The 50,760-nt window shown below is 43.3% G+C and overlaps 1 protein-coding gene across 1 annotated transcript; it reads right to left on the bottom strand.

The window, feature by feature from the left end:
- Window positions 1-1,763: 1,763 nt before the first annotated feature.
- Window positions 1,764-16,218, bottom strand: NINJ1 (ninjurin 1). Its single transcript, XM_082289008.1, has 4 exons — window positions 16,032-16,218; window positions 8,782-9,016; window positions 4,763-4,924; window positions 1,764-3,766 (listed from the first exon to the last, which is right to left on the bottom strand). The coding sequence occupies exons 1-3, from the start codon at window positions 16,101-16,103 to the stop codon at window positions 4,770-4,772; spliced, it is 462 nt and encodes a 153-aa protein (XP_082145134.1). The 5' UTR covers window positions 16,104-16,218; the 3' UTR covers window positions 1,764-3,766; window positions 4,763-4,769.
- Between the last annotated feature and the right edge of the window lie 34,542 nt (window positions 16,219-50,760).

Raw genomic sequence — 50,760 nt, forward strand, 5'->3', positions numbered from 1 at the left:
TTTAAAGCAGCACCTGACTTAAAAGAGTAATAACCCCGCGATTAAATTATTTATACTTGAAACCAACTTGCAGATGCTTTTGTCTGCTAAAAAATACATGAACTCCGAACGCTTTAGAGACTTAAAATACTGATTTCATGTCTGAGGATGTTTTCCAAATCTTACTTAATCACAATAAAAGATGTGGGAATAAACCAGAAGCCTTTTTATTTAAAAAGGACATCCAGTAGCAAGTTGAATGCTGCTGATGCCCATACAGCCTCAGAGGCAGATGGATGACTCTCTGATCAGGTTTTCATATGTTTAGAACCAAAAAGAGAGACCAAGCTCTCTGGTATGATGCTTCAGGAGATCAGGAGGCAGAAGGATTCATGGCAGTTTTTGTCGTGGTTCTGAGCCCAGCCCTGGCAGACTCCACGTGAACAGGCCCCCACCCCTCACTGCAGAGGTCCAAATACAGCTCTTGGCATCCCACGATGTGTTCAATCTTGAAATAATTTTTCTTTCCTTTCTGTGTATCCTAAAAGCTGTGTCTTGCCAAATCCATTGGAATCTGCAGTAGAGAAGTTGCAGTTGAGAACTGCCTGGTGGGTGTTCCCTGCCCTACTGCTCTGGATCCTGTTAGGTCCACAGGCTCCCAGGAGATGGGATACACAAGCCATGGTAGTTTCTATCAGACAACAGCTCAGCACTGAGGATGCTGTTACACTTTTCAGGACAAACCCACTCTAACAGCTTGTTTGTCTGAGTGACCTGAAAAATTATGGTCCAATAAAGAAAAGAATAAAATAGGAAAAAACTGGTATGTTTGTCCTGTACCCTCAGACTGCTTTCAAGTGTCTCAGTGCCAGACAAACATGATCATGCTCATAAGAGGTTATTCTCCCCCTCCACTCTGCCCTGGTGAGACCCCACCTGAAACACTGCATCCAGGTCTGGGGGCTTCAGCACAAGGAAGATGGGAAGCTGTTGGAATGAGTCCAGAGGAGGCCACAGAGCTGCTCCAGGGCTGGAGCCCCTCTGGAGCCAGGCTGGGAGAGCTGGGGGTGCTCACCTGGAGAAGGGAAAGGCTCCAGGGAGAGATGAGAGCCCCTGGCAGGGCCTAAAGGGGCTCCAGGAGAGCTGCAGAGGGACTGGGGACAAGGGCTGGAGGGACAGGACACAGGGAATGGCTTCCACTGCCAGAGGGCAGGGCTGGATGGGATCTTGGGAAGGAATTGTTCCCTGGGAGGGTGGGCAGGCCCTGGCACAGGGTGCCCAGAGCAGCTGGGGCTGCCCCTGGATCCCTGGCAGTGCCCAAGGCCAGGCTGGACACTGGGGCTTGGAGCAGCCTGGGACAGTGGGAGGTGTCCCTGCCTGTGGCAGGGGGTTTGGATGAGATGAGCTTTAAGATTCCTTCCAACCCCAACCATCCTGGGATTCTATGACAGGACGGGACTGTGGCAGTAACAGGGGAAGGGGAAGCTCTGTTTAAAACTAGGCCAAATCACCCCAAATATGAAGCCAGAAAACATCAGCAGAGCTTGGGTATCTGTCTGCATCTGCCCTTAGTCAAAAAATTAGATTTGCTAAGTGCCAGAAAGACTTTTCTTCTTGTTTGTATGTCTTGATTAAAAAACTACAAAGATACAAATCAGACAATGAAAAATATCTAATATTCATACCTAAGGTGAATGTCTTTTGGACAGGTTATGTATTTAGGAGAACACAAAGCAACAGACACAGGTACGAAGTTCCTGTACAGAACAGAGGTAGCTGCCCCCAGAGAGCCTCCAGACTGGATCAGATGCAGATGGGCAAATATTCCAGTGAGGAGAATGTTAAAAGGTAGCATTGTTGGTACAGTCAAGAATCTTATCAAAATTACTGACCAGTGCTGAGCCATGGATAAATTTCATACTGGAAGGACTCTGCCTACAGTCACCTATTTCCTCCAAAGGAAAGGTTTTTCAGATTTCCAGCACTGCTCTGTGGCCAGCCAACTCACTCCTCTGAAGGATCCAAAGTGTGACAGCCACGAGTGGGCACGAACAGTCCCACAACAGTTGGTGGTTTGTAAAAAATAAACACAGGAAGTTGTCCTGCATGCCTCATTCAGAACTTGTTCTGAGCTACATTTAAATTAGTACAGCACACACAATTAAACCACTGCGTGCTAGATACTGGTTAAATGCATGTTATAATGGAAATGAAGCAACAAAAGACAAATTAGAAAATAAAAAAGAATGTCTATTCCATTATTAACCACACAAGTTTCTGATTTGTTTTCTGTTAGTAATTCTTACATAGCATATACATGAAAATCTGGTACATCAATGGGCTTTGAGACATAACTAAAGAGAAAGGTCAGTAATATAAATAAGATGAGACACATGGAAATCAAATTTATGTACAAGGGAGCATTTGAAAATTGATGCTACAAAAATTGATTAATACAAATCTGCATCTACATGTAAGTGCAACCTAGAACACTCAGATTTTTCTCCTTGCAGGTATGATACTTTGGAAATACAATTACTAAAATGTTTTTGTTGAAGAAATTCTTGTAACCTACACCATTACTAGCAACAGTGTATTTAGAAAAAGTGTAAGTTCCTGAGCCAGCAGGTAAGAGCCTAGAAGATATTTATATCTCTATATATATTTAAAAATAAAAAATTAAAAATTTGTTCTGCTTTTAGCCATAAACTCGTAAAAGTAAAAAAACCTGCAGCAATCAGTGATGAGAAGAGAGAGAGTAAAGAAGAGAGAAAAACTCAATTCCTTTTGCCATTTGAACTGCTGCTGACAGGCACTTGGTACCAGTTTAGCAGGTAAAGTTCACCCTGGATCCTCCAGTTTACCAGCTGAGCCCAGAAAAGGTGGCACTTCTAATAGGGTTTCCAGAAACTTGATATAAGGAAGGACCTTTTACAATGAGGGTGCTGAGCCCCTGGCACAGGGTGCCCAGAGCAGCTGGGGCTGCCCCTGGATCCCTGGCAGTGCCCAAGGCCAGGCTGGACATTGGGGCTGGGAGCAGCCTGGGACAGTGGGAGGTGTCCCTGCCCATGGCAGGGGGTGGAATGAGATGACCTTTAAAGGCCCCTTGAACTACTCTAGGATTCAAATAAATACATATAAGAATACACAGAATAGCAGTTCATGGTAAGAAACTATTAGCAATTAGGTTATTTGTGTCTGTGCATGAAGAAAAGGAAACTGGACAAAAGAATGCTGTTTGTTTCTGTTTGTCTCATCTTTGCTTTAGCTAGAGTGGAAAGAAAGACAAGGCACAGCTACCTTTACAGGCTGCAAAGGAAGAGCCCTGCTGGGCTACAGAGTACGTGGGCTTGGTGCCAAGCTGTGAAATAAAGGACAGTGTGACCATGCCAGAATCAAAGGCCTGACATTTCTTACCATGGTGGAAATGACAAATTGCCACAAAAACCAAAGGCATGTAAAAAGAGAAGTCCTGTGAAGTGCTACCAGATGATATTTCCTTGTTTCATGAGCTTATGTCACTTCTCTGAAAAAAAATGAAGTTTCTCCAGAAACTGAAATGCCAATATTCCAGAAAAACAGTGTCCTTGGGGACAAATCAACCTTTTCTTAGATGCCAAACAGTTTAAATATTAACACATGGGAAAATTTTAGGTATACAAATGTGTTGGAAACTTGAGAAAGCTGCTTGGTGTGTCCAGCTTCTTCAGATTATTTTTCCTTTCCCACTGTGTCCAGTGTAACTGGCTCAACTGCAAATGGCATCTAAAATGAATGCTCCAGGTTCCTGAAACACAAAGATATTGATATTTTAGTGATACAGGAATTATAATAAATGACACATTTGCTTTAAAGGGGGAATTAAGTCTTCTGTGGAAAAGGGTGCGTAATAGTAGTTACATGCACGGGCTGTCTGGGCAGCACAGAGAGTACCATGGCCTGTCAGGCCAGTAATTCCTTCTTCAGCAGGTCTCTGACCCTGGGTTGAGATGTGGAAGACCAAGAGCCAGAGCAGTGCTGGCACACACACACTCAGCAGTCTGTTTTAAAGGCAAATGTTGACTGTAGTGCTTCTTGAGTTACAAGCCTACAATTCAGGTTTATCTCCTCCCAAATTGCTCATCATAGCTGTGATGCTAGGAAGATACCCAGTTTGGTCCCCACAATTCCTGTATTTATCCTTCTGTGTAAGTAAAGAACGAAGTTGAAAATGCAGGTAGAGCACCAACATTGTTGTAAATGGCCACATGTGAAGTGATAGTGCTCATCTTTGTGGGCTGTCTCCCACAGAGCAAAGCCCTGTCCTGTGGAGGACAGAAGAGCCACACGATCTGCACAGGAACTGAGAGGCTCCAGCATGTGCAGTGTTACATGTCAGACTTAATAGCCCTAGGTACTTGGAAACAGATTGTCTTCAGTGTTAAGCAACAGACTGGATGCAAACTGTCCTTATAAAAAGGAGAGGCATTTGGAGAAAGCAGAACAACATTATTTCCCTTATTGTCTTAGTCAGCAGTAAGGAAAAGGAGTGGCTAGACCAGGACAATCCTTACACTTCCCATGGGTGACACATGTGCTGCCATCAACTTTTGAACTCCACATTTACAAACACACTGTAATAACTTACCAGTTCCCAGCAGCTTCTGCTTTTGCACTAATGTGGAGTGAACTCAGGTATCTGTGAGAACTTGAACTGTACACATAAACTTGTGGCTGTTTCTAAACTGCCCCAGTGTGCCCTGCCATGCCCTGCTACCTCAGGCTGCAGGGAGACCACACTCACCTGGTCCTTACTGTCTTGGTGCTGACTCAGCAACTGGTTTCTGCACTCCAAAGGCAGTGATAAAAATATTCACAACTACTATAATGAATACTAGTCCAGTTGCAAGGTTGTTGAGGAAGTTCAGCTTTCCATGTTTTGCAGGGTTGTTAAGGTCATATTTTACTTCAAAGAGAAAGGAGAAAAAAATGTTTAATGATATGTATATTTCAAAATCCAGAATAAAAGATTTCCTACTGATGTAGTTCAAGAATTTATCTTATGCTAAGCTATTTGGATCAGTCATATTTTAAAGGGAAGTCAGATTCTGCAGTGTCAGTAAAAGCCCTAAGGGGAAGGTCTGTAACCACAAGGAGCCTATTAACTTCCAGTAATTAGCATCTAATCTCTGTGGAGACACATGGAAGTGAAGGATGCACTAACATCACTAGAAATCTTTTTGAGTTCTTTATGTTTTGAAGCCCAGCTTTGTTGCCAACTTTGAGCATTTAAAAATTATTGAATACATGAAGCTTGAAGCCCTGACAAGATGAAGTTAAATTTCCTAGTTAAAATGCTACAAATCTCTTTACCAGTGCTGGATTTTTTTTTGTACTGGTGCCCTTCCCCAGCTTGTATTCCCTTGTACGCCCTGCTTTTGCCCTGATTCTGTTTTTAGAAAGCAAGGGCACTCTATCTACTAAACAGAGGGAGGTGTGAAAGCAGTGTAGCTGCAGTCCCTTCTACAGACAGCATCCGCTGTGCAAACATTTTCCTTTGTTTCTTGCAGTTGTTTTTTGGTTGAACTGCTAAAGGGAATGAGGGAGGCTCACACAAGGGAGATAGCATTAATTTAGTGTAAGCTTTGATTCCAGGCCTCATGACAGCATAAAAATTAGTTACACTGGGCTGATAATAGGTTTGGTTTAAGACAGTGAGTAGTCTGGGGCGCTTGCCTGGCATCACAGAATCATTAAGGCTGGAAAAGACCTCCAAGATCATCAGGTCTAACCTTTGACCAAATACTGTCATGCCCACTGAAACACCACATGAAAACCCAAGAGTTTGCTGTCTCTGTTCTCAGGCAGGAAGGGCTCTGCAGCTCAGACCTTTGGCTACATTCCTTTGATTCACTGGTGGAGTGAGTGCTGATGAATTCTGGAGCATGTTTTGAGAATGGGTTTTGTCTATTAAGACTCCTAGTTCTCAAGGGCATAGATCACTGGAGCTTGTGTCTGCATGTGCACAACATGCGAGAGAAAGTTTGTACCGGACAAGTTTTTACAGAAACATAAAACTTAGAGCTCCTTCTGACAGGCACACACACAGATATACAGCTTATGTCTCTACTACACAAAATAAATCTTGTTATTCACTTGTAACATCATCACCATGTTCCATACTGCAGAAGTGAACCACAGAACCAATACTCCTTGTTGTTGAAGCAGTTAACAAGCAGTGGTCACAAACACACTCGTGATGCTGAAGTGCTAACAGCCAGCTTCACCTGGGGTCCCTAATTAGGAAGTCTAATGCTGTTTTGGTTTCAAGGAATTCTGGGCGCCTGTTCAAGTCCTGTTTGCTAAGGCAGTGTAGTCAAACAACACAGGCCAGGCAAAGCACTGAAGAACAGTGTGGGGGAACTGCCTGAGAAGCTACTGCACACATGTGTAGGCATGAAATAATTGAAGTTCAGTAGTACTTCAACCTTAAAATGAGTTCACACATCTGTGAAGCATCTGGAGGCATGTGGATGCTTGCATCCGAACAGGACCTGGAAGGACTCTGGTACTGCCATGTGAATGAAGAAGAATAAATTAAATGGAATAATTAATTCATTATGAAACATGGAGTAAGAGCATTTGAGATGGTTGGTTTAAAAAGGAAAGGCAATAATGGCCTAACCTGTTATGCGAGTTAAAAGCAATCATGCTGAAAGGCAAACTGACACTCAGAGCTGTCCCTTTGTCCAAAGGAGGGTCAGAGAAGACAAGTAATACTTGTCAGCTTAGGAAGAGCTCTAAATTTTGAAGCAGAATTGCAGTAATCCTATCTTTGTAATTACAGTACTTAAGATGAGGGTGTTTGTGAAAATGTCCTTAAGAACAGTTATTCTTTAAGTATTTTATTATAGTGGATTACTATGATTTCATGTCACTGAAACTATTTTAAGACATTTTTGCTTTTCTTCCAAAAAGTTAAGGTCACCAGATCACTTCCAAGGACAAATCTGCTGAACATTTCTCACATTGTTTTTGTGAAAGGCTCTTTTGAAGGAGGAAAAGCTTTTAATACCTAGTAGAAACTGTGAGAACTGGCAGCTCCCAGGATAAAACTCTGACTCAAGGAAAGAAACTGGATGGTGGCACAGACTTTTGCTTGGCCTTGTGAGAGCTTGTAGAGACAGAATTTCATGGCTGGACAGAACCAAACTACTCCTGCAAGCTAAAACTATCAAATATACATTGTAAAAAGCAAGTTCTTGCTCTGCTGCCTGTATCTTTGTACTTTCCTGTCCTACTTCCTGTCTCCTTCCTATTTTTGAGCTCAGCAGGACAGCATTGCTCCAACAGTGCATCACCACAGGCCAAGGGCTCTGTCACCCTCAATGTGACAAAGATAAAACTGACAGCAATTTAAAGCATTTCAGCAATGTCTTGCAGAAACAAGCATTAAAATGCAGTATCACAGCACATACTGGGAAATTACTGCCCAACAGAAAGACAGGGAGCTTGTTTACAGCCTCAAAGCCTGCTGAACCAACCAGGGAGACACCTTCAGCTGAGGAACATAGAAGTATTTTGCTGATTTTTCCATCACTCTCTTCCCACACCTCCCAGCATCAACAGGTTAGTTTTTTTTCCAGTCCCTTTCTGGAATCTCCTCTGAGCCAAGACCTGGATTTTGCTCTTGCACCAACTCTACCAAATGCAGAGACAGCTGTATTCCATCTCTTTTTTAAGAAAGAAAAAAGCTGTATCAACTGCATATTACAAGCTATATGTATCCTGGATCCCTAGGAACTTTCTCCTTGAACAGAACATTGTTTTTTTCAGCTGTGATAAGAGAGCAGAACACTGAAAGATTGACAGGGATGCCAAAGGTGGCACCCATAACTCATTAAATGCCATGTGTGAACTCTGCCTGCTCATTTACATTAGGCCCAAGGTCAGGTACCTAGTTCTCACTAAGGTAAAGGGCAAAATTTGAAAAATGTTATGAGAATAAATGATCACACAGCACTAGCAGAAATGATCCACAGCTGTTTCCTACCAGTGGAGGTGTCATTTATTCCAGGTGGGGAATGGTAGATACAGTTTGATTGCAACACAGCCATGCTGAGGACAACATGCCACACCAACAGGATGATGGACATTTGGACTTTCACTTCCCTTTCAGAGTTCTGCATTCACAATATTTTCTTATATGACTGACATGGAAGAAATACATTTCAGTCATAAGATTAAGTAACAGGTCTTGCCAAAAACAGTATTATGAAACTGGATAGACTGCATTATCCTATCTGGCCTACTGATGTTTCTTCTACAGTATTTCATAATTTTCCTTCTTCCTCAGGCTTTCTGGAAAGAAAAGTATTCATAGTATGGGCAGATGAGTAGGAGGAAGTTGATAAAAATTGAAGACTTCACATAAAGCTGCCCTTCCTCCCTTTGTTACAGTATTTCTATGGTTTCAAGAGAAAATCTGTATTTTTGGATATTAGGAAAAATTTCTTCACTGAAAGGGTTGTCAAGCATTGAACAGACTGCCCAGGGAAGTGTCACCATCCCTGCAGAGAATTAAAAGACGTGTAGTTGTGATGTTTATGTACATGGTTTAGTGGTGAACACGGCAGTGCTGGGTTAACTTCTAGACTGGATGATTCCAGGGGTCTTTTCCAACCTAAATGATTCTATGATTCTAACTTGAGGCGGTTCTGAGGTAACGGCGTTTTGAAAGCAAATGGTGTGTCCGTATATCATCTTATAGGCTGTGTCCTATAAGAAACATACCAGTCAATGGCTCTTGCTGTTGCTACCTACCAAGGAATATCAGGAGCACTCCCACCATAATTTGCAGGGTGAGTGACAGACTGATAAGAACGATCAGCGGGATGTAGAAGGAAAAAGAAGGCCCTTGCTCCATCACGGCTTTGAGCTGGGACGCGTTGGCCATCAGCAGGGCAATGTCCAGCATGCTCTCGGCAGCGCTCTTCTTGTTGGCGTAGTGGTTGATGTTGATGGGTCTGTCCCTTTGGAACCACTGTGACGTTCTGTGCTGAAGCCAGCAGAGAGGAAAACTGTTATTCACATCTCTTTTAATTGGTGGTGAGTGAGAGATCACTTGGCCCATCAAATGATTTCTGTAATCATACGGGCAGAGCCACAGCAGTACTGAGATTTCCTGTGCAGCTTTCCCACTGTTACCCCCGTCCTCCAGACAGGAGAGCAGCAAACAGTGCCTGCCTGTACTGCCCTATGGCACTTTTTCCAGCTTGCCTATAGGATCAGTCAAAACAGTCAGCATATTTCTACCCTGGGAAAAGGAGAGACTGGAAAAGATGAAAAGTTTGCACTGAGAAAAAGTTGGGAGGGAAAAACCACTGTAACACAATCCAGCAAACAACAGGTTGTTGTGACTAATTTACTCCTGAAGGCACACTTAAAAATACAGATATTTATTAAATTCACTTTCTCTCATCACACATCCAAAAAGTTCCTTCATTACTCATGAGTCTTATTTTAAGGACTGATGTGAAGCTGGCCACTGTGTGAGCTTTGCTTGCCCTCCTTTCCTTGCTACTCCTTCCTCTGCCATGCCACTCTCCAGGGCCAGCCAAACACCCATACACAGATGTTTTTCCACTTAACTATCATATGATCCGTTGTTGCCAAGAATTGTCCAGTTATAAGGGAATCTTTTTTTCCCCATTTTCACATCAGCTGGTTTTGGTCTGGGGTTGTTTGGTTTTTTTTTTTTTTGTTTGTTTGTTTTAATTGCTCTGCAAACAAACAGAAAATAAAAACCAACTGCAGGGCAAACCTAGAGCTCGTTAACCCAACGGGATGAATATATGAGTGCTTCCCGATGATGATTCATGTGACCTGACTTGAAATTTGACTGCTTGTCTCCCAGAGGTGCCTATTTCTCCCTGGATTAGATACAGCTTAGGGTAACTAGGTTAGTCTTAGGTGCCCAACTCCATGATGAAGGAAGAGTAGGTGATCCTCTATCCTGCTGTCTCTGAATAGGTAAGGAATTTCAGTCTTGCTGCTCTTACTTCTAGATTTTATTTTCAAAAATAATAGACAAATATATGAAAAATAAGCTTATTCTAGCTGATTTCTTTAAAGCTACTTCTTAGAGACATTTTTATTGCCCAAGGGCGTTCCTGACTGCCAGAAAATCCTGTGAAAGAAGTCTGGCTTTGCAGGTTAGCTCAAATACAGAAGACACCTTCTAATTAATCTCCTCAGCAGCACTAAACATGATCAACTCCAAAGCCAGGCTTGCCACAGTCCAGACCTAAAAGCCTCCTTTTAAGTAGGGCAGATATTCACGTACACATTGCAAGTTTTTCCAGGGCATTTAAACACCAAACTTGACCTATTTTCATCCAACATGTTGTAATCCATCACAAGCCTAAATATTTGACTAAGTGTAACTTGTCATAGGGCAGCAGCATATGTCAGAGCTTTTTCTCAGCCTGTGATCTTGCCTTCACCGAGAAAAATGACCTGTAATCATGAAAACCCCAGAAACATTCACTTCCTGTCTCCTGACTGATGTTGTAAAGCCATAAAACAAAAAAAAAACCAAAAAAAAGCCAATTAGCCTTGTCTTCTGGGAGCAAGCTGGAGGCCACTGCCAGAAGTATTGAAACTGATGCAGTCAGTACTACATGGGCACTTTCTAAGATGAGACTATGTGTTACACAGCAACATATAGACAGGCAATGAAAGGAGAAGAGATGTTGCCTTAACCTCAGGAGAGTGACAGTCTGTACAATAGAAATGACAGCAGAACTTCGTTATGTGGCTTTAGAGAGATTCCAAGCATGTGGCAATGTGTGCAGCCCACAGCACCAAACAACACTTACTGTGCCGTGATCACCTGCAGGGCTGCGGAGAGGGAAGGCAGACTGTCTGCAGATTTCCTAGGATGCAGGTAAAGCAAGGCTTTTCCTGCAGTGTCACTTGGCAAAAGAGCAGTGTGCATTCCACATGACCTGCTTCAGTGTCAGTGTAACCAAAACACCTCGTCACACACTCAATACTCAAATTACTTGGTAGAGACAAGCTAAGCCCTTGCGTTTGTGTCTCCAAAGCGGTTTGAGCAAAACCACCATGTGCTGGTTCTCACATGTGTCTAAGAGCCAGGTGAAGCTGGGACTGCATTCCCTGCAGTATTCCCTGCCTGCCTGCAGGCCCCCAGTGCTGCAAAGCTGCAGCCTCTCAGCACAACAACCTGCCCTGCTGGTCTAAGCACAGTTAGACAAAGGACAGGACTGAAAAGCCTCTCCCTCTTGCTCCACCTGTGACTCGAAGAATCCCATGGATGAGCTTATTTTCACAGTGACATGGTGCTGTTCCCACAGACAACACCACTCTGGGTCTCCTCACAGAGGCAGGGGCTGTTTGCTTGCCCAGAGCAGTGCACTCTGCAAGGACAAAGCTACAATGCCATGTCATTAATGGGCACTTTTTTGGCTCTGTAACACAAAACCTCCACTCAAAGATTGCATGGTACTGTTTTACAGTCTCCCTGTGTTAGTACAGACTTTGCCACTGCTTTGCTTCACTCCCCATTTCAATGGTACACCCAGAAGAACTGAGTCCCTTTGAAATACAGAAAGGATTTATTAGTTACATTTACTAAAAAGCAAATACAAGCAGCTCTGCAGCAAATGTCCTTGGGTGCTGAGTTCCATGAATCACAGCTAAGCCCCACTTGGTGATTCAACAGGAAGGAAACAGCACTGAAAATGGAAATATTTGAAAACAATAAAGTATCTTTGCTAAATACAGTAACTTGCTATAGTAAGGATTACAGCAGTTTTCTTTCTATTTGAGGTTAGTTATTAATGCAATTTTATGGGCCAACAGCCTTGATTCAAAATGAGACTGGACCAGAATGACCTCTGGGTTTGTAATGCCATAGAGCAAGCTTCCTGAAAATCTTGTGTTTAGGAATAAGTCTGAATTATAAAACAATGGAAACTTGCTACATAATAATGAAGCTGTGCAGAACTAAAGCTGAGCCATACTGAACTTACAGCGGGGCTGCTCTTTATTGTGTTCTGCAATATTTTTCCTAACCAGAACAGTTAAAAAGATGCTAAAAAGCAATTTTGTTTAAGAAGCAATTTGCTAAGGTTTTGAAGGATTAATCTTTCAGAAAAATAGCACGCGGCTAATTTTTCCAGATCTTTGATGGGGAATCTCGTGTTTGGAAAAAATTCCAGTTAAATCAATAAAGAGATGGATCAGACATAAAAGGAACAATACAGGGCTAAAATAGAACACAATTTCAGAACATTTTTTTCGAAGATCAAACCTACAGTTACAGGATTGCACTAGCAACCCCATACTAATATTTAATAATACCTACAGTTGCAGAATTTCTGTCCACATCTCCATCACTTGCTCACTGAAATTGCAAAGGGTCATATATGGCTACTCTGAAGTCAGACTTCCCCTCCATCTCAGAGATCTTGCTGATCTAAAACCAAACAGGTAAAATATTCTACAAAGAAAAAAAGTACTCTTCCAACAAAAATATTTTAAGCCATATTGGTCATGTAATGGATGATTACAGAATCACAGAATAGGCTCAGTTGGAAGGGACCCACAAGGATCATCAAGTCCAACCCCTGCCCTGCCCAGACACCCCAAATCCCACCCTGGGCATCCCTGGCAGCGCTGTCCAAACACTCCTGGAGCTCTGGCAGCCCCGGGCAGTGCCCATTCCCTGGGGAGCCTGGGCAGTGCCCAGCACCCTCTGGGGGGGAAGAACCTTTCCCTGATCTCCAGCCTGAGCCTGCCCTGACACAACTGCAGGCCATTCCCTCGGGTCCTATCACTGGTCACCACAAAAAGACATCAGTGCCCCTCCTCTGCCCCTCACGAGGGAGTTGTTGACTCCAGTGAGTCTCCCTCCAGTCTCCTCCAGCTGAACAGACCAAGGTTTCCCCCTCCACACCCTTCACCATCTTGTGGCCTCATCTCTAACAGATCCTTTGTACACCTCCTCAGAAGATATTTTGTGGTTTTTCCTTCAAAAAAACATTACATCACTTGTCCGTCTTAGCACTGACTCAAGAGAGAAAAACCCCTATCCCTGGTCTGGCATGAATCATCAGTTTCTTTTCCTATGGAAATTTCATTTTGAGGAGAGGGGGGAGATGTCCATCCAAGTACCATCCCAGGGTAACAGTAACACTAACTAGTTTGTGAGAACTCTGCAATCACGTCTTGAGACGCTGTGGTGGCAGGCAAATAAAAAAAAAGAAAAAAGGGAAAAACTCAGCATGTGTTCGTATTTCATAGACATCATGATTTTCTTGCAGCTTCAAAACCCTGTGCTTAAGAGGAATCACTTTTAAACAAACATAAAATGCAAGTAATGACTACATTAAGAAAAAAAAAGCAGCAATCATGTTGACTCCTGAGAGCTAGAAAAGTTAATATTAAAAAAGGGAAAAGTACAGTCTGCTGAAGGCTGAGCACTGTTTTCCTAAAGCTGTACTGGTTCCAGGATCCAGTTAGAATATTTCTACTCATTAAATGACTTTAAAATAATCAGCACACCTTATGACTAACCTTGTGAAATGAAGGAGTAACTTAAACTTGTTCACACAGCTATTTAAATAGAAGTTTGCTCCTGTATAATTTTTTTCTGCCTTGCACCATTATTACTCATTCCAGTCATTTGGTCTTAGAATACTACTTCTCACAACTGGGCTGTGGACTGTCTATTTTGTGTGGTTAACACACTGTTTGTTTACTATAGCTACTTAAAAAACATGCAAAGAAAAACTTATCACCAATAGTATCAATATTTGGAGTAAATCGAATACTCCAAATTCGATATGAGTAATGCTCTAGAACACACCATGTCAGGCTATACGCAGCAAATGCAATATGATGCCAAGAAACTGCCATGTTTCAAATTACTTTTATGCTCCAAATTACTTCTGAATTAATATACAGACTTTAAGACATTTTTAGGAATAACATGATTAAAGCTGTTTATTTCTACTATCCAATTCTTGTTCACCTTTTTCATAGCTCCTCTTTAACTCCTTTATCTAGCACGTTCTGTTATCTTGGAAACACTGAACTAGATTTTACAACACGGTGGATGAAGAGCGTTTCAAGATGGATCATGAACAAGGAAAGCAACTAGATGGATGAATAAACAGTTACACTCTGTATTTGTATGAACAGATTCTTTGAAGAAGAGACCAGATACTTCTGCCAGGTGCAATTACACACATTAGTCAGTGAGGTGTGCCACGCCAGCCCAAACCTAGAAGCAAGGAATTTCTTGCTTCTAAAAGCCTGACAGCTCTAAAAAAAATGTATTCAAATGAACCGTGGAGTAAAAATAAACCACATCAAACCACTGTGTGGCCACTTGTTCAGAACTGAGAGCTTAACTGGTCTTTCTAAAATTTGTATGCTTTGATTGCTTTGAAGGTAACACCCACACCTGCATTTCATGTCAGCTCTTCTGCAGGAGAAGGTAGTGGTCTGTGGTGAAGATGTGCAAGAGAGTCTGTTTTGAGGAGAGGAAGGACAGGTGCTGGGATGGGCAGGAAGGAAACCAGGGTGGCCCATGTTCCAATGCCTGTGAGCATTCCTCAAAGCAGACACACTTTTCACTCCAGTAATGGAAGATTTAGGCACCTGCAGATGGTCTCTCCAGGTTTAGGTGGCTGCTGAGCTGGGGTGTTCTTTTGTTTGTGTGAATTGTGAACACTGGCAGATTTTTTAAGGCATCTTCTATTCAGACGGGCTTCTGAAAAATCTGTCCCCATCTGTTTTACCTTGCATTTACTTTGTGTGTGTGTGTGAGAAAATTTAAAAAGTGTTTATGAAGTTCCCTGAAGTGCCACTGTATAGATTTAAAACAATGTAATAGCAGGTCTCACTGCTTATTCTTTATATGGCACTCACAGAGAACTTGAGTTTTGATGGGAAAGATGTAACAAAATGAGGGTTGCTTGCAACTGAAGATGAAGTAAAACAGGAAAGTTGCCGAAAAATTCTTGGAGCAGACCATATTGGGAAAAACCCCCCATCAAGAGTATTTGTGATGCAATCACAAAGCTGTGTCAACCAAACGAAAGAACTGCTGAGAAGTCAGAGGTTTAGAGGAAACCACTCCAGACCAACAGTCTGACCTGCATATCCCAACCATGATTCACTTTAGGCGGGATTTCCAGGATTTATTAAAAAGAGATTTTTATTTTCCTTGGTTTGATATTCATGACTCCAAGGGTTTGTCAGGGAGGGAGGGATGGAGAAAGGACAGATGTGCTACACAATCAGCCCCCCCTGTCTGTAACCAGAGAGTTTTACCAGTGACACAGAAGAGGGTTTAGTACAATGGTTTCTGTGTGGCAGAGACTTAGGTTGGAATAAGAGCTGCCTTTAGAGTTTAGTCCTTCCCAAAACAAGATAAAAGACACTCTTTACCAGTCTGGTTTTTTCAGATAAGTAACATGCTCAGCAAACATCCTTTATACTTAAACAATACGAGATGAATACTTTCCAGTGAAGATCTCTGGTCATGTTTTGACTACACGGAGTAGGAAAAAGTTGGGTATTCTTGTTTTTATTTGGATTACTGCATGGAAATTAACCATACAGGCACAACCCCTTGTAATTCCCCGTACTTTTGTAATTGCTTATTCTGCGTGGTTATCGTCGCCCAAGGCGGCTGGGTGGGCAAAGCCCTGCAGGTGCGGCGAGCTCGGGGCGGGCTCCCGGCAGGGGAGGGTCCTGGGTGACAGCTGTGGGAGCCAGGGGCTGCCAGGGATGCTCTGCTCAGCCCTGCCCCGGCGTACGGACCAGCGCAGCGACCTCCCTACAGGAACGGCGTGGAATCCACCCAAGACAGGTAAAAACCCAGCAACAGCCGAGCAGCACCGATGGCCAGGGCGCGGCCGCAGACCGCCCGCACCTCGCGGAGTCCCCGTTCCGCAGAGCCCCGGGAAGGACGCGGGCACCGGGATCCCCCCGCTCCGCCCCGCCCCGCTCCCGCCGAGCCCGGCCCGGGCCCTCACCCGCTCCTCGGCCGCCGCCTCCGCGCCCTCCGCCTGCCCGTTGAGCTCGTGGGTCTCGCTGCCGGAGTCCATCGCGGCTCCGCTGCTCCCCGCTGTCCCGGGCGGGCCGGGGCGCGGAGGGGAAGGTTCCCCGCGGAGCAGCGGTCTCCGGAGCTGGCCCGGCCTCCCCGCGCAGAACCCGGGGCGCTTCCCGCCGCCGGGGCCGCCTTCCCCCGCTCTTCCCCGCCTCCTTCCCGTCCTCTCCCCCTCCTCCTCCTCCCTCCCTGCCCGCGGGCGGAGGTTTCCGCGCCGGGCCCGGCCGGGTCGGGCTCCGCGGCCGGTCCGCGCCCCGGGCGGGCGGAGCTGCTGCAGCCCCGGCGGAGCGGAGCCCGCACCCGCACCGGGGGCGAAGCCCAAGCAGCCGGGGTTGAGCCCCAATTTCCAGTGCTGGCCAAGAATCACATTGCGTGTTATTCTGTATGTAGGGAATTGGTAATGGATGCAAATGGCTCATTTCAGAAATCTGTCTTGACAAAGTGGAAGGCTAGAGTCTAAGAGCTCTTTGATCAGTGTTTTTAGGGTTTCAGTATCGTTATTCTTTTTTTTTTTCCTCATTATCCTGTATATTTTTGTCTCCCTATGCTTACTTTCCCATCTGTGCTGTGGCCAAGAGCACGTACAAAACCGATCAACATACAGGTTTGACGGTAATGGGACATCAGAGGAACGCTCCGATGCATAGAAACAGCTGCCAGCAAGAGCAGAAATGTAAAAAATAAATGTAAGTAGTTGGGTTTTATATGACCACATGTGATCTCTTTTAAAGCCTGATCTGCTCATCTGCACTGAAAGTGTTCCTGAGTAGTTGTTAAACGAGCCACTTTTCTATGTGAAGAGTCCAAATGTGTCTTCCCCAAGTGAACTCCTTCAAAATCCACTATGTTAGGACTTGTTTTTCTCGTCCTCTAAAGAGAATTAAAGGATATTCTATTTACAGAATGCAAGTAAACATATAGAATATAAACAAGCATACAGAATGTAAATATATATAAACATAATTTGAATTTTTAAAAAGATACTATAAACTTGTAAATGCAGGCTGAAGTTTAAGGACTGTGACACACCAAGTAAAAATCTCCCCTGTATGCCATATCCCTGCAGCTTTACCCATGCAGCAGTTGAGCCCACCTCTCTCACATGCAATAACTTCTGAGCAGGTAGGAGAGGGGAATTGTGGCAACCACCTTAAAATTTTATGTGTCTCTGACTGTTTAGTGCTGTGGAGTTTCTCCAGTGGGGTGTGATGGAAATTCATATTCACCTCAACTTTAAGCTGCACTGACTTCTCTGACTTTAAACTGCTGAGTTCTGTTTGGGAGTTCACAGTGATTTTTTATTAAAGCAGACTTAATTGGTGACTGAGTCCGTTTTTGGAGTCCACACAAAAGCAAATGGACAACCAGATGTGGCAAAGTACAAATTAAGCACATGTTGGGCTTCTGTTTTTCATGCTAAAGGTTGTTGAAGATTTCATTTCACTGTTCTCCACGCTGTGCTGAACTGATCATTAATGTTCATCACACAAAACTCCTTTGACACAATGTATACTCGCAAGTTACTGCCTTCACAAACGACACAGTGAGCATTTATTTAATTAGACTTCACAGGAAATCCTCGTCTATCTTGCTTCCTTGGCTGCCTGTTTCATGCAGTGGGCTAGGAAACACTAATTTAGAGAGAGAAATAAAGTTTGTTGTTATAGCCCGTAGAAAATGGAAGAAACAATGTTTTACTACAGCAAAGGTGTATGTGTATGTATATAAACCACACTGTTGTCAGTTCTTAACAAGTCCAAGGCTTAAAAAAGCACATTGCTTTCCTAAATTTTGGGGTTTGTGGTAGCTAAACTTCAGTAATACGCTCAGCTAGGCCAGCCTTTATCAGATATATTACCTGTTCATTCAAAAGTTATTAAATATGCATGGACCATAATTGTTGGTGCACTTGGATCCCAAGACAACCTGGTCAGAACCCTCTCTGGTTGCAAGCATCCAGTGACACTTTAGGAGATACTGTTGTATTTCTAAAGACTCCTTTTTCATCTTCTGTACCCCCTTGCAAATGCATTTTGAGAACCTTGTCTGGCAGTTGTAAAGGTTCGATGTGCTCTAGTGAAATTGTGCTGCCCTTAGTCCTAGAAACGAGAGATCTGCTCTTTGTACATGACAATGATAGTGTTGAGTGATTCCTCCTGTGTGGTGGCTCACTTTGTGCTGCACAGTCACATGCCAAGGAGGCCTGAGAGTAGGATCTGTTGTTAATCCTGTGGGAAATGGGTGTAATTTCAGTGGAACTGGGAAACAGCTGAATTTGTGTTTGTGACACGTATGGTCTGAAACAGTCAGTTCTCTGTTGAAACTTTGTATTTGTCAGTCCAGTCTAATTTTTTTAACAATAAAATTTCCTGTTATCCAGCCTTTGAGTTAGTTCTGTGGGTTGAATCTGAAAAAAACAACCTTTTGCTGCTTATGAAAAAGACCCTGTGCTCCCTACAGGGAAGTAGGCTCAGACTCCAGCTGTGGTAAGAGAGAGGCAGCCTGGTGATGTGATCAGTCTTCAGCCATGGAATGAAGCAGCACTCTGTGGTAGGTAGGTCTTGTTTGCCTGTCAGTTATGCAGAGAGAGCCTGCAAGTGTTGTCACAGGAGTGTGAGGCAGGCAGTCTGTGAGTGTTTTGCAGACCAAATGTTGGAGGGTGCAAAGACAATCCTTGGGACCACTGTCTGAACAGCCCTTGAAATTTGGATGGGAGTATTGAAACCAAAAACCCCACTACTCTGCATCTTTGCATTTTAGCTATGAAAGGAATTTCCAGTCTCTATTAGACTCTCAAGCTGTTAGTAATTATTAACCATTTTGTGGGGTTTTTTGTGGCACAGAATGGTCCTAAAACACTGCTGAAACTCAACTAGAAAGAACAGCACTTCGCATTTCACAAAAATGTCAAGGGTTTTTTGCTCTGACTTGGTTTTGGGGAGGGATTTGCATTTTATTTTGCTAGGGATTCATTTTCTCTGCCTGAATACTATATATGTGGCCAAAGAGACAATCTGAGGAAACCCAAAATAAAAAGTATATGGTACTCCCTGGCATTTGTGGTCACCATAACAGCACGCTGTGATCCAAACTGGTACTTCTGAACTACAGCACAAGTTTAAGTAAAGAGGTTGGTACAATCTTCCTGTGGGGAAATGGATCAGTCATTCAAAAACGTAGAAGAAAGGGAACTAAGAAGGAGGGTGCTGATGATGAAAAATGAGGCTGCTTGAGGTGTTTAATATGGATATAGAGGTTAAAATTCCCAGACTGGTACTTTGCACCAGATACTACTGCAGCGCCTTTTGTAATCTCCTCCTACCTTCCTCATCACATCCTGCTTTTTTTTTTTTTTTTTTTTTTTTTTTCCTGGCATCTAAATTTACAGTTATGAAATTTTAGTTCCTTGCCCTGGGACCTATGCTAAAAAAAAAAAAAAAAAAAAAAAAAAGCAAACCAAAATCCCTTTTTATCTTACTGCAAGATATGTGCAATTTGATTGTTTATTCTGGGAAGAGGTGAAAGTGCATCATATCTTTGGAACTACTTGGAGTGAAAGCACATTATTTGGTGCTCTTTCTTCCTTTTTTAGTTTCCTGTTATTCCTGCAAGCCTTGCACTACATCCTGCAGAAATTAGTGGTGTTTTAAAAATAATGTTAATATAAATGCTTAATTTAGGCAGCTCTTCTTCTAAATGCTTGACTGATTTTAATGAAAATAACATTAATAAAAAGTAGCTAGGTGTTGCTGTCTGATATCTCTTTAGTTCATGACTACTTGTAGGTCTCTAGGAAGGAAACTGACTTCTCTCTTTACATTTCACCTGAATTATTTACTTAATTGTTTTTGTTTGTTTGTTTGTTTTGTCTTGTCATAATTTCCTGTCTGATGCTTCCTCCTTGTGATTATGTGAACTTCTTGGGAGTTGGGAGAAGATAGACAAAAAGGCATTTCCATGATGCTCTCTGTGAATGGAGGGATGCAGCAGAGATGTTCACCTAAGGACAAGAGAACTATCTCACTTTCCCTTTTTAAACAAAAATTGGATGGGTAAAAAAAAAATCAGAGCATTAATTTGGAGAAAAAGCAAAGGAGAAGGCCCCGACAAACACCAAGGCTGGCAGTGGAACTGCAGAATTCCCTGCATCTTCCATTCATCCCTCTAAAATCAGTCTTTGCTTCACGTGCTTCTGTCTGCTTCTTCCCAGCTGTTTCAAATAGCTTCATAATGGGCATGAAAATGGTGCTATTTTCTATAATGAATGGTGCCAGTATGGAATTACTTCCCTTGGTTGGACGTACCCAGCAGTGTAAGCAATGCTGCAAGCTTATCTCCTGCAGTTCATTTTCTGTCCAGGGGTCATGATGCATAATTTAGACCTGTTGCATACCCTGGATCTTTAGTAAATCTGTGACACTATTAATTCCGTAGTGCCATAATATTTATCTTACAAAATTACTCACTTCCCACAAACTGCGACTTAGTCCAGAGTGATAAAGGAAAGTAAGGCTGGAAGGTCTGGTCTGATTGTGGCAATCAAGCACATACCCACTGCAAAAAAGTTTCAATAGGCTATCAGGACTCGGCTCTGTGTTGGAGAGAAAGAGGAAGAAGGATTCAAAACTGTTTTGGGTTATGACTGCAGCCATCACTAATATTGGAGAGGGTTGTGGAAGGAGGAGTTGGTTGGGCATGCACACTGAAGGACTTTTAGATAAGCTGAACTTTGTCAAAGTAAAGTTTTGGGTTGAGAATTAATTGTAGCAGCACATCTGTGTTAATCTGGAAGAAAGGAAGCTCAGGGGAAACCTTACAGCTCTCTACAACCACCTGAAAGGAGATTATAGTGATGTGGGTGTCCGTCTCTTCTCCCAGGTAGTAAGTGACAGGACAAGAGGAAATGACCTCAAGTTGTGCCAGGGAAGACTCAGATTGGATATTAGGGGAAAAATTCTTCACAGAAAGGGTGGTAAAGCATTGGAATGGGCTGCCCAGAGTAGTGATGGAGTCACCATCCCTGGAAGTGTTTAAAAAAAGTATATATATTGCACACATGGTTTATTGGTGGAAATAGTGGTGATGCTGGATTGATGATTGGACTTGATGATTTTAAAGGTCTTTTTCAACTTCTTCTGTGAATCAGTGATCTGCTGTGGGCACGCAATCAGAGAAGCAGGTCATTGGGATATTTTTAGGTGCTGTGACAAGTGTCTGGGGAAGAGAGGGTTACATTTGTGGGTATATAATATCAATATGGCAAGCAGCTTTCTGTACTGCAGGCAGGTATCTAGTTCTCTGCTACTTCAGAACTCATTTAGTGAGTGATTACACTGCATAACACAGGGTAAGGAGGGTGTTTGAATCCCCTGTATAATAACCTACCTGCATTGCTGGAGTTGCTCCGGAATCACTTGAACTGTAGGGCCGCCTGGCAGCCCCAGGAATCAATGGTTATGTCAACATCAGAGTTCTGAAAGTGACCTGAATGTTTTTATTTACTATGAGTTTAATGAAAAGCCGATGATCAAGGCAAGGGATAGTGCCCTTCCCTTCTAATCAGTAGGATCTGGAAAGACATTTTGGAACATTTTCCAGACATTCTGGAAAGACATTAGTGGAAGGTTCCCTGTCCATGGCAGGAGGGTTGCGACAAGATGATCTTTGTGGTTACTTACAACCCAAAACATTCCATGATTCTGTGACTCTGATTTTGCCTGCTCACAAGCAACTGGTTGTGGGCTTAATGCATGAAGCACATATGGAAATTTCCGGCCTCTGGTATTAGGAAGATCAGTTTCAGCAATCACATTTGTCCATTTTGGATTTAAAATCTTGAAGCCAGTGATTAAATACATTTTTTTGCTTAAGGTGTGCTGCCTTGCTTGGCACACACGTTTGGAACAGACTTTTTGAGAAAGAGGAGGTTTCAAGCAGTGCTGGACTTGTGCCAGAAGGAAATGAGCAAGCTCCTACCTAGAAATAAGCAGAAACATCTACACAAGTGGTTTAGCATTAAAATGGGGGACGTCTGGAGTTAGTGAGAATGATCTGACCCAGAATATACAATTTAACAGTATTCTTCTGGATTAATTTTTGATGCATTTAGAAGTGTAAGGCAGTTAATTTTCTCTTTAAAGAGCAAGCACTACCCATTACATAAAGGACTTCTCTGTGCTGTAGCACTCACTTCCCCTGGGCTTGCTGCCCTCCATGCACTCACACATTGCTGTGCAGTGTGCTGTGTTCACAGCACGTACACTCAGCTCAGCCTCTCAGCTGCTCTATTCTGCCTTGTACAAGCAGCTGTTCTGTAGTCTGCAGTGCTCAGTGCTGTTTGGTGAGCAGCCGACGTGCCTGTAGTGCAGATGTTAGCAAGGCTGTGCCTGGCAGGGCTGATTTTAGGGAGAAGAGGGACCCAATGGCCTCGGGCTCCCCTGGGAGGGAGGTGGCTGGGAGTGCTCTTGGGTATCTCATCTGAATGTGAAGTATGGATTTGCAGCATGGCCACAAGTCATCTGGAAACCAGAGAATTCTGCCTGGGCCTGGCATGGCATGGCAGCGTGTTGTCTGACCACAAGTGTTCAGAGACAGCTGTGTGGTCCCCCAGCCTGGCCCTTTACACAGATTATTGGCATTCCTCCCTGGAGAGTCCAATGATCTGGTTTTTACGTATTTTTTTAGACGATGATGACAGCCTGCCAGGTTGTGAGGTGGTCCTACTGTTCTCTAATTCTGGAGCACACTTCCTGAGGAGATCTGGCACTCTTGGCTTAAGCTTTCTATTAACTCCCTCCTGGAATTCCTACTTTGGGGTGTGCTCACACTGCTGCACCTTTCCTGCGAGGGAACAGGATTCACGCTTCAGGGAGTGTTACCACACAGCTCTATCTGAGAAACTGGGTACAGCCTTGTACCTCAAATAGGAAAGAAATGTCAAGAGTTTGGATAGAAGAGACTCAATTGGAGGAAATAAAGCTCCTATTTTTATCCTCTGTCTTAAAGACTTCATAACTTTTACACTTTCTGGCTGAAATTGCTTACCTTAGTCTATTTCTATGTATTAATTTCTCCTTTTGAAAGTCCTAATAGAATCACTGCACCTTTTTAAACCACAGCATATATATATGTGTGTATATTTACACACTTGTACAATTAGAGGATGTGATTTTTATGCAAAATTTGTTGTGGAAATTGTAGAGCTGAAATGAAATGGCATATAAAGTTGCAAATTTGGCATGGTGAGGCTGGTCTGAAAGTTCTGCTGAGCTTGAGCATTATCTTTTATAAAACTGTGATGAGTGTTAATGATTTCTCTTAGCTGGTAAAGTGTCTTGCTAAGAAAGTCACATTTGCTTGTGCCTGAAGCTGCATAACTTAGCTGTGGGTTACAAAATACACAAATAACACAGGGGTTTAGGAGGTGGTGGTGTGTTTTAGAGGATATACTGGTAATTCACTTCAGAGGGCTGAATCTTCATCTGGGTAATGAATGAGATCAGGAATCAGTTGCATTTCCATTCCCAAACTGTGTTCTTATTGCTTCATTCTAGCCAACAGAACTTCCTTGCTATCATTAGATTATTTTTATAGATTTTATTTTATCAAATGGATGGAGATCGACTTAAATACCTCTGTGCGCAAACTCTGGAATTTAATGTTTACTTTTGAAAGGTGAATTTAAACTTTTTTCATCAAACGTGTAGGCAGTGATAGGTCAGAGATGACCCATTTGCAGTAATATATTCCAAAACAAGGAATTCAAAGAAAAATCAAACCTAATGTACTTTTCAGGTATGTGCAGAGGTAGAGCAGTGCTCTAGAAGAGGGAGTGGAAGGAGGTTATCTGTGAACCAGAGTAAAGAATGCACCTGTTTAAAATGCCAGGTGTCGGTACAGGTGTGAATCTGAATTGTTTGTCCCTACATAGCTTGTCAGCAACCAGGTAAATAAGAGAAGAATCAGGCCCTAGAGCTACTGTTGGCAAAGGCTGATTCAATGAAAGGAGTAATCCAGTTAAGTGAAAAGGCCTCTGTATATGGAATTACTCACAAATGTAATTCATAGAACAATGTATGTTGTTGAAATGAATTAAAAAAAAAAAAAAGAGGAAAGGAAAAAAGGAAATAAATGAGCTGTTCAAAGGGTTCTTTTGTATCAGACTCATGCTTTTAGGAGTAGTTCCCAGCTTCCAAGGTGTATGGGGAGAGGAGGGAGAGAGGAAGGAAGAAAAAGAGACAATTTCCCCACAAGGTAGAGCACCATCTCCACAGGTAACAGCAGCGCTGAGGATCCCAAGACCCCCAAGCACCTGCCCTGCAATGGGCCAGAGGCATGAAGAAAGCAGCCTTCATTGCTGAGGTGCAGCCCCCCCCGTTCCTCGTGTCTTTTATTAATATTACTATCCTTAAAAAAAAGAAAAAAAAGAAGAAACCGGTGATCTTGCCAGCTATCCCAGTTTTGGAGCATCAGTCAAGGCTTTAGAGCTGCTGTGTAGCAGTAGGATTGTGTCTGTGTGCAGGACTGTAGGGCCTGATCCCTTCTGGGATTTTTGTGCTCTCTCGAGACTGAGTTCAGGTTCCACTGTGTGCAATGGGATAAGTTCATGTGCATTGTCCAGAAATACTGCAAAATAGGCTTATGGGTGTGACTGATGTGTGTAACACAGGAGTTCACATGTCTTGAGTGTGCAAGCAGTGGGGCTGGTTTTGTTCTCTAGAAAGAATTCCTAGTTAAGGTTGTTTTTTCCAGAATTTCTGAAGTTGTCCCTAGATTCTCTGGGTAATCTAGGTTGAAGGAAACATCAGGAGGTCAGCTAGCCTAACATTTTGCTCAAGTAGGATTAGCTGTGAGGTCAGACCAGGTGACTTAGGGCTGGCTCATACTCATTGGCCTTTAAGCATTTTTTGGTAGTTTCTTTGTCATGGTAATGTTCCAATATATGAATTTACAGATATAAATTTACATCCCTTTCATGCTTTCTTTTGCCAGGTTCATAGACAGGAGCTTTTTGAAAAGCCAGAAATTTGACAGTTTGTTTGTTTGATTTTTTGAGGAAACCACATGAAATCTTTAGGTCTGGATCATTTAAAATGGTAACTACTTCAAATCCCATTGTGATAGACCAGCTAGGTAGCAAACACAGATGCTGTTTATTGCTGACACACAGTTTAAAATAGCAAGAGGAAATTCAATCCCAGATGGAATTTCAAGGCTGGAAATCACTATTATAATTAATTTGCTTGAATTTCCTGCAGCACCACTCACAGTTTGCCCAGCAGCTTGAGGTTGAACCAGAGAAGGACAGTTGGCATTGCTGGAGTCCTTGGCATTGCTTTTAAAGCTGACATTAAAAGAACTTGACAGCTTTGGGATGTGGTGAACACTGTCTATAGACTAGACTGGACTAAAACCATTAAATATGATACATAAGGAAATTTTAAAATCTGTTTCACCTGGTAGTGCTGAGTGGCCTCAGCAGAACCTGTAGACATTAATTCTGCCTGTGGTCTGCATTCCCCTCTGCAGTTATGCTGAGGGCTGTCTGTAAAAATACAAATTTTCTGGTGTTTTACTTGCAGACTATCAGAAACACATTGCAAATGTTTCTCTTTTCTGGTTCCTATCTCCAAAAACGTGTATATACATAAGGGCTTTTATTTCAAGACCTGCTGCCTAACGAAAGCAGCGCCATCTGGCTTTGTCTTCCTTTTTTTCACCAAATACTCGATACAGTGTGTAAAAATAATCCCGACATAACCCGTTTATTAGCACTATTGCCATGTTTTCACTTCACTAGATGCTTATACTTGCAATTATTTCATGTTGTTGGCTTTTCTACTTTATTTGCTGAGTGACTTTTGTGTTTTTGTTAAATCTTGATGGTTGCACTAGTTGTGAATAATTTTCTTTGGCTTAGATTATAGTGATCATGGAATTAATAGGACATAAAATAAATACAAAAGATATCAAGAATATCATGATGTCAGTTATATAGCCCATGGATATAAAAACATCTTTGTATTTACAGGGTATTTGTTATAAGTAATTCCTATCTGTTTTCATAGAAGCTTTGTAGAAACTTACATGAAATGTAAGTTTAGGATAGCTGCCCTATTAAGATGCATATTTTACTTTTTTAACTTTGCTGTGACAGTTTCTGCCGTTGCCAAACTGTGCTGCCAACATCTCTGTTTAATGCTCCCATTACTCATGTGAAGGAGTTGAACATCAGTCCAGCGTTACTGAAATACTGAGGTGTGGAGGAAATTACCCATAGATAAATGGGGTTTAGATCTGCCAATGGGATTTTTAAAAGCCCTGTCTAGTTGGAGATTAGAATCAATAGTTGTGCTTCTACCTAAAGAAATGCTTTCTTTGAGTATCCGACTGCTGAGTCTGCCTGGAAGCTGAACCCTGGCTAATTCACCTCCCTGAGGGTCTGAGGATGGAGCTGTTCCCCCCCACCCCAGGAATGTCCAGATTGTTTTGATAACGCTGAGGTCCCTCTAGTCTACAGGGTGAAGATGCAACTTTACTTTAAAACATAGGCCTTAGAGGAGGTAAATTGGTAGTTAGAGATAAAAATTTGTGGTTATGCCCAGAAGTGCAAGAACTTTAAGGTCTCAGCCCAGCTTGGGGGTGCTCAGTGGGTGCTTTGGGGAGCACAGGGAAAGCCAATCCAAAATCACTCTTTTGCTGATCCAGTAAATATTTTCAGGGGTAGCGACGTAACTCCAGTGTGAGAGGCTGAGCACCCCGACTCTGAGAGTGATAAAGCCATGGTTATGGTATCTGGGGCACAGGTCTGGACCATCCTGTTGGGAAAGGAGTTACCTGAGTGCTCTGACAGCTACACTGCTGCACTTCATTAGGTGAAACACAGTTCCTCCTTCATCTCAGAGAAGAATTTCACCCATCTCTGCTGGAGGGGGAAGGTCATTCTGTGCTGTGGATCTTCATTGAAGCTGAGTGACTTAAATGTCTGAGGATAGAAGGAGGAAAAATTGCTCAAAGTTGTCTCAAAACATTGGCAAGCCAGGCATGCTAATGAGAGTGAGCCCCACAGGGAAATCTAGCAGTGCTGGCCTGTGTCCAATCCCATTGTGATAGAACAACTAGGTGCAACCACAGAATCCCCTGATTTGCTTTGGGATCAGCTGCTTCAGGATGAAGTGCTGCTAAATGTGAGTTCTGTCCTGGATCTGGTTCCTAAGGGAGCTTGCAGTGACTAAACACAGGCCACGGCCCGTGCTTGGAGCAGGCTCCAGGTGTCTGCATCTGCACACCTGCATTCACTGCCGCCTCCACAGGCCCAGGGGAGCCTGGGCTCAAGGCAGGGATGCAGGCAGAATTTAATCTTTTGGGCTATGTCTCTGCTGTAGGACTGTAGTGAATCACTGCAGTGCAGTGGCTGCCAGGAGGGTGAGCTGTGAGGCCCTAAATCAGTGTGATGGATTGTAAAAGGGTTATAATTCAAGGGGAAGTCATTAGTCCCTTTTGAGGATTTCCTTCTTGAGCACCACCAAACCATTTTTCTGACTTCCTAAGTAGGCAGGCAGATTGAGATATGAATTTATCTTTCTCTCTGCCATTGCTTTTCTGCAGGATTAATATACAAACCAGAGGTAATCAATGACAGAGACAGGAAACGTCCTAATGCTGAGGCCAGGGCAGCTGTGGTTTGGATGCTGTTGTGTGCTGCATCTCTAGGCACTTGTTTTTTATTTCAGAAGAGAAACTAATGGTAGTGTTTAAGAGTAATGGATACTTACACCACAACACTGGGCAGTCTCAGGATCTTTATAAAAGGATTGCAACTATAGACTCAAAATACAGAACAGCAATTTTGAAAAGGTTAAAAAAGAAAATGAGCAAGACAGAAATTAACACCTTCACATTTTTAAGAAAGGAAAACACAAAATCCCAGCCTAGCTTAGAAACGCTGCATTTTTTCTGTATTGGTGGCATATAAAGATGAATGAGGAAGATGAAAAAGAAATCTCTATGTGGACTCCTTAACCTGGCTGCACCATGCCCCAGTCACTGTGTTCTAAAGCCTTGGTTTATGGTATGGTGTAAATATTGAAAGAAATTATTGTCAACAATTATGGTTAATCTCCTTCTTGGTAAGTAACATTGCAGATTTCCTTGGCAGATGCTTCTGCAATGGTGCTGCCTGTATGGGAAGTGAGACATGAATATCTTGAGCATAGACCTTCTTAAAGAACTGCTGTCAGGAGAAATGCAAAATGTGAGAAATAAAACTGCTCTGATGTACTTAATTGCTACTGGTCGGTTACTTACCTCCTAAACACACATTTCTCCCACACCTGGCATGAGGATGAAAAGCTTAAAATTGGGGCTGTTTTCCAAACCATCTGACTAAAAATATTGCAGGAAAACTAAGGTTTCCAATTGTCCCAATTTGAGGGATGCCAGTTTCTGACGTTCCAAATAATTTTTGTCTTAATATATTTTAAAAAAATCATAATTCAGAGTCCAGAAAGCTTCCGCTTTGAGACCTTTATGTCAGATCCATTGGTAGTTTCAAAGACCACACAATTTAGACACCAAGATGAATTTTACATCCTAGTTCCAAAAAACACTAATTTTTTTAACTGTTCTTTACTGTTTTTCAGACTAGATATAGTCAAGTGCATCTTTATTAATTTTGGTGGAGTCTTAAAAGCATCTATATAATCGGATAAAATAGGAGGTATGTGTGTGAGCTAGCATGTAAAGAGATCCCTCGTGTTCTGTTCTTGCAGAACAGCAGGGCCATTAGGAAAAGAAATTAGATATTTATTCCGTTTTCACTGAGATGTAGGATCAGTGTGGCTTTCCAGGAACTTAAAATTTTTTTGGTAACCTTAGGACAAACTCTGAAGGTGAGTTCACAATGTAAATCCTCCCAACACCTGCTGCCAGATGGTGTTCATCCAAGTCATAGAGAAAACAATGCAAAATGGAATTGCACTATTATATGGGATGAATTATTGGAAACCAGCACCTAGGATTCTATTATTATTATTGAAACAGCTCCAGTTTATTAAAGGAAATTTAATCCAGTAAGTATATACAAAGTATACAAAGCTTGCCTGTCAGTTTATCTGACTATCTATACCACAATATATTTTCTCCTTTTTTTTCCCCTTTCTTTCTTTTTTTTTTTTTTTTTTTTTTTTATTATATCTGTCAAAAGCAGTAGGAAAGGGCATCTTTGGTCAGTGGTCTGAGTCAGTTTGTTCTGATGCTGCTCAGGGCACAAAATACATGTTTATGTTACCATGTTGTAGTAATGATCCCAAGAAATTATTTGCTTTGCTTTTAAGCGGCATGCCTCGCTGTAGACAGCATTACTGTCCATTCAGGAAATTAATTGAAAGTATAATTAAGGACAGTTACACAAGGCTTGAAAAGAACACAGCCCTATGGAGCCAGAGTGGCACAAATTAACCAACTGCACGTTGCAGTTCTTTAACCTGCTTTGATTCTTAGAGAGGATTTGAAAATGGCTGGTGTGTTTAACTTACTTTTTTCACAAAGGTTTTAACAAAACTCTTAAAATTCTCGAGTAATCAAAGTAAGGGGCCCTGTTAAATCATGAGCTAAACCCTGGTTAAGCAGCTGCAAACAAAGAAAGTCATGACTGTGTCTGTAGGTAATACTGAGTGAGAGCTGAGGCCCAGGATTTCTGCCCTTTTGGGAAGGCTGTGGGGGAAGCTGCTGCCTCTGTGCCAGGGGAGAGTTTTCCACATCTCTGGGCCTGGCAGCAGATCTGGTGTGGAGCTGTGCCATGGTGTGCAAGGCTTTCCCTGCAGCAGGACCTGTCGTGCCATCGCCTCGGGGGTCTGCAGGTAGGCAGTACAAAAAGCAGCTTTTGTGCTGAGGCCATCGGGTGCCCTGATATTTCTGCTGTGCCAAGGAGCCTGGGTATGCACTGAAACAAGAAAGCTGCTCTCAGTTTCCAGCTCAAGTTAGAAGCCAAAAATCAAAAGTATGGTACAACATGCCTTCAGAAAATTACTCAAAGGAAACAAAAGGCTTCTTAGTAAAGGTAAACCAGGTCTATAGACAGTACATTTGGAGATAGTCTTTGAGGGTTAGAGGGTTAGTCTTTCGAAGTATGATTCTAGAATACAATTATAGACTTTTGCACAGGCTTTTCTGTAACACAACTGAATTAGCAAAAGGAGAGTAAGATTAAAAAAGTATTTCTTCTATCTCTCTGTGTATCTGCTCAGGTTTAGAGATACAGCTTGATTTAGAACCTCAAGGGTGTCTAGAGCCATTCTCTTCAAACCCAATTCATTACAGACTTGCTGTGAAAAGCACCTATGTGTTACTGGGAAGGCCAATGGCCCAGTTAAAGAAAAGATCTGCAGACATATGCAAACATAATTGATAGCACTTTTTCATGTGGCTAGTGATTTGAGAAACAACCTGGCACAACCAGGCATTATCTATACTGAAACGTGCTGGAGAGAGAGGTAAACTGCCTACCTGGCTCCAATATTTATGTCCTAACTGGCTAGTACTGCGGTACAGAGCTGTGCTGGCTGCCAGACAGCATTCCTGAATCTGCTAGTGTAGAGCAGTCATCCTGATGCATCTTTAAAGACACTTTTGATTGTTGAAATGAAGTAGCTCATGGGCAGGGAGCTGCTACCAACATGATTTCTGAGTTGTAGGTGTGTGGGAGAGCCCCTTGCTCGTAATGCCTGCGTGTACTGTGCATCTTCTATGGGAATGTGCTCCTGGGGACCCTGCTCAAGCAGGGAGTTTGGACTGGGTGAGCCCACTGTGGTCTCTTCTGACCTGACCCATTCCATGGTGCTGTGGTTCTGTAATGGAAAGAGAGCCTGTATGCTCATGAGTTGATCCAGATCTTGTTGAAGTTGAAGGAAATCCTGCAGTGAACTTTTGCTGAGTGTGTTGAATGTGAACCAAGACTGCAGTAAAATATTGTATTTAACATTGTATTTAACATTGTGTTAAATACAAAAAAAAAGACATTTGATACCTGCTGTGTAGTGTGCGTGTTTGATCTCCCTTGCCTACAATAGCTTTTCTCTGTTTCAGTTTATACAGAGCCTGTAGGTGTGGGTTCCTCTTCTTAGTTGGTAGTCTTCTGTAGGAATAATATACACTGGCAGGAGGGAGAACCAGGCTGCTTCCAGAATGAAAATATACTGCCTGTATCAAATGTCCCATTGACCTTCACAGCCTGTGTGGGAAGAAAAAACTTATTTAAAGTCTGAATTGTTGTGGGGTTTTGTTGTGGTGATTTTGGTTGGGATTTTTGGTTAGTTTGAGGTTTTGGTAATGTGATGGTACTTCAGTAAAGAATCTATCTTGCTCTCTCCATCTCCCTCCTTGCTATTTACTATTTTGCCTGTTCCATCTTCCTGTGGTATCTTCCCTCTTCCCAGTGTTTTAACTTCCCTTTAATCCTCTAGAGCATATCCAGCTGCTCCTCTACATGTGCAGAGGGAACAATTTCTGCTGAGGTGTAGGCTGGAAGAGCAAAGATATCCTCTTTATAGAGTTTATCAAACCTCGTTATTGATAAACAGGATCTGAGACCACTAGTCAAGGGGTTTCTCTGTTCAGGCTGGAGCTATAGAAGGCACTCATGCAGGTACCTGTTGGATTGCTGGGAGCCCTCCCATGGGGAATGGCCACCATCCTCAGGAATTCCAATCCATCACATAAAATTGAAAAGCCTTTGATTCAGACAACGGTTAAGTGTGTGTCTTGGTTTTTGAGACAAAACTTCAGTAGGAAACACTCTGGAATGAGTGTTCCTCCCCTTTTCCTCCATCAATGAGACAAATGGGTCACAAGGAGTGAAAGTGGGAAAAAGAAACCAAACTGTTCATTAACACACGAACAAAACAGGGTAGAACAGGGGAAAAAAACCCCTCAAAATACAACAGATTCCCGGAGACGGAACAGACATGGGGGCTCGGACCAGCCAGGGCCACCCCGCAGGCTGCCCGGGCTGGCGAGGAGGGAAGGGAGGCAGTGAGGCAAGGGGAAGGAAAGGGAAAAAAGAACAAGAAAAAAAACCCAACAGAACCTTTTCCCAGCTAGCTGGAACACAAAGGGACCCCAGAAAAGCATCATGGTGCTCTCGGCACACTCCCTCCCGAGCCCTGCCCAGACCCCTGAGCCCTTGGGACAAACTGTTCAGCTGCCCCTCAGGCCCATCCTGAAGGCACAGCGTCCTTGGGCATTGAGTGGACAATTAAGGAATAAAGCAGCTTCATAACATCACCCCAGGACAGTGTGCTACTCATCATTCTAGAGCTGGAGCTTGAATTAAACTTGGTAAAAACCCTAACCACTTTTTGGCTCTGAGTAAGTGCAAGCCAGGTCCAGGGAACAGCACCCTGCAAGTCCTTGGGAGAGATGAGGAAAAAACTCTTGGGCGGATTCAGGTTGTCAATTAAAATTTAATTATAGCTGTTGGCAATATGAGAGCAAAGGTTGGGTCTGAAGCCTTTGTGCAGTCCTATAAATAAGTTAAAGCCATTAGGTGCGTTGGTCATCATTTATAAGATAGCTTTTGCCGGTAAATACAATCAACATTGTGTGTGAGACTGCAGTTGTGAACACAGCTGTGCAGTGACAGAATACAGCTCACCACTTTCTGTTTAATGTAAGAGCTCCGCAGCTTACCCACCTTACCCACCGCTTCAGACAGAATGGGTGTGGAGAAAACCTGAAATAGGACTGACTTCCCCCAAAAACCCAGCAGAAGACATAAAGAGATGGTAGGTCTGGGTAACAGGAATGTCCCTCCCCAGAGCATCCAGCCTCAGGCAGCTTGTTGCTAGGCAGAGGCACAAAGGATATGTTATACACTCCAAAGAGGAGTCTGTACATTTGATTTTAGGAAAAGAGCTGAATTTCTGCTGAGACATTTATGTATTTGGTGTTTCGTGCTGGAGTTTGATATTAATTTTAAAAGCAGTCTCTAATTTGCCTTGCTGACTTGTGTTTTAACTGTGGCACAATTCTAACGCCTCCCATTAAATTTTTTCCCCTCTGCAATTAACTTATGTAAAATCAGGTTTCCAGGGTTCTTTCAAATTTTATTTAGAAAATTGCTTGAGTATGTTTACTGTGCCATGGCTTTTTGCAGTGCACTTGTTCATTCTCTGATACGGTTAAACATGTGTTATTAAAATGCAATAGTGGTAACATCATGCAGCTGCAATTACATTATGGAAACATTATCTTCGTGGGCTGATGGGACTTCAGGGACACAGCATAGTACAGGTTTCCACAAAAGCATCTTGAGGTTGTTTTACCAGCATTACTGTGTCTCTCTACACATGCCTTGAGACTACTGCAATGCTCTTAGACTGAATGCATAATAATAATCAAACCTGAAAAGTAGCTTTTCCTTAAACTTTTAAGCAGTTTGACAGCCTTTTTGGAGTTTTTAATAGCTGGTTTAAGCTGCTGCAGGAGTTTAAACAATACACCCCGTATTTACACACATCAGACAACATCTCTGTGTATGTGGGGGCCCATGTAAATCCTGTTGGAGTACCCCTGTTCAGTGATTGGATATCAACAGATTTCTTTTTCTTTCACTTTTCTCAACAAAAGAGAGGCATGATAGAAAGTTAAAGCTGGCCTTACCTGTTGGCCTTGCTGGAGATGGGTAAAATTTTGCACCCTTTATGGCAAATTTTTGTTCTCTTTGTAGGAGATCGGAATGCAGCTGATGATGCAGAGCATTCAACACATGCTAAATGTTCTACAGACACCAAGTGCCTTATTTCCTAGATAACACCTGGTTTGTTACTTGCTGGAGTACACCTGGATATCCCATGTAGATGGGCAGAAAGACAGACATTTCATTTGGGTAGAAAATTAATAGCAGTAATTTTGAAATCAATGTACAAACTTGTTTACATTTCAAAAAATTAAATAATTGAAGACAAAATTACTGGCATGTAATAGTGTGAGTCATACGAATTTAGCTGTCTCCAGGCAATTCTGTAGAGATGGCTTCAGCACTTACATTACTAAGGATGTCTCAGTCAATTCTGGCAGGTAACTAAGGAGAGCATAGATTATCCTGCCACAAAAATGAGGTTATTTGAAGTAATGTTAATATTATTGCTTATTTATTTAAAAAAAATTAAAATAAAATATAGTCATCTCTGTGTAGAACAAGCTCAAAAATGATCTCAGCTGCCAGACAAACCAGGGCAGTTTATGACAAAAGGACTTAGGAGGGAGTCCATGCCTTGTCAGAAGTTTTTGTCTGAGGAATGGGCTTGTTGGGGTTGCTGCTGCTTTTTCCTGCTTTACAGCCTCCCCTGAGGATTGAAAACTTGGTTGATGCCTCAGGCTGTGGAAGGGGAGAGGCTCTTTCCCCAGTGTTGCCTCTGCCACTGATTTCCCTCCACATCCATTTCCACATTCACCAGTTGATCATTAGGCAGAGCAAAGCAGCCAGGAATGGTGCTGGGAAGGGGATTCCTCTTGTCAACAAGGGGCCATAGGTAACTTACAGTTCAGGCAGCTCCTGGCTGCATTTACATTGTATGTATTTACACACAAATGCACATGTGTGCATTTATGCACATATTTATATAAGTGTAAAATACACATATAAATATTTGTGGCTGTCCAAAATTCTTTTCTTGAATTAAGGTTTTTTTTCTTTTTGAACTACTAAACTGCTGAAGGAAACACTTGATGATTGATGGCATTATGTTTATGTGACGTGGATGGGTTGGAATGCCCTGGGTGCAGGTGAACACCCCAAAGTTTTACTGGCTTTGCACCATGCAGTGTCCAAGGCCACTGCTGGAGGCAGGTGTACAGGAGACTGCACTGCTTTTTGTCAGGAGCAGTATCTTTCACAAGGACAGCTCCTTGCTCCTTGTTAGATGAGGTGTTCTCAGGCTTGTGGGTTTTTTTTGCCTGTGGCTTTGTGATTTGGGTCTGCACATGTGTTTTGTCCAAGGTCCAGATGCTCTGCAGCTGCTGCAGCTGGGGGGAACTGGCACACTCTGTGCAACACCTGAGGATGTGCTCTGATTTGTATTTCTGGATGTAAGAATCTGAGGGATTTGAGGAGTCCCAAAGTGTCTGGTGTTCTTGTTTTTAATTATCACTTTTATTATCAGCCAAACAGCTAAGATATATATGTTTAAAGCATTTTTTAGTCTTCTCTAATGAGTCATGCTCTCAGTGAAACATGGTCTGTAATTATGTTCTCAGTGGTTTTCACAGTGTCTAAGCATTCTTTTTACATTTGTCTAAAGCTTGTACTGTTTCTTCTGCCTCTTTTTAATTTTTATTTTAAGCCTATGACTAAGAGAAACAATTTAAAAACCATTAGAGTGTTGTCCTTGATGATGTGCTCATCAGAGAACAGCTCGTAACACTCTCCTAGGACTAGAATTATTGGGCATCTTCAAAGCTCAGCTGGCAGAAACAAACCAAGCAAGGGAATTAGCCTGATCTATGGGATAGAAGAAATCCCTTTCTGCGTTTGCCAAAACAGAATAAAAAGGACCATTATTGGTGTGAGGGAAGGATCCTTCACCGGGGCCCTGGCCGCTGGCCTGCATTGTGAGATGTGGGTTATCCACCACTGGAGGTCTGCTAAGAACAGGCTGGAACAACATGTAACTTGGCAGGAGTGGTGCATGCCTAGAGGAGCCTGCCTCAGAGCATCGGGCTGGCCTGGGTGACCTCTCTACAGTGCTGCTTTATCCCTGCTACTCCAATTGAGCTGTCTTTTTTCCTCTTGACAGGCGATACGAATGTAAATGCCTGTGCGTAGCTAAGCAACATCTCTGTCTAGTTCTGAAGTTTTGCCCCCAAAAGTCATTTTTTCTATCTTTGTCTGTGAGAAAATAGAGAAGTGGAGGTTGGCTCAGACCCCAGGGGAGGGCTGCAGAGATGGAGAGGAGCATACAGCTCTGGTGGGAGCATGGAGAGGGAAAGCCCATGTGCTGTTCCCATGGCACTGCACTCCAGAGGTGCCCACACCCCACACTCAGAACTTGCAGAGCAGATGGACAAGTCTGTCAAGGGGTCTTAGAATGCAGGACACCCACAGAGAAGACAAAGATACGCAGATGGGTTCCAGGAGGGTGCTCCAAAAGCTGTTTAAATTCCTTTAAATCTGTCATTTTAAAACTTTGAAAGAGTTGATCCAGATCAAATTCATGGAAATTTGAAAATTTCCATGGAAGGAAATGGAAAAGGAAAACCTGCAGCAATTCTTTAAAACCATCCCATGCCTTTGTAACCTTTTGAGTTTGCACAAAAGATGGAATGTATTTGCTTTTAAGAAATGATAACAAGAAACGTATTTAAATTTGCCCTAATTCAATGCAAGGCCTTTTAGATTCTTAGAATGATGTCTCCAGGTAAAGCTGGATGGGGCCTTAATTTCCTTGGGAAATGCAACCATCCTGAAGTGGTGGATGTTGTGCTGTTAATGGCAGTGGTTTGTTTTAATACATTCTGACTGACATGAATGAACACTGTTAAGTTATGATGCATCAGAAATTATGATCCAAGAGCTTTTTGTTTTCCTTTTTAATTTTTTCTTTTGTTTTTCTCCAAGCAAATGGATCTCATCCAGTCCTTGGCTGGGCAGGGTGGGAATGTAGCAAAATCACTCCTCTCTTCTTCCCTTCTGAGGCAATTTAACACCCAAAAGGCATTTAAGCAATATTCAGCTAGTGACTATCCAACAGGGGTTTTATCCAGAAGTTATTACATTTCTTCATTATTTGAATCATTCGGAGTACTCTGGAAATGTCACAGCATTCAGTGAAAACCACTGACAGGTCTTTGCATCCTTCCTAGGGTGTCCTATTATTGTTAAAAATGCATCCAGTGTAAAGTAATGTAATGAAAATAGGCAGAAACTCTCTCTCTCTCTCGATCTAATCTAAATATAGCAAGAAGCCCTTGCTTAGTTTTTAATAAAGACAGCTTTGCTTTACTATCTCGTGCATACTAATACAGTCTTCTTTTAATAATAAAGAAGAGAATATTCTTAAAATTGACTTTGTCATCAGTTAGCTGGTTAGGACCATGATACTTTGCTTGGTTTTCCTTGGTTTACAGCTGTGACAAAAGACATAGAATCATAAAATGACAGAATGGTTTATATTGGAAAGGGCCTTAAAGAGCAGCTAGTTCCAACCCATATATTCTTTAGCCCAAGAGTCACAAAACTGGGCAGCCACTACCATCAAACTTTGATTTTTCACATATTTGCATTTAGATATTTTTTGCTATCATGTTTTTAAATAAGGTTTTCCGGGTCTATCTCAAATTCTGTATATCTCAGCTCCCAGAAGAGGTAAGGGAGCTGGGATATTAACCACTGCTGCCACTCCACACACACAGCACCCTCACCTGATGTGCACATCTTATCCAGCTGTTTCATAATCTTGTGTTCAGAGCATGTTGAAGGAAACATGCAGGTAGAGGAAGCACAGCTCACTGAAATGAGCCTCAAACCAGGCTTCCCTCACAGCTTAGCCATGATATGTAACAGACATTGCCTGGTCCATTACCTCTTACCATTGAGTTGTCTTTCTTCTAAGAAACTCTTTATTGCAGAAGGGAGGTCTGAAGAAAGTTAACATGAGTTATGAGTAGCGTTGTGTGGCAGTGAAGCCCTAATGAAAACACACAACAAGCTGGAGGACTGCTGAAAGCAGGAGGCTGTTGAAAGTGTGGTGCACCATATACTGTATTTGTGTAATTGGCATCACAAAGTGTTTTTGGATGGTGTGAATCTTTATCTAGCTCTAGCAGAAAACAACAACTGTCTGCAGTCACACTTGAACTGTCTCTCTTTGGTAAGGTATGTCCGCTCTGACAGCAGAAATAATGACCCAATAAAAAGCTTGACCAAAGATTTTTTAACTCCACGTGAGTGTTTCCCTGCTGGTTTTCCTTATTTTTCTGTATCTGAAGCTGTTTCTATCTGCTGTTATGTTCATTAACTTCAGCTCCAGAATGAGCAGCTGGAATCAGCCCATGTTTCCCTATAAAATGTTGAAACCTGGAAGAAAGATTGCAAGACCCTGATGCATCTTCCCATGGCTGCTAGTTCATGATAGTGAGGAAGCAGTGAGTGACCCAGGGTGAGAGCCTGCTTCAAACAGGCAGCTCCTGCAGGCTGTGGTGAGTCTGGATCAGTGAGGCATACACCCACTGCAGCATTGGCAGGAATCTCTGCAGCATTTCCTTTCTGTTCTTTTGTGGTTCGAACTGCAAACTTTTGACAAGTGCACACGTATGGCAGCATGGGTTATCCTGATTGTTTTTATTATAGCTTTTAAGGTCTTAGGTTTCTCAAAATACTATTTGCTTTAGCAAGGAAAATGCCTCTGCTCTTCTGCTGGGAGCTTCCTCTGTGCAGCATGTTTCCACCAGATAAGGTGTTTGAACCACCCAAGTGGAAATGTGAAGAAAAACCCTCTAACAAAAGGAGAAAGCACCTTTGCTGAGTTCCAGCTGGTTGTGTGGATGGTGGGACCTGGGCAGAGGGAATCTGTGTCTGGTGGGGAGCGCTTGTCCCCAGGTGAGGGTATGGTGGTAGCTGTGCCTGCTGCTGCAGAAAGCAGTCTGTGCTGCTGCCTGGTCTGTGCAACACATGGAGGGACAGAATCACAGAATCTTTAAAGCTGGAAAAGCCACCTGAGATGGAGTCTGACGGTTAATCCAGCACTGCCCTGTTCACCACTAACCCATGTCTCTAATTCATTCTTACAGCACTCTCAGCTACTCTGTTTGCGTCACCTGTCTCTCGCACAGATTTACCCACAAGGGCCATTCTTGCTGGGAGCTCTTTACCAAGCTGGTGGCAGGAGTTCTGCACCCCAAGCCTGTTCCAGTGCTTTGCCAGGTGGCTGCACTATGAATGAGTTTGTCAATCCCTGTGTCTGAAACTATGTATCTCAAAGTCACAGTAATTAACTGAGCCAGAGGAGATGATCTGCTGAACTGTTCTCCTAGCTAACATCTGAAAAGTGTTTAATGAAAATTCCAGAGTGTAATGGGTCTAGTCTAAAAGCACCTACTTCCAATGGCTTATTCCAGTAAGTCCATGCTAATGAGAGTGCTCCCATCACAGCACTCATTTGGCCTTTGGGGTTACAGTACATCCACTGTAGATTAATTTCAGGCTGCTGTATTCTAACCAATTTTCATAATGAAAGTGTGAGCTCATTTAATTTTATTTACCTTGAAAGTAATGACAGCTACATATTAGCTACTTAGAAAAATGCTGATCAAAGGCCTGGGGTGATAAATTGGGCAGAAGTCTCCCCAAAACAAACTGCCAGCACAATCTGGAGCATGTCTTTGAGACTTCAGTGGTTTAAATAAGGTAACCTGTATGATTATTATTAAATATTTTTGTTTCCATTGTGGGGGTCAAAACCAGCTTCCAGAAAAAAATGGGAAATAATGAATTAACTCATCAGAGTACATCTTGGTCTGTTCTGTAGGGAAGTTTAGTTGCTAATTTATTCAGATCAAGTCACCTACCTCCAGCTGTCTTAAAACGCATTCAGAAGGGGAATATTCATTCTAGCAAAAATAGTACACTCCAAAACTATAAAATTAAGAGTGGGTACTAATTATTCTCATCTCTAGAACAGAAGAAGCTGCAGAAGGCGTTAAAGCAAAGAGGGCAAGGCAGTAAATGTGAATGACTCATACCACACTTTGCAAGGAGAAATTCAGTTTAAAAGATAAAACCTAAATACCACAAAATAGATAAAATTTAGGGTTGATAAAAAGCAACCCACAAAGGAAAAGAAACTTGAAGCATCTCTAGATATTGCAGGGATGAAATTAAAGGAAGCTGATCAGAGTGTGGCCGTGGCCATGTCATAAAGTGTGAGAAGATGGATAATAATCTAGATAAATGCCACAGCAAATGTAACCACATCCTATTTGAGATCCACATTGCAGCCTCACCTGCAGCACAACTTTCAATTCTGTTTGCAAAAGGATTGTTTAAATAAGAAGTAGTGAGAAAAGCAGGTAGGAAATAAGCCAGACAAATGGCAGGCAGGGAGTGTACAGGTGAGAGGGGATGTGCTTAGAGACCTGAAGAAGAATCTTGCACTTCTGTGTACTTTTGCTGCAGGAGCAAGTGTTTCAAATCAAGAGGCATCAAATCTGGTGTACTGAAAAGGCAGTACACAGTTTCACTGAGGAGCCACTTGTCTTCAGCTGCTGGCTCTTTGCTGGACAAATATTAAGCACAAGAAAAGAAGTAAAGAACCACATCTAAAAATTGCTTGAGCTGCCATAAATGATTGCCATCCTCAGAAATCTACTTCTTAAATCTAGAGCAGGCCCCAGGGAACTGCAAATGTACCAAAGGTTTTCTAGGCACCATATGGTGGTTATGAAAAAACCTAACACTGGCCTATTTTTGAGTCAGAAGAATGGCAAAGAGGAGGGCTAAGTCTTGGAAAGCAGCATGTTCATGGTTATGAAACCCAGAGTGGTAGACAGGCTCAAGCCCTTGACACTTCAGCAGCACTCGCTCTATATCTATTTATGAGTCATTTTGCTAGGGGACATTAATCAAGTGAGAAAATACTCTTGCTCCAGCCTGTGAGTGAAGAAAGTGTCATGACAAAAGAAAAGCAAATAGAGCTATTTTAAGGCATTGGAAGAGGCATTAAATGCAGCCATGTACTCGAAGAAGGTTTTGCCTTGGCTGCTGCCTCTTGTCCTGGGCTGTGAGAGCCATCACAGCCCAGCCTTGCCCTGGGCAGGCGGCTTTGCAGAGCTTGTGTCGTCCTTTGATGAAACAAAGGCTGATAGTGCACAACTACCTACAGAAATGCTGGCAAAGCATTTCAGAGAATGTTGATAAAAGCAGGCTGAGTGCCTTTAGGACATCTGCCTTGCATGAAGAGATTTCTGTTACTGTGATCTCTTACCCCGTGTCAGAGAGACACCGTGTGATGATTTTTAATAAAGCCATTAGAAAGTGTCTTAAGAAGGGCTGTGAAGATGGTGAGGGGTCTGGAGGGAATGTACAAGGAGCAGCTCAGGGCACCTGGTCTGTTCAGCCTGGAGAACCGGAGACTGAGGTCAGAGCTCAGCGGGGGCTGCAGCTCCTCCCGAGGGGCAGCACAGGGGCAGCTCCGATCTCTGCTCCCTGGGACAGGGACAGGACACGGGGGAGCGGCTGGAGCTGGGCCAGGGCAGGGTTAGGGTGGATATCAAGAAAAGATTCTTCCCCAGAGGGTGCTGGGCACTGCCCAGGCTCCCCAGGGAATGGGCACGGCCCCGAGGCTGCCAGAGCTGCAGGAGCGTTTGGACAGCGCTGCCAGGGATGCCCAGGGCGGGATTTGGGGTGTCTGGGCAAGGACAGGGCCCTTCCCACTCAGGAGATTCCATGGTTCTATGGTTTTACTGGTGCTGTCCCTGTCTATCTCCATGGCACTCCCAAGAACCTCTGCTCCCTTTGTTGCTCTTCCAGCTCTGGAAGTCCCCACAGCTGCCGTGTTTGGGAAGGATGGGGTTATGTGTATATATGTATATATATCACACTGGGAAAATGCATTCCCAAGCAGTGGTGGTTTCCTTGCTGTGATACAGCCCCTGATGTCTACTGCAATAATGCTATTATATCCTTGATACAAACAATCTTAGGGATAAGCAGATGCATTTAAATAGGACACACTTGAAACTGATCTTTCATTGTTCCAATGTTTCTATTATTTAGTGATTAGACCAAATGGATCTGAAGCCAATAGCAGAATTTGGCACTGAGTAATTAATTCTGCTATAAAATCTGCAAGATCACTGGAAAGAGTTGAATTCAGGCATTGGGATTTCAGTGCAGAGGATAAAGGTTTCTTTTTGCTCCCCTGTGGTTCAGATCAGGGATGTTCGATCTAGTGAACACAGATAGAGTTTCAATTACTTACAGAAGTTGGAGTCTATTGGTAAAAATAGAATAACACTTTAGAAAATATAAATGCTTAAAAGAATGAGCTTGAAGAATTCCCTACTGAGGTATTACCTTACTGCCTTATGGAGTGCAATTCTGCCCCACAAAATGAAATAGAAAGAGATCCAGCTGTAACAGGATATTGCACAAAGGGAAGAACTGAAAATTTTGCTTTAAAATAATAATGACGATATTTTATTAACTGGTTTTATTTATTTTTAGTAAGTATTTTCTGCAAAGCTCTGAAAAACTTTGTAAGTCCATTGTACAACAGATACAAATTTGTACCAAAGATTTTGTTATTCAGATTTGCCCAAACTTGTAATGAAATGCAGTAAAGAATACTCTGTGCCCTGTTGTCAAAAGCTGCCAAAAAATTAGAGTGCCTCTCTGATGCATAACCTGATGCATGGCCAAGAAGTGACTTCCCTGGCAGGAAAAAGTAGGATCAGCATGTTGGAAGCCAGATTTAGGTGATGCTGTGCCCAGGTGAAGCCACCCTCAGCTCCTGGTCTGTCACAGGGCAGCACATTTGCCCTCTAGAAACTGTCACCCTATTTGCAGTTTATTACATATCATAGAATCCCAGAATGGTTTGGGTTGGAGGGACCTTAAAGATAATTTTGTTCCACCCCTACAATGGGCAGGCACCCCTTCCACTGTCCCAGGCTGCTCCAAGCCCTGTCCAACCTTGGACACTTCCAGGGATCCAGGGGCAGCCACAGCTTCTGGGGGCACCCTGTGCCAGGGCCTGCCCACCCTCACACCCTTTCATTACATTACCAATGTAATGGAAATTGCAGATTTAAGTTTCCAGTGTGCACTGAAGCACACCAGCCCCTCATTCATTCCCAGTGACGTGCTCACAGTTCCCTGAACCTGTTGCTCAGGTATTTAATTGTGAAAGCCACACACTTCTTTTCCTTGTCTAATTCCAGCTTCCCTGTCTGATACCAATATGCTTTACCCAGCTAAAAGGTGACATTCAGGTGCTGCCTGTTGTTCCAGCTGAGAGCTGTGTTCGCTGTGTGCTGTCAGCTGGTGCTGCCAGAAACCATTATCCCTTCCATGCTCTGGTCTCCAGTAGCAACACGGATTTCTCCCCATCTCTGGTGTTCTGACAGAAGCCCTGAAAGGTTATATATAGTTTTTAGATTAAACTCCTAGAAGCAAACCAATTCTTGCAGTTATTGAAATAGCAGAGATTTCGAAGTCTTTGAGAGCTGGCTTCCTTTCCAGGAGGGTGATGGAAGAAATCACTGAGTTTGTGTTACATGCCTGAAGCCGCTCTGGTGTTCAGGAACAGCAGACACTGATGTGTAGGCACATCATCTGAAATAATCAATGACTCAGCAGCTTGGTCCCATCTCCCAGGGTGATGGGCTCGCGAGCCATTGATCTCTCATCCAATATGCAATTACATATCTCCCTCTTCCACTCTTTCCCTGGGATTGCAGCTGTGATTAGTATGGATTGATCCAGTGCCAGCAGGGAGCTGGGTGTGTTCTCATGTTTGTGGGGAATGCACTGAGCTCCACAGGGCCTGGTTGCCAGCAACTAAGGGAAGCACATGTCATGGGAAATGGAAGTGGGGGGTCAAAGAGAACAACTGAGGGTTTTCTTCATTCTGCTGCAGTCTCATATAATGGAGCATCATTAAAACCTCCGGTGAAAGGATGACAAAGCTCACAGAATTTAGCTGACATTCAGAAAAGGAATTTGGGTATTGAAGAAAAAACCCTGTCTTTTAAACAGTTCTTGTTTCCAAATTCACATTCTGTGCTAGTTATCCTTGCTAATATTATCTTGGAATTGGGAGGCTCTTACCAGAATTCTACCCTTTAATACAGCCATTCCATTATTTTGGTCCTGTGCACTTCATATGACCTTTTTAATATTCTGTTGCTTGACTGCTGCCTATTCTTATTCTTTCTGCTATTTACAGTTTTCCAGCCCCATGGGGAAATAGTAACTGCACTGACTAATAATGACAATATGGTCTGCTGGAAGGAGCAAAATGGTTCCTCAAACGGCAACAGCCCAGTGTGCTTATGAAGTTCAGGATTTCAGCAGTCTCATCACAGTGGTAGTCACCTCTATTCCCACTGAAGTTTCAGAGTGTTTTGCCATCATCTCATTTATTTGCAGAGAGCAGGAACAGCACTAAAGAGCTGTTCAAAAAAAATTTACAAGGCTGTGTAAAACTGTAAAGAAAATGGGTATTATGAATACAGGTGTTACTGGGCTTTTCCTCCTCTAGTTCATCACAGGGTTATTTTTAGAACAACACAGTTTACAAGCAAAAAGAAATGAAGCCTTAAAAATGTGAAGCTAAGAAAGAACAAGAATCTGCAAAAAAAATCAGGATCAGGAAATTAAGTTTATATGCCTGGACAGCAAAACTGAGATCAGAAATTGGACTTTAGGCACAAATTTTTTATGAGATAAGACTCGTACCAAGCAGGAAGAAAAATTGGCAGATACCTTTTGGTCTCTCTGCCTCTCAGGGCTGGGCCCATGGTTGCTGCCCAAGCAAGACTGGCCCCTTGTGAGCAGCTACCACAGCTCCATAGTACTGAAAGCTTGGAAGTGCCAGGAGACACCTCGCCCTGCCCTGGAAGGCTGGCTTGGGAGCTAGGGCATCTGTCCTGCTTTCAAGTGTTCATTTTAAAAGAACTAAATGTTAGCTGAATTTTGAAGATATGTTATTGGTAGTGTTGGGTACATGGCTGAAATCCAGAGCATGGATTTACAGCAGAGAATTAATAATATGTATGATAACAGCTTATTATGAGTTTGTGAGGTTGGTGTTTATGGAGGAATTCTTTTACACCTGCATGAATGAAACAGAGAGGATACATCCTTCAGGTACCTTAAGGGGGCTTATAAAAAAGATGGAGAGTGACTTTTTACATGGGCAGATAGTGACAGGACAAGGGGGAAAATCTCTACACTAAAAGAGGGTAGATTTGGATTAGATATTAGGAAGAAATTCTTCCCTGTGAGAGTGGTGAGGCCCAAGCACTGAGGCTGCCCAGAGCAGCTGTGGCTGCCCCATCCCTGGCAGTGTCCAAGGCCAGGCTGGACAGGGCTGGGAGCACGCTGGGGTAGTGGAAGGTGTCCCAGCCCACGGCAGGGGCTGGGACTGGATGGGCTTTAAGGTCCTTTCCAACCCAAGCCATTCTGGGGTTCTGTGCTACTTGCACACTTAAAGAAGCAGAAGAGGAATATGAGCCTAGGGTATGATAGGATTCCATTTTTTCTGGCTGTTGTACTACTGTGACTCTGGTAAGATGTGAAGGGCAGCACTCCTGGGCTGTGGAGCATTTTCCATTTGCTTGTTTAGTATTTGGTACAGGATAGAAGCTGTAACACTCATAGTTTTGAAGAATCATTGAATCATTAAGGTTGGAAAAGACCTCCAAGATCATCAAGTCTTCAGCCAAATCCCACCATGGTTACTAAACCACATTGCAAAATGCCATGTCTGCTCTTATTTTGAACAGCCCTGGACTCCACCATGTCCCAGGGCTGTTCCAATGCTTTGCCACTCTTTCAGTGAATTTTTTTCCCCTGATATTTGGCCTGAACCTCCCCTGGTGGAACCTGAGGGTGTTTCCTTTTGTCCTATCATTTTTTACATGGGAGAAGAGGTTGAGAGACCCCCTGGCTTCAGCCTCCTGTCAGGGAGCTGTGGAGAGCGAGAAGGGCCAGAGCTACTGCCTGAGAATGGCAGATGTCTATAAATAAAGTGCATCAGATGTAGAACCTGATAAGGAGAGAGGAGAGCATGCAGAGTGTGCTCTGTGAGCCAAATGAAAACATATGGCTTAAGCTTGGGTTGTGCATGCTGCAATTAACACTGTAAAGGTTATCTGAATATTTTCCTCCCATAGCAAGAACCAAAATTGTCCCTTTTATCCCAGAATTAGCACAAACAAGAAAAATACAGACTCTCCAGGAGTCCGTTTGCCGCCTGGTCCCCGAGGAAGGGAGAGGGTGAGACACCCTGACATTCAGCAGAGGAATCCCAGTTATGCCTCCTCTTTGCCAAGTCCAAATCTGTCTCTTGTAAGAATGCTGCTGGATTGGTAACATTCAGTATCAAGGAGTTTGTGCTCAGCAAGGCACTGGCTCCCAAATGGAGGTGTCTGGGGGCTGATTTCTGGGGTCAAAGGAAATGAGGAGATTTTCTCTCCTCTGCCGGCCCCCTATGCACAAAGAGGATTTTTCCTGTAAAGCTGTTTCTGCTTCACATCAGCCCTAATCAAAGCAAAGGGACTCATGTCCTTATTGGCCTATGGAAGAAATCTCTGATGCAGGTGCCTGAATTCTCAAAGCAGTTGGAGTGGGGTCGTGGCTCCCCTTGCAAGGAACTGTGTGTTAGAATTTTTCTGGGCAGCTTTGGCTCCTCAGTCTGGAGATCCCATAGTATGCAGACATTAAGTGGCTGCTAATGAGAGCCGGTTAATGTATAGAGTATATTCCCTATGGCATCAGGACCACCTGTGTAATAGACAAACCCAAAGGTTTCCTACATGTCCTAAGGCAACTCCAAAGCCTGTCCAGCCCCTGGCAGAGAGCTCTGCGTGCCAATGATTGACTTCTGGCTTTGTGTTCTCTGTGGCACCTTGCAGGGTCCGGAGCTGGCACAGCTGGTGTGAGGCACCTTCATTTAATGGGGTGGGCCACTAGAATTGCTGTGAGATGAAGGAATTGAGATGTATTCTGCAACATTACAGATTAATTTCTCCATGTAGGAACTGAGTAAATTGAAAGTAATGTTCCTTGAAGATCTCTAACCCAGTCTTGTAACCTGCTGTTGAGGGATGCATTAAAGCAAATGCTGCATCACAAAACCACTGGCTGTGTGGTATCTCAGCTGCTTCTGCATATCCTTGTGTTTGCAAAACTTCATTAGTATGTTGTTGCAGTAAATAACTGAGAAAGGATCACGAAAGAGCTCAGATGCTGCTCCTAGATGCTGCTGTGTAGAGTGTTTGCTAGCAGCCTGCCTCCTTATAGTTAGGGCTGGAACAGCCTGACTTAGCAGGGAACTGTCCAAATCCCACTGCCCTCCTATTCCTCTGAGAGACCAACAAGTGCTCAGAGCAAAGCTAATGTTCTTTTGGGATCTGGATTATTTGGCCTTCGCGCATTGTATAATTCTTAATGCTGCAGGTCCTCAAATGTTCCTGGGAGCTGTGAAAGCCAGCGAGGGCTGCACTTCCAGCCCAAGCCACAGACAGCTCAGTAGAGAGGCCCTGGCACAGGGTGCCCAGAGCAGCTGTGGCTGCCCCTGGATCCCTGGCAGTGCCCAAGGCCAGGCTGGACATTGGGGCTTGGAGCATCCTGGGACAGTGGAAGGTGTTCCTGCCCATGGCAGGGGGTGGAACAAGATGAATTTTAGGGTGCCTTCCCACCCAAACCAATCTGTGATTCCATGATTCTGTGACATCCACCCTTCAGTTGCTGAGGACCAGCTGCACCTCAGTGTGAGGAAGGCACTGTTCTCTCTGAGGCTGTGTAATTTCTCTGTTTGATCCCTAAACATGTCTTTCTGCTGGCATTCCCTGCTCCCAGGGGAGGAGCAGTACATGCTACTGTTATTGCTAGTATGTTTTCAAGTTGCCAGGGAGACAGTTGTCTGTTTGCACTTCACAATCCTGGCATTTGGGCCCAATTTCTCCAAGAAATAGTCAGGGGTGGGATTCTTTTTTCCTCTTGACCTTCACTAATTCCCCAGCATCCCATCTCCCTACCTGTGCCCTCCCCTGTTGTTTCTCTCAGCACTTGAAAAGACCTGGTCATGAGAGGGGAATCCTGGGACACAGAAGGGTGGTGGTCTGGTCAGGATCTGCTCCTGGGAAGAAGGACCTTCTGCCACAGACCTGAGTCTCCACACCCACGCTCCAAAGGATTTTCCTCAAGACTCAGTGGCCTGGCATAACCCTTTGGATGATGATTCCCTTTCAAAGGAGCTACAGGATAACCCTTTTACCCTTCCCTTCCCTTCCCTTCCCTTCCCTTCCCTTCCCTTCCCTTCCCTTCCCTTCCCTTCCCTTCCCTTCCCTTCCCTTCCCTTCCCTTCCCTTCCCTTCCCTTCCCTTCCCTTCCCTTCCCTTCCCTTCCCTTCCCTTCCCTTCCCTTCCCTTCCCTTCCCTTCCCTTCCCTTCCCTTCCCTTCCCTTCCCTTCCCTTCCCTTCCCCTCTTTCTCCTTTCTCCTTTCCTTCCCTTCCCTTCCCCTCTTTCTCCTTTCTCCTTTCCTTCTTCCTTTCCTTCTTTTTCCCTAATCATGTAAAAAGCCAGGTTTGATAAGCCTTTTTCCATGTTTATTTTTCTTGTGGGATGCAGTTGCTGTTGTGGAAGGTGTTCCTCTCCCTGCTCTTGCTCTGTGGTCATGCCCAATGCTGGAAAACGTGGTGCTGCAGGCGGGTAGGTGCTGGCGCTGGTCCAGGACCATCCTTCAGCTGTCCACAGCTCTCCAAACACAGATAAAAGAGCTGCCTAGTTTGGAGCATGTGCAGTCTAAGTAATGTGAGAGCCAGAAATACTCAGGAGACTGATATTCAGTGAGGAAAAAGGAGATGCTTCCTCAGAATGCTGAAGAAAAGCAACAGATACACATCACTAGACAAGGGTGGGTAGATATTTTCATGTGTAAGACCAAAGTGGGAGACAGTGAGAAGCTGAACCTGGGAAAAGGAGACTGCTGTTCTGTAATACTGTGGGCTGTGAAGGCAGGAACGGCAGCAGAGCACAGCGGCTGCTTCAGACGGAGAGACAGAGACAGCACTGAAAGCACCACTGCCTCTGGAATACATTCTGGGCTGAGAACACATGTTGCTAGGAAACTTTTATATTAAAAGGCATTCATCTTTAAAGCCTGGTAACATAGTAATAGCATCTCCTCTGTGCTAGGGAAGCTCTTTTAATGTCAGTCCTGACGTTACTGAAACAAGCAATATGTGAGAGGGAGAAAAATACCTTGAATTATCTTGGGCAAAGATTAAAATCTAACATTATTTTTAGATTGCTTGCAGGGCTTAACTGAGGTTTAGTCATTCTGGTCTGACTAGCAAGACACTGATGAAACATAGAATCATACAGCCACAGAATCTCTTGAGCTGGAAGGGACCCACAAGGATCATTGAATCCAGCTCCTGGCCCTGCCCAGACCCCCCAACAACCCCAGCCTGGGCATCCCTGGCAGCGCTGTCCCAACTCTCCTGCAGCTCTGGCAGCCTCGGGGCCGTGCCCATTCCCTGGGGAGCCTGGGCAGTGCCCAGCACCCTCTGGGGAAGAATCTTTCCTGATACCCAACCCAAACCTGCCCTGGACCAGCTTTGTGCCGTGACAACCATGGTTTGTTTGATGAGATGTTATATGGAATAAGAATTTAAATGTGTCTGCAAAAAGGTTTAGTTATCCCAACTCAGAAAATGACTCTGACTTCAAGAGTCAACAGGCATCTGGAAGGGAGAACAGGGAATCCAATTCCTTCAGGTTATCACATTGTCATCCCGGGGTTTTCTGCCTCTCAATGCTCCCATTTCATACAAGTTCTGTATTCAAGTCTCAATAGCTCATAGACTCTCCTTTAAAAAGTATCAAATCTCTTGAGTCTGTTTTCTAAAGTGTTTCCAACATTTTTGCTGATGGCAAAGACCTGCTTCCTGAGAAGAGAAATTGTGAGAGAACAGTGAGTTACTTATGGGCTTTTCTGCTCAAATGGGACATCCAAATTTGGTTGTAGTAGTTCCCAACCCTAACATCCATACCGTAAGATGGTGCTACCTATTTTTCTCATGTGCTTTACCCTGCATTTTTTTCACTCTTTCTTTTTTGTTTGGGGCTGTTTTGTTGAGGTCTTTTTTGTCTCAAATTTTCCTTCCTTCCCTCCCTGGCTTCTGGTACTGCCATGCCAGTCCCAGACTGATGTGATTGCCAGTCCCAGACTGATGTGATTACCAGCCAGCACCCTGGATGCCTCATGGCTGCAGCGGTGGCTTCTCTCTTCCTGCCACCACACTCTCCATCACGCCAGTTCAGTCAGGGAATTGCACAGTAGTTGCTGCTTTTATTCTCCCAGTGTGCTCTCCCCCTCTATGCTCTGGGCACACCAAAGCATATCTGGCTTATTTCCCATGTCAAATTCAGAATTTAAAACATGTTGTATGACATGTAATGGTCCCCTTAAAAATAAACAAAGGCCAAACATTAGAGAACATAGATAGCTGCACACCTAACTATGGCAGCATAAAGGGAGATCAGCTCCTCTGAAACCATACTAATGCTCGGACGCTATGGCAACACCTTCTCTCTTATGCCACTTGGTGGAGCTTAGTGATTTTGGCTCTCACATACATCGTTTTGTAAACTTACTCATCAATTACACAACCAGTTGTCCCCTGTGTCTTGAAAATGGGCCAAATCCCTGCCCAGAAAGTAAACCCAAAAGTGTACCATAAATTCTAATGAGCAAGATGCTGGTGCCTAGCTGCTAATGACTTTGATCATCTCTTCTCCTCTTAAAAGCAATAAAATATACAGTGTGTTAATTTCAAAGAAAAACGTTACAATATGGGCTTAGGACCTTTGAATTTATGATATATAGGATGGGAGATGGGTACAATGATGTCACGTTTGGTTTCTTTTT

The sequence above is a fragment of the Coloeus monedula genome (assembly GCF_965178545.1).
Source record: "Coloeus monedula genome assembly, chromosome: 11".
Classification (NCBI taxonomy): domain Eukaryota; kingdom Metazoa; phylum Chordata; class Aves; order Passeriformes; family Corvidae; genus Coloeus; species Coloeus monedula.

Coding starts and splice junctions, on each gene's coding strand:
- NINJ1 (XM_082289008.1), bottom strand. CDS start 16,103: ATGGACTCCGGCAGCGAGACCCACGAGCTCAACGGGCAGGCGGAGGGC. Junction 9,017..16,031: donor AGGCGGCGGCCGAGGAGCGG/GTGAGGGCCCGG, acceptor TGCTGGCTTCAG/CACAGAACGTCACAGTGGTT. Junction 4,925..8,781: donor AGTGCTCCTGATATTCCTTG/GTAGGTAGCAAC, acceptor TTCTCTTTGAAG/TAAAATATGACCTTAACAAC.